A 63083-nucleotide genomic window follows, 5' to 3' on the forward strand; every position below is an offset into this window, starting at 1 on the left:
TTCCTTGGGCCACACTGCTCAACATGCTCCTAGCTCAGAATCCAGAGAAGCTGAAGGAGGCATCTGGCAGGAGCTGGAGAACTGTCAATAGGCTGCTGGCCCCAGCCTACCCAGAGAGCCAGCTGGTATAATGATCTTTGGAGCATAAAAACATCTGTTGCGTTGAGGCTACCCAGGGGGAAGATGGGGTTATGGAGCAATGTGGGGAGGTTGCTTAATGGTCTGTGGTGGAAGATTATTGGTGCCTTGGTGGCAGGTGTGGATGGTAATGTACATCTGAACAGGTATGAACGTTTACCCTTAAATCACAGTGTTGTAAACCAACACTGCCACAGTAAGAAATAATTAATATCAAAAGGGAAAGAAAGTCTGCTGCTTTACTTCTGCCTTTCAAATTTCACTCGAAGTTCTCTTTTAACTGAACCTAACCTGGAATCATCCTGGGCTATTGGTGGGAGGACAGACTGTCCCAGTCCCCGTGGAAACAGTATGGAAATTTGTCCAAATATTAAATACAGATATACCATGAGACCTAGAAACTCTACTCGTAGGTTGTTATCCAAAGAATCAAAATCACTAATTTGAAGGGATATAGGCACTCCTGTGTTCATTGCAGTGCTGTTATAATAACCAAGTTATGGAAACAACCTGAGTGCCATGGACAGAAGAATGGATTAGAAAATGGGGTATAAGTTCTCCCTGGTGGCCTAGGGGTTAAGTCTCTGCACTATTACCCAGAAGGCCTGAGTTGATCCCTCCCCACCACTCAGGGAGCTGACCCACATGGCACAGCAGACCTCTCCTCTCTCACCTGCTGCTCCTCTCAGCAGTGTACTTAAGTAAATCTGCCTCTTCTGCTCCCCACTCCATCTCTGGTGAATACTCTCATCCCCCTCACCTCTGGCCTGTACCCCAGTTCTTCTATGAAGAAAGGAAGGCAGGCAGGCAGGCAGTTCCTTCTTCATTAAGTGGACACAATGCTAAGCCACCACAAGTCCACTTCTGCATAAGCCTTTGAATAAGCAAGGGATTGAAAATGTACATCTGATAATGTATTTTCAATCTTAGTTCCCAAATGCTTCTCATAGTGTAAACATTACACAGAACTAAATGCAAATCTACTATTGGGCTGAATTTTTCTAACAATACCACCATCCTGAACATAAGGAAACTGCTTTATTACATGTTCACCTGCAGAAAGTGATTAATCCAATGCAGGAGCAAAAGACTAGCTGCACTGGATCTAAAAGCCGAGAGATGGTATACAGGTCTCCAACATGATGTTCTCCTAAGAAAACATTCTAGATTAATTCTGCTCAATCCGGTTGTCACCTTACATTTTTTTTTTAAGGATTTATTTATTTATTTATACAAGCACTGGGTACAGTCAGAAGCATGGCAGTGTGAGAGAATTCACCAGAGACAGAGCGGGGAACAGAACAGGCAGACCGACGAAATACACTGCTGAGGGGAGCAGCGGGCGCAGCAGGAGAGGTCTATGTGCCATGTGGGGCCCTCGCTGGTGGCCAGGGATCGAACTGGTGCTGCAGAGGCTGCAGGCAGCTTTGCAGCCCAGCGCTCAACGGCTGTGCCACCAGGGATGGCCCGTCACCATACATTTTGTCTTTGGAATCCAATAATGATTTTAGAAACTTCTTAAACAAATATTAGCTATATGGTACATAAATGAATTTCTCTTAGCAAATAGCAAAGTGCCTGGCACAAATTAGATAATTAATAGATGTCAGTTAAATTATTGCAAATTTTTTTAATATTTTATTTTATATAATTCTTACATCATTTTTCATTTTTGCACAATGTATGCATATTCATTCTGGTTATATTCCCTGTACAATACCCGCCCCCTTAATTTGGCCCTACTCCCTCTTCTCCTCCCCCCAACCCCCGTTAGTGTGTCTCTGGTTTATGGTTGCTTGTTGATTTTGATTTTTTCTTTATTATAATTAGTCTTTTCCCTGGTGCCATATTTAGGTTTTCTAAATTCCTGCTATGAGTGAGACCATGCAGTATTTTTCTTTTTCTTTCTGACTTATTTCACTGAGCATGATCCCTTCCAGCTCCATCCATGTTGCTGCAGATTGCACAAGCTTATCTTTTTTGATTGCTGAGTAATATTCCATGGTGTATATGTACCACATCTTCTTGATCCAGTCATCTATTTTTGGGCATTTGGGTTGTTTCCATAGCTTAGCTATTGTAAATAGTGCTGCTATAAACATAGGGGTGGAATTGATGTTTCTGTGTCCTTTGGGTAAATACCTGGGAGTGAAATTGCTGGATCCTATGGAAGCTCTGTCTTTAGTAGGTCAAGAAATCTCCACACAGCTCTCCATAGTGGTTGGACCAGTTTGCACTCCCACCATACACACAGTTTCACATTATCCAAAATAACCACTGCTAATTTTGTGTGTCATTCTCCAAATATTCTATGCACTCCAAACATGTAAAATGTTTGTATATTTACACATTTTGTGTATTGAAACAAGTGAAATATAAATATTGCAATAGATTTTTGATTAATATATCTTGAAATTTTTTAAATGTCAGAACAGAAACATAGGGCTTCTTTTTAAGAAAACTTAAAAATGTATGCTGATGCATAGATTTGAAATTTAAGTAGCTCCCTTTGCTGCTTACCTTAGGCTGACTCTAAGATACAGAATTGAAAACAATGGAACATAGACATTTATCTTTGTATATATGAACAGCTATAGCTACAGAGAAAATTCACAGTAAAGGTATGGCATGACTTGTCTATGTTCAGTTTTCAAGTGTATGGTCTGTTTTTTTAGGCTATACAGTGTTTAGATCTCATTAGAAGTTGCTAGTAAACACAGGGTCTCATGTATTTCTGCAGTCTCTTGTCAAGAGACCTTTGGCAAAAAGAAAAACGGTCTTTGTCTTTATTATTTATAGATCCTCTTTTTGCCATCTATAATTTTCTAATACTTAGCCATCAATCATAGTTGTCTTCTGAAACGGAAGACCACTTTCCTAGAGACTAAAATTGTTATTGAAACGAGATTTTTAGGAATAGGCCCGGAATCTGAGAACCCTAGTCAGGCTCTTTTTCAGTTTTTGTCTTTGGTGAGGAAAGTTTAACATCGAGACCAAAGTTACAGAAGAGCAAGAGATTTATTGATAGGTAGGAAGGAGGACAGGAAAGCTCTCTGAAGTGGAGAGGAGTCCTGTGTGGGTAGCTACTGAGGGGGCGAGAAGCAGGTGCTTATATGGTCATAGTGGGCAAGGCGTTGGGGTTTGGCCATTGGTATCTCTGGTTTTGTCTCTTACTGATTGGCTAGACTGGGGCCTCCTGGGCTACTGAGGTCCATTGAGTTTTCCCATGTTACTCCGTGCGCTTTTCTGAAACCAGTTGTGGTCCATTCATATTGTGCTATTATGTTGGTATTGTGAACATTCCATTTTTTAATTGAATGGGGGGGGGTGTTCTTCCTGGTCTATGATTGTTTCTCAATCAGGGTGATAAATGGACTTGGGGGTTGGGGCACCCTGTTCCTAACTGACTGCCTCTACCCATTTCCTAACTTCCTCCTTCATTATCACCACATTTAACTCAAACTCAACATAATCATCCCTCATCTCTGTTCACACTTAAGTGCCAGAAATTCCTCCTTCCTGCCACCAATGTCAATGTCACAATCACTTTGGAAATCTGCGTGGCATTATCTTTTAGAATCTGCATTTCCACTATCAGACATTATTGAAAGAAACAGAAGACACAGAAAATGGAAGAGTAGTCCCTGCTCATGGATTGTAGAATCAACATTGTCAAATGGCTATTCTACCCAAAACTAAATACAGATTCAACAAAATCCCAATATCAATGGCATATTCAATGACTGAAATTCATATGGAATCCCAAAAGACCTTGAATAGCAAAAGCAATCTTGACAAAGAAAAAAAGAGAAAGGAGGTATCACACTTCCAGACCTCAACCTATATTATAAAGCCATAATAATTAAAACAGCCTGATACTGGAACAAAAACACACTTATACACCACTGGAACAGAACTGAGAGCCCAGAAAAAACTTACATACATATGGGCAGTTAATCTATGACAAAGAAGTAAAAAATATACGCTAGAACAAAGATAACGTCTTCCATATATGGTGTTCAGAAAACTGGGCAGCTGTATGCAAAAGAGTAAAACTAGACCACAGTCTTATACCACACACCAAAATCAACTCAAAATGGATCAAAGACTTGCCTATAAAACCTGAAACCATAAAATACATAGAAGAAACCAGGGGCAAACCATTTCATGACATAAGTTTTAGTGTTGCCTTTAGGGATTTGTCCCCAACAGCAAGAAGAACAAAACAGAATGTAAACAGCTGGGATGACATCAAAGTAAAAAGCATTTGTATAGCGAAAGAAACCATAACTAAACCAAAAAGACACCCTACTGAATGGGAGAAAATATTTGTATATATACATCTGACAAAGGGTTAATATCAAAGATATACAAAGAACTCACAAAGCTTTACAAAAACAAAAGAAATAAACCAATCAAAAAGTGGGCAAAAGAACTAAACAGACACTTCCCCAAAGAAGAGATGAAACTGACAAACAGGCACATGAAAAATGCTCACTATTACTTATTATTAGAGAAATGCAAATCAAGACCACAATGAGATAATACCTCACACCTGTCAGAATGGCCTGTATCAAAAAGACCAGAATCAACAAATGCTGGTGCAGATGTGGAGAAAAGGGAGCTTCCTACACTGCTGGTGGGAATGCAAACTGGTCCAGCCCCTGTGGAAAGCTGTGTGGAGGTATTTCAAGACATTAAACATGGATCTGCCATTAGATCCAGTAATTCCACTCCTAGGCATCTACCTCCAAAATTCAAAAACATTAATTTGAAAGGAAACTTGCTCTCTGATGTTAATGCAGCACTCTTTTCTGTAGTTAAGCAATGAAAAAAACATAAGTACCCCAGAACCAAAGAGTGGAGCAAAAAGATGTGGTATATACACACAATGGAATACGACTCAGAGATCAAAAAAGATAAACTCATGTCATTTGTGGTAATGTGGATGGAACTTGAAAAGATATAGTACATGAAATAAGTCAGAAGGAGAAAGACAAGTACTGGCTGGTGTCACTAATGTGTGGAATATAAGTAACTAAGTTAATAGTTAGATAAGGACCATAATCTGTCAGAAAAACCAAGCTGGGAGAACTGACTATAGAACTGAGACACCAAGGTGGGGACGGGGAAAGGAGGTGGCGTAATGGTCTGTGATGGTGGAGTACGGGTGAGTTAATGGTGGGTGCGCTGCGATGGTTGTACCTGTGGGGGGTATCCCAATGTCACCTCAGTCAAAAATTAAAAAAAAAAAAAATCTGCGTTTTGCAGTAATCTACTGCTGGTGATATATATACCGATCAGAAATGAGAATAGGCCTTCCTGGTGGTGCAAGGGGTTAAGATGCAGCACTATGAAGCAATCCGCAGCCTTGCAGCACGAGTTCAATCCCCAGCCAGGGAGAAACCCACATGGCGCAACAGACTTCTACTGCCTCCCTCGCTGCTCCCCTCAGCAGTGTACTTTGGTCAGTCCAGCTGTTCTGCTTCCCGCTCTGTCTCTGGTGGATCCTCTCACCCCCCATATCTGGCCTGTGCCCCAGCTCTTGCATGCATAAATAAATAAATCTTAAAAAAAATGAGAATACATGTGCACTAAAAACTTTGTCTAAGCATGTTTGTCATAACTTTGTCATAATCATACAAAGAAATAACATGCAGTAGTGAAAATGAACAAATTTCTGCTACAGGATCCACGGAGGAATTTCACAAACATTTAGTAACAGAGTCACACACAGTAACACTCGCTGCATGACTGCAGAAGTTCCAGCACAGGAAAATCTAACACATTGTTGGGATGGTGCCTGGAGGGTCCCTGAGGGGTTACTGCGCTACTCACAGAGTCCTGTTTCTTGACCTGCAAGAGCTTGCACAGGTGGGTTCACTTTGTGAAAGAAAATTCATTCTCTCCAGACAGGGGGGTGTGAAGAACATTGGCAGGATGGGGTCTGCGGAGGGTGCAGGGAAGCTGGGGAAGAAATGACTGTGGCTGGAACACTCCTTTCCTTGGGCAGGGAGCGGGAAACACCACACCAGAGAAACAAATTCCATCAAATGCAAACCCTTGAACTCCGGAGCCTGGAGGCCCATTGCTGAGGGCCGGCGGTTCCCAGTCTGGCGCGGGGCGCTGGTGAGGGGCGCTGGTGCGGGGCGCTGGTGCGGGGCGCTGGTACGGGGTGCTGTGCGGGGTGCTGGTGCGGAGTGCTGTGCGGGGTGCTGGCGCGGGGTGTTGGCGCCGGGTGCTGGTGCGGGGTGCTGTGCGGGTGTTGGTGCGGGGTGCTGGTACGGGATGCTGTGCAGGGTGCTGGTGCGGGGTGCTGTGCGGGGTGCTGTGTGGGATGCTGGCGCGGGGTGCTGGCGTGGGGCGCTGGTGCGGGGTGCTGTGCGGGGTGCTGTGCGGAGTGCTGTGCGGGGTGCTGTGCGGGGTGCTGTGCGGGCGCTGGTGCGGGGCGCTGGCGTGGGGCGCTGGTGCGGGGTGCTGGTGCGGGGTGCTGGTGCGGGGTGTTGTGCGGGGTGCTGGTGCGGGGTGCTGGTGAGGGGTGCTGGGCAGGGTGCTGGTCCGGGGAGCTGACCCTCAGGCCTCCTCCTGCTGGGGCCCGGCGCGCAGGAGAACGCACGGTGGAAACACTCGGCCGTTTTCCTCCTCACGGCCTAGCGCTCCGGAGGAACCTTCACGACCCGGGGGCCCACATAGTCCGGGCGGGGCCGAGCCCCACTGTGACTCCCTAGCAACGAGGCCAGCCTTTGCGGCTCCTAGCAACGCAGCGCGTCCCCGGCGCCGGCCCCCCGCAGGCCGCGCCCCCTCCCCGACACTGGGGCCGGGCCGTGGAGGCTGCAGGGACAGCCGTCTGGCTCGGGGACGGCCAGGCAGAGAGTTTAGGGAAGAAAAAAAAATCCAGGTGTGCGAGTGTGTGCCTCGAAGGCGCGCCCGGAGCCCCAGCGCCCGCGCACCCGGAGGGCGGCTGTCCCCGCCGGGCCGGCCCCGCGCGCAACCGGGAAGGAGCCGCGGGGACCCGCGCGCCCCGGCCGGACATGCTGGACCCCGCTCTCCCCGCGCGGCCGGACGCGGGCGGCCGGCTGCTGTCCGCGCTGCCCTCGCTGAGCCAGGAGGGTAAGCGGCCGGGCTGGACGGGGCTGCGGGCTGGCCGCGCCCACCGAGGCCGGGGGAGGACGGCTGCCCTGCCCTGCGGCGGGCCTGGGGTTGCTGGGCCTGGGCTGGCTGGACGCCCCGGATTCCCCGCCGTCTGCGTCCATGAGGGGGGGGGGGGCAGCCAAGGCCGTGCTTGCCTGGGGGGAGCACCAGGTGCTCTGTGCTGCTACCTGGAAGCCACCAGCCTAAAGCACTCCTCAGAGGTCCAGCAGAGACCTACCCTGCCTCATGGGTTCCGTGTTAAGAAAGGGATGATCGTAACAAGAACCGGGCAGGTGTGCAGAAGAGGACCTGGAAGTTTCTTCCAGAGAACTTAGCGGGCTTGGTTAGAAAGCGGAACGTCTCAGAAAGGCCGCCCCAGGGTGACACTCAGATCTATCTGTGACCTTGAGCCCTGGGGAAGGGTCATGCTCCAGCAATGAAACTATTGTTACCATCAAGTCCTTGTAACCACGGCTGTTGCTTAGGCCTTAACAAAATGATTTTAGGAGATTAAAAAAATAGGGATAGACACTTTTTCTGCCCTCCACCCCTGCATCGCTACTATTTTTTTCTTGTTTTTATAACTTTATAAGTTAAAAAAATATTTTCCATATTTATATGGATATCATTCATTCAAATAAATTTGAGGAATTACTATGTACTGGGCACTAGAGAACTGATTGTGAGCAAAAATCTTTGCATTTACAATCTAGCACGGAAGTTATGTGTATCAAACAATCACAAAAGTCAATAAAAATTCCAATTGATTAAATATGACCAAGGAAGTGTCAGCGGGAAGGCAAGCGTGTTCCAGGCAGAGGGAATAACAAGAGTAAAAGCTCAGACTTGAGGGTGCTGTGGTTGAGATAGTGGAAGTTCAGGTGACTGTTTTGTGACTTGGCAAGGGTGGGGGAGGAAGCATGCTCTAAGAGAGAGAAAAGGAAGCCTCAGTGTTATGCAAGGTCCTGTAAATCACATTAAGCATGTCGGCCTTTTATGTGAAATCTGATGGGAGGCCAAGTGTTTTGAGTGGGGCTAAAGGCTTGTGTCTTAAAAAGATTGCTGCGATTCCAACGCGGACAGTGAATTGGAAGGCCAGAAGTGCAAATGCATGGTAGCTTGGTCTAAATTGGTAGAGTAAAAATGGAAGTGACAGACTGAAAGACTGCTTTGGATGTCAGATCTACAGATCACGGTGATGGGCTGGATATGGAGGGGGAGCGGGCCCTCCCGCCCAACTTCTGAATACTATTTTAGGAGTCGTCAGAATTAAAGTTGTCATTAAAGCCCTGGACATAGTTGTGATGGCTTAAGAGTGGGAACAGAAAGACTAGAGAAGGGCTCCGGCCATACTTTGAAAAACCCCAACCTCTAATGACTGGGTTGAGAAGATAAACCTGCGGAAGAGACTGATAGTAAATGACTGGAGAGTTAGGATGACAGCCCAGGGGAAATCATGTCACAAAACCTGCAGGAAAGGAGCTTCATGGAAGAAGGCAGAGGTCACGCCCCCCAAGGGGCCATAGAGGTGTGCATTGAATTGATTGACAGTGAGACCCTCGGTGCCTTTTGCAAGGTCCTTGTTAGCTGAGTGACAGAAATTGATGTCAAATGACTGTTTATTAACTTTTTACAAATGAGCCATTGTAGAGACGAGGATGAACTCCCAAGCTCAGCCAAACCAGAAGTGAACTTTTCATTGGTTAATTCCCTGTGTTTCTGTATGTTTTACCAAAGTTTAATATTTTGTAATTGTAATATGTGGAACATCTCACCAATGATTTTACAGATGTGACCTGGGTAAAACTGTTGAAACCTTCAGAGGCAGCTATCTGTGGCGGCAGGAAGGCTGGTCTTCAACACATAGAACATTAATCTCTCTACTGCACTGTTCTCTGGAGATGTTTCTTTGTTCAAATCACTGTAATATTCTGTTCTGTTTGTATATCAGTATTTTAATTTTAGAAGATAAGTAAAATCAGGGAGCTTATCTTTTTTTTTAAAGATTTATTTATTTATGCATACAAGAACTGGGGTGCAGACCAGACATGTGGGGGGTGGTGGTGGTGAGAGGATTCACCAGAGACAGAGTGGGGAGCAGAACTGGCAGATGTACTGAAATCCACTCCTGAAGGGAGCAGCGGGGAGACAGGAGAGGTCTGCTGCACCTGTGGGTCACCTCCCTGGCCAGGGATCAAACTCTTGCTGCAGTGGCTGCGGATAGTTTCATAGTGCTGTGTCTTAACCACTTGCGCCACCAATGGGCCCCCAAATATCACTCTTCTTGAGCTTTAACTTTGAGAATTAAAACACAACCTTTTGATTTGCAGAGTTCCTCTTTGGAAAGTATCTTTAATACATGATTAAATTTGGAGTGGAGAAGTCAACACATATAATTTTCTGTATTTCTTAATATTAGTTGTACCTAGAGTATACTTTCATCGCACACAATGACATTTCAGTTATTGGAAATTGCTTATTTTTCTACCACGGGTTTTTTTTTTTTTTTTTTTAAATGTAGCTCAGAGCAAGAAAATGAACACAGAAAGCTTCCCTCAATGGCTCAAAGCAGATAGTGTCAAGTCTATACAACAATTCAAAGTAAAGGCCTTTGGTCCCTTATCCAAAGGTCTGCTTTATGAGATATTTTTTTTTTCCAGATATACTATTAGTATATTTGTTGAAACAATATACAAGAACACAGCAGATCAGAAGCAGTGAATTAGGACTGGGGAGTTAGCTTGTGGAGCACAAGTGCAGAGAGAAGTCTTGTGCATTAGTCTTATGCGTTAGAGTATGCTTTGTCTTGAGAAGTGACAGCTGGTAGTCTTAACAGTGTCAAGTGAGAGTCAAGAATTAAGCAAAATAGGGCCTCCCTGGTGGCACAAGAGGTAAAGCACAACACTGTTAAGATATCCGCAGCCTCTACAGCAAGAGTTCGATCCCCAGCCGGCCAGGGAGCTACCCACTTGGCACAGCAGACCTCTCCTGTTTCGCCCGCTGCTCCCCTCAGCAGTGTGTTTCAGTAGATATGCCTGTTCTACTCCCTGCTCTGCCTCTGGTGAGTCCTCTCACCCTCCCACGCTTCTGGCCTGTACCCTGATACTTGTATGCATAAGTAAATCTTTAAAAAAAAGAATTAAGCAAAATAGTGTGCAGACAACAGCCTTTCATACCTTAGTGACACTTGACCTTATTCCTGTGTTCTAGAATGGTATAAAAATGAAAGTTTGTATCAATCAGTTGACAGAGATTAGACACTTAAATGCTGGTTGAATGGGTCATTATGATTATTCTTGATTAACACTATTTATATAATAAAGGGAAAAGTGGCAGCATTCCTTTTATTTTAGAAAATAGTTCTCCTAAAGTGTGTTATTATTTTCAGTCATATTTTTGGAATTTAAAACAGGTAAGCTGTAATTACCAGAAAAATGTACTCTCGGAATGATCTTACCTTATGTTAATTCTAAATTAATTGAGGGCTGGCTTTTATTATTAATTTTTTTATTGTCACCACACGTAACCCACCATAAAAGCACCCATAGTCCTCCACACTTTGCTTTCTACAATCCCCTTCCCCACGGGAGCCTTAATTTTACAGACAGATTTTTGGGTTTGTTATTTTGATTTTGGCTGACCCTTTAGTTTGTTTCTCTATATTCCACATATAAGTGAAACCCTCTGATATTTGTCTCTCTCTTGATCTACTTTTTTCAGCATTATCCTGTCCAGTTCCATTCATGTTGTCACAGATGTAAAGAATTTCTCTTTTTTTTTATTGCTGAGTACTGATTATGCATGTCACAGTTACATTTTTATTTATTAGCACTAGCTACTATCGCATGAGTCTTTAGATAAATTATTTTTGGTTTCCTTTGAATTTCAGATGTCTCGACTATCTGGGGCTTTGTGGCAGAATTCGTGCAACGACAGCTGTACCTAAACAAGGTAGGATTTATATTTCAGTTCCAATGAGGGAGTCTTAAGGATCTTTCCTTCTTAGTTCTTACCATTTTTCTGGGAGAAGGATAGCAGACTTTAGAGCTACCCAGTTTAATTTACAGTCCTAGAGTTTTGTGATGCTCATACTGAGGACTGTTCTTAGTAGATCATCTTTAAATAACGAATTTAAGTTCTGCTGTTTGGTGACATGAAGTGTATCATCGATCAACCTGGGTGTGCGTAGGGGAAGTGGGTGGTGTGTGATCTGATGTTCCTGGTGCAGTACAGGAGAATTCAGTGCTTCTTACCTGCTTCTTTGTTGGGACTGGATTCTAATGGAAATATAGTTAAGACAGGAAGTGAACTCACCTTGACAAAAATTACAGACTTTGTCCAGCCCTGTTAATTCTCAAGTTTAGATGCCATAGAACTAAACAGAGATTTGGGAAGTTAGGAGGTTGTGGAACTCCTATGCCATACTCTGAAGTGCCAATGTGACAGCCCTTGGGCTGAATACATCCTTCAAACTTATTTTGTTTGGTCTGATAGTTTGAATTTATCATCAACATTTAAAAATTTTGAATTTTCTCTTTTCTTGGGGGGAAAAGCATATTTTACAATACCACTTTTCCATTCCTGTGTGGTGACACTTGACTGGAGTTGACAAAGGCTCTCCTTTAGATGGGGCGTGCGTGCTCTGGCTACCGTGTTCTCTGGTTGGCTACCCCTTACTTCCTTGCATTCTTTCTTGGCCCCCATTGGCATTTGAGTTTGTAAGTGTTGGTATATGATATTTACAGGGAAACAGAGACTCAGTTTGAGAGCCAAAGCATTTGCTTCTACCAAGCAGTGAAGATCTTCAAACTGCAGCATGTGCCTTGGATGCTGACCTAATTTTAAGGGAGAGATATCAAATCTAGAAGGAGGAATGAGAAAGCAGAGATACTCCTTTAGGTGTCCATCCTTTAACGGCCCATAACTTAAAGCATCACACAATTTACAAAAGTGATGTCAGATGAAGATTAAAGGCAGCTGTGGGATCCATGCCAGTATTCTTAGTCCTCCTAACCTTTGAATGATATGCAAAGATATGGGATCTGCTGTCAGTATGTGGATTGATACATGTTATATTAAACTTATCTGAAAGCAGTCATAAAATGTTATGTCTGTAAGGGATGAAAGAGATCATTGAATTTTTAAGACCTAAGCTTATTCTCGTCACATTTTTGGATAATGGTACTAAGGATTTTTTTCCCACCCCTTCAGTGAATCATGTTTGTTGTTCTTCCCTCCTCCCCCACTTCTTTTTTCTTCAGGGGGTTCAGATTCCAGGATTTGGAACTTTTACTTTGATGAGACAAAAGCTTGAGATAGGGAACAAGCTTATTCTAATTCAGAGACCCATGTTCGTCTTGACAGAGAAGTTAGTACAGAAGCATGGACTCAAACAGAACAAAGTATTTATTCCTGGTAAATATTTTAAATGTTTATGGCTTTTCTGAAAGGTTAACTGGCATGGGAATGAAAATGAAAGAGCAAGACTTGCCAATTGCTACTTTATTGACTTCTAATTCGAAGAGCTCACTTTTTACTTGGTACCTTTGGTGGGGAGAGGGGCCACAACAGGGAACTAGCAAGCAGACTTCCTGTAGGTCATTTGAAACATCAGTAATTAACAGGTGTGAGAAGGCCTGATGCAAATTTATGTAAATGCCACATCATAGAGTTGTACACACTTTATCCTTATTTCAGACCCTATGAAATTAAAAGTGGTTATACATAAGAGCAAGCACAGTGGGTCTCTGGTTGAGAGAATTACAGTCAGTATTAACTATGACAAAGATTACAAACTGTTTCTATTACCTAACTTGAATGATAAAAATTTAAAAAATTAGGCTAATAAGTCCATAAAAATGTATTGTTCATTTGTAGATATTTATAATCATTTAAGAATAGTAGGATGACTGAAGGAGATAATCAAATCTCGCTGCAGCAGGTCCTGAATGGAAAGGGCAGGAAAACATCAGAAATAACCCAGAGTTATTATTTTGTCTTGAAGAGAAAATCAAAAGCTTGTGTGCCGTATTGTTTAGAAAGCTAATTGTTCTAATTTTAAGCAAAGAGCATGACACTGTTAGAGAAAATGGTCCTGATTAATATCTGTTGACAACTAATTGTGGTAGTTGTCTGTTGGGATGTTACACTGGGTACAAGTAAAATCTTCCCCAAGGTTAATTCTATTTTTTAGTAGTAAGCAAGAATCAGACAATTCTTTGTGTGTTCGATATGTCACTTCCTTTTCCCAACCCCAGCTGTCTTTTTCTCCTCTAGGTGATATCCCAGTTGTTCCACTTAATTTTGTCGTGCTATCCCTGGAAGGTCCCTACAACAGGGATACGGTGGAAGGATGTGTGAAGGAGACGTTGCTTTTTTTATCACGATCCATTTCCATCAAACAACATGTGGAGTTTGTGTTCAAAGGAATTGGGGTCCTTGTTATCAAAGATGACAAAGTGAAGATGAGATTTTTTAAGGACTTCCTTTGTACCATGGATGGAAGTGGGGCTTTGGTGGATGTCCTAGCAAATGTAAATTCATGTTTTCCTTCTACCCCTCTCTCAATGTTAGCTCTGAATCATCTTGTACATGTGTTATCATTAAGGGAAATTCAGGTTGACGTATGTTAAATGGCAGTTACCCCAATTCAAAGAAATGCTTGCTTGTAGATTATTAGCTCTGGCAAAAAGGGTTAAAAGGAGAAAGTTTCTTTAAGTTTTTAACTCATGCCAACTGAAAGAATATCAATAGTAATAAAATTTCATTCTGAATGTTTTATAATAACTTTAGAGTTTAAAGTTCTCTTGTATATATTATTTTATTTGCATTCCAAAGCATTATAAAACCAACATTATCATGAGAAAAATGGGGGCTCAGTGAGGTTATGTGGGAAGCCTGAAGTCAGTGTGCTGGTAAGTGGTAGACCTGGAATTCAAGCCCAGATTTTCCAGTCTTTTTTGATGTTTATAATTGTTTTTCAGAAAAATGGAAGTCCCACAATTCAAGCCAAGGAAATGTATCTTTAGCTTTTAATTTGCCATGTTGGAGAAGAAATTTCATATAGACCCATCATTGTTGACCCTTGTAGCAGATAGAACTTCATGCTAAATTTGCTAGAGCAGAGTTTAAGGAAGCAATTAGTCTACTCACAAGACCAACTGAATCCATAATGTGCCTTAAATAGGCACTTCTGGGAATTACAAAGCTGTTCTATGAATTAACTGGATTATCAGGGAGTATTATATAATTCTGTGTCCCAGAGAACACAGCCTTGCTTTTTGAGAAAAAACAATGAGGTCCAATGCATGCAAAGATTATAAATATGGTCTAGTTCTACACTAGTTTCTGCTTTCGTGCAATTCTGGGATGGGGGCTGAGGAGATGGAATTGTGCGTAATGTAAGCTCTAGTGTTTTTTCCCCAACCTGGCCTCACACAGAAGGCCAAAGCAGATAAAGAGCTGCTGCCCGTATCACGATGCTGCAGACACTGAGGCACCAAGCACACGGGCCTTTTAAAGGACCAGATAAGTCTGACTGCAAAAAACCTCTTCAACTATCTGAATCTACTTAATCATGGAACTTTAGGTTAATCCAACACACATAGCATCTATAAAACACATTTTGGGGAAGCTGCTGTAAAGTATTGGGAGTGATTGTTTCCTCCCCAAATGTCCCTGTGTTTGAACTTGAATGCTGTCCCATGGAAGAGTCCTCTTGGGAAGGTCTGTGCTTGTTTCAGTGCTGCTGCTTTTGCTCAAAATACCTTTAAAACCTCATTCCCTTCAAAGCTTTCTGTAGGACATCTCTTAATCCCCAAATAATAATTTTATATGTCTATATTAGTGTATAATAATGTGATTATTATATGCTGTTATGATAATTATAACAGCTGCTCATTTGTTGAATGCTTATGATGTTCTGGCCATTTATAAAAAGTACCTCATACAAATTCCTTAAATTGGATCCTGTTACTGTTTCGAATACCTAAGGTCTACGGCTACATAGCTGTTAGTGGTTTGGGGGATTTAACATGAATCCACTGGACTGCAAAGCCCTTCTCTTAACTGTCCAATTCTATAGGCCCATTTGGGTCAAGAGTGCAACTGGCCAGTTTGTTCATTTTCCTGGCAGTTATCAAGAAGTTCACTCTTAAAGATGTTTAAAAGAGTCATGAACTCTGAGGCAATTTCCAAAGAGGAAATGGTTTGAGAAAAAGCAGCATCGATGGAATTGCTTGGTGACTATTTTGATAAGTCAGATCATTATTCATTGGATTTTAGCTCTGGACTTTAAGCACTAATTTTAAACAAAAATTATGAGAGTACCGTGGTAGCCTTGCCTCTGAGAGAGCCAGTGCTTTGATTAGTCTGTGTCCCGGACCGCATCCCCGTAACCCTGCTCTCTCTGGCCTCCAGAGACCCGGCACTGTGGACTCGGTGTTATCTCATGAAGGGGACATCAGGCGGTGCCCCAGCAATGTGCTGGCGTTTCCAAGGTCAGTGCTTGGCGCCACAGGCTCTTCTGGCACCAGCTCTTGGTCTAATTGTGCAGTGTACCTCAACCTTTTTTTAGCACATTCGTGTGTGTGTGTGTGTGTGTGTGTGTGTGTGTGAGAGAGAGAGAGAGAGAGAGAGAGACATTGAGAGAGAGCACAGGAGGGCTCAACATGATGTAAAACTAAGAATGCTGGAATAAAGGTATAAAAGTCAGGAGACAGGTTTTATTTCCAGCAAAAAACCAAAAAGAATTAAAGATATTCCTTCTCTTATCTCCCTGGAAGTTTTAATATATTCTAATATTACTTCCCATCAACTTTGCCCCTGTAAAATTAATAACATTCCTCTCATCTGCTGGGCTTTACTCCACTTTTCACCACTTCCTCTGAGCCAGCTGCTGCTCCTTTCTGCAGTCTAGTCTGCCTCCTGTCTGAGACCTGATTTTGACCACTGAAGGGGTTAGAAAGACAGATAGAAAAAGGGGGCAGCTTTACCCCCAGAGCACAGTGTGTGTACTGGTACCTGCTCCTGACAACGTTTATGATATTAAAAATCATAATAATGACAACTTACCAGTTATTGTATATGGAACACTTACTAGATGCCAAGCACTGTTAGCATTGTCTTATTATTGTATTTAATCTTCACTACAACCATGTGTGATATGTATTATAATTTCAACTATATTATAAATATATAAATTTACAATTTTAATAATTTTTAACAAGTGAAACAGTATGATGTAAAACTAAGAATGCTGGAATAAAAGTCAGGAGACAAATTTTATTTCCAGTTTGGTCATCGCTCGCTCACTGTGTGATCATCATGTTCTTAATCTAGTTCTGCACCATTAACCATGATGCATTTCATATGGAGAAAGTTTGGGGAGTAACAACAAGATACCCTATTACTTTGTCATGTTTCTCGAATCTGTAACATCCTCTAGTATTTGCTCATTTGGAACAAGACTTTTCTGGAAGGACTGTATGACACATACCGCAGCAAAGGTGTGACTGTGCCTTAGAGATTTGTTAGTCCAGTCCCCTCATTTTGCAGAAGAAATGGCCACTCAGATGAGAGAATAGGAGTCAGGAGCCGTGGTTTTATTTGTGGAGCCGTGGTTTTATTTGTGGCTTGGCCACCCCCGAGTGGCCAAGCCACAAATAAAACCACGGCTCCTGACTGTTCCAGAGTTCTTTCCATTGCATGGTGTTGCCTAGCTTATTTAAAATAAATCAATGAATTAAAAATAATTTTATTTTGCTCATATTTTAGAAAGAAATGTGAGGTGGTTCTCTAGGATGTATTTTGGCTTATACTCTCCAGGGGCGAAATAATTGCCAAGTGTCAAGGAACTGAGAGGGAGCAGACGGCCTAGCAGTGGACATGAAGACTCACATCCTCGAAACAATTGTGTTTAGTTTGGGCCCTTGAATTTCCTCCCTCTCAAACCTAACTCAGAAATCTGTACCTGAGATCAAAGAAGAGCTACAGCTGCACACACCAACTCAGCAACCCCTCCCCCCATAGTACCAATGCAAGTCCCTCACTTTTGTCTGGGGAGTAGATGGAGAAGCAGGGAGAGAGTGAAGAGGGCAGGGGTTATTTCTGGACTTACTCTGTCTGCCCAGCTGTGACTCCTGGTCTTTAAGTTACCTAACAACCACATGTTACTCTATCACCCCTGTGGCATCTGGTTGTAGAACTAGAAAAGACAGACAAACTCATTGAAACCCAAACCAGAAACTTACATCCATGCCTCCAGAGCAATTTCTCTCTATGTGAACTGCCGTTGAGACCTTAGCACAGTAGAAGAAGGTCTTGGTTGGTTCCCAGATTTAGCCTCAAAGATAATAAGTTTCTGATTTTTGTTAGTAAATCAAAACACTTGCCCCCTTGAGAGAAGTGGGCTTATTTCATCATCAGTGAGTGGGCCTGATTACTTGTCAGAATTGAAAGTTTGTCATCACCTATTCAAGTCCAGGGTAGTGGATAAACATCTTGGTTTTTTCCTAGGATCGAGTTCAAGGAGGCAGAGAACAAACCTCTTATGGAGACCATAATAGAAGAAGGTGGAAAGAATAGACAAACAAAGTCCAAGTTAAAAGACAAGTCAAACAATGGTGACACCAGAGGTAGGCTGATGGTTTCTAGGTACACTCTGTCACTCTTCACGGCTTATGAGTCTAACCATATTACTTAGCAACTTCTATGTCCAAAGTAAATAAAGTTAAGGTCACGAATAATCACGTTATCCTGTTAAGAAACATCTGCTATTCCTGCAATCTTGTATGTCGCTTTAACCAGTTTATAACTCTCAGGCTCTTAGATTATGATCTCTTTGCTGACTCATTGCTTAAAGGGGTCAAAAGGCAGGCCACTGGGTCCAGGCAGGTAACATAAATGCACGCAGCAGAGTGGATGTAATATAATAGATAGGCATATTAGCAAAAATAATAATTTTGATGAAAAATAAGATGTGGTAGTTTACATTTTTGATTTGATTTAATAGGAGATAGTTGGATTCTCATATCTTTTCTTCATTTAATCTGCTGAAATATGTTTTGGGTCAAGCATATGAAGAAAATCGTAGAACCTCAAAGACATTTTGAAAGGGTCCTAGGGATCCCCAGGGGTTTCTAGATTACCTCTTGAGGACTTTTTCTTCAGCAGATTGTTGATTTGTGGAAATATGAAGTGATACCACATTTTCTGATTTTTCAAGAGAAACCAAAATCCTGACTTAGGAGAACCATGATTGTTAAATCTTGATAACTAATCGATGTCACAGCACAACATGCTCATTGGGACAGATGAAAAGTATCAGTGGGTAAACACTGGCTTGTGAATGCTGGTTTTGCATTCAGTAGATGCGACAGGATCACATCTAAACTGTTCGCTTAGTATTCACAGGTTTTCTTTCTTTAACATCATCTGTCACTGTTTCCTCTGGATTCCTTCTTTAGCAAGAATTGTCTACTTATTTTCTTTTAACATGCTTTTTCCTTCCCTGTCCTCGTGCCTTTGTTCACTGTTTCTCCTGCCTAGAGTGCCCTTCTTCTTGCTGTCATAGTGCTCTGACAACCATCTTGACATCTCATTTCCTCAATGAGCACTTCTCTTGTCACTGGATCCTGAAGCGACTTCTTGGAAATGCCAGACCTGGAAGGTTGTACTATTGATTTGGGGTTTAGACGTTCTACATCATTCTTGAGTTGCAATTTATGCAAAGCACTTAGCACTGTTGACACAGAGTAAGACCTCCACAAGTGAGAGCGCTTATGTTTTACACTTGTATCTTTTCCCCCCTCCAATTCTATTTATTGAAAGATTTTTTGGTACAAAGTCTTATGTGTTTGTATTTTCTGAAGTGTGTGGCAAGTTGCATAGTAATAATTTTTTAAAAAACCATGTAGGGCAAGGGACAACACTTTAAAGATATAAACGTGTATCGTAAGTGAAACTTTTCTTGGTAAAATTGAGTTTACAAAACCTGTGTTCAGTACAAACCACCCATTTAAAGTTGAAAAGAAACTCATTTTCATTCATTCTACAGAAATCTTTTCACCCGAGGAACCCAAAGACAGAGCAGTCTTCTCTCCTGCCAGAGTGGCAGGTGTCAACTCGCAGAACAAGGCAAAGCAGAAGGAGAAGTTAATGAGCCCTGAGTGGTGAGCCATTGGCATTTTTCCTACTGTACTTTACTAAACATATTTTGGAGTAATATCTTGCTGCAGGAAACTTAAATGTGTTCATTCATTCCTTCATCCAGTATTCTTTTTTATTTAAGATCTATCTATCTATCTATATCTATCTATCTATCTATCTATCTATCTATCTATCTATCTATCTATCTATCTATCTATCTATCTATCTAGCTAGCTAGCTATCTAGCTAGCTAGCTATCTATCTAGCTATCTATCTATCTATCTAAGCACTGGGTGCAGTCAGAAGCACGGGAGGGTGAGAGAATTTACCAGAGCCAGAGTGGGGAACAGAACAGGCAGACTGATGAAGTACACTACTGAGGGGAGCAGTGGGCGGCAGGAGAGGTCTGCGTGCCATGTGGGACCCTCCGGAGCAGCCGGGGATTGAACCAGCGCTGCAGAGGCTGCGGGCAGCTTCGCAACCCAGTGCTCAACCGCTGCGCCACTGGGGAGGCCCCATCTGGTATTCTTGACTAGGTTTTATGTGCTAGATGATGGGAATAATAGAGATGATCAGGGCACACAATCCAGTGGAAAAGCCGGGCAAACAGAATGATAAATTGAAGGTTGGTAACATAAATAGAGTGGAAACAAAACCGACAGAGGAGGAAACATCTAACTTTCCATGTGGATTTAGCAAAACTTCCATTGTCTTCTGAGAGAGTAGAATATTATAATGTGACAAAGCTTGATATTTACAGCAAAAATACTTAAAAAATAGGAAAAAAGAAAAAATTTGCCTTTCAAAAATAGGAAAGTGGTTTTGCTTAACATGGCTGGCTCTCAAACATTCCTTGAATGAATCACAACTTATGATAACTATGTCTTTTTGTTATGTGTCAAAAGATTTCTATTTTTTCCCTTTTCCTTTGAGACATCAAATTTCCCTTTTTTTTTCAAAACCGCTTCTTATTTTATTCTATTAAACTTATTTTACTAAAAAAAAATCTTAAAACATTTTGAATGAAAGGCAATTGGCCTATATAATTATATATATATTTATTTACACATATTAGGTTTAATTACACAACATGATGGTTTAATATTTGTATTTATTGTGGAATGATCCCTACAATAAGTCTGGTTAACATCTATCACCCTATGTGGTTATAAAATATTTTTTTGTGGTAACATCTAGAAGCTATTTCTTAGCAATTTTCAAATACACAATTAAGTATAGTTACCATGCTATACATTACACCTCCTTTGCGTATTTATTTTATAGATAAAAGGTTATAACCTTTTTATTTTATTTTATTTTATTTTATTTTATTTATTTTGTTTTATTGTTTGTTGATTCTGATAATATCATTATGAAATAAGGCAATAACATTATCTGGGTAACATTACTCTCAGAATGATTCTATTTTCATAATCATGCATGTTGAAGCAAATATTGTAATAATTTTTTTATTTTAATTTTTTTATATTTATATTCCCCAAACAATTGCAACCCTTTGACCCCAATCCCTCCCCCCCCCCGCCCCCCTACCCTCATAAACTGTCTCTGGTTCATAGTTGTTTGTTGATTATGATTTTCACTTTCTTATAGATATTCACTTTCCTGGTCCCTTATTTAAGTTTTCTAGATTCCTGCTATGAGTGAGACCATCCGATATTTTTCTTTTTCTTTCTGGTTTATTTCGCTGAGCATGATCCCTTTCAGCGCCATCCATGTTGCTGCAAATTGCATGTGTTTATCTTTTTTGAATGCTGAGTAATATTCCATGGTGTATATGTACCATATCTTCTTGATCCAGTCCTCTATTTTGGGGCATTTGGGTTGATTCCAAAGCTTAGCTATTGTAAACAGTGCTGCTATAAACATAGGGGTGCAGGTGCTTTTTGGAGTTGATATTTCTGTGACCTTTGGGTAAATACCTAGGAGTGGAATTGCTGGATCATATGGAAGCTCTATGTTTAGTAGGTCAAGAGATCTCCACACAGCTCTCCATAGTGGCTGGACCAATTTGCACTCCCACCAACAGTGCAGGAGAGTTCCTTTTTCTCCACACCCTCGCCAACATTTGTTGTTGCTAGTTTTTTTAATATGTGCCATTCTCACTGGTGTTAGATGGTATCTCATGGTAGTTTTGATTTGCATTTCCCTGATTACGAGTGATGGTGAACATTTTTTCATATGCCTGTTGGCCATTTGCATTTCCTCTTCAGAGAAGTTTCTTTTTAGCTCTTCTGCCCATTTTTTCACTGGATTATTTTCTTTGTTGTTGTTGAGTCTCATCAGCTCTTTGCAGATTTTTGTGCTCAGTCCTTTATCATTAGTGTTGTGTGCAAAAATGTTCTCCCAGTTGGTGGGGTTTCTTTTAGTTTTGTTATTGTCTCTTTTGCTGTGCAGAAGCTCTTTAATTTGATGTAGTCCCAGCTGTTTATCTTTGCCTTCACTATCACTGCTTTGGGTGATGTGTCTGTAAAGATGTCTTTGATGTGCATATCCCGTAGTGTTTCGCACATATTTCCTTCTATGTATTTTATGGTTTCAGGTTTTATGTCCAGCTCTTTAATCCATTTTGAGTTGTTTTTTGTGTATGGTGTGAGGTAGTAGTCAAGCTTCATTCTGTTGCATGTAGCGACCCAGTTTTCCCAGCACCATTTATTGAACAAACTTTCTTTGCTCCAATGCATATTCTTTGCTCCTTTGTCAAATATTAGTTGACCATAAATCTGTGGGTTTATTTCTGGATTTTCTATTCAATTCCATTGGTCTATGTGCCTGTTCTTGTTCCAATACCATGCAGTTTTGATGATTATGGCTTTGTAGTATAGTTTGAAATCTGGGAGTGTGATGCCTCCATTCCCTTCTTTTTTTTTTCAGGAGAGCTTTGGCTATTTGGGGTTTTTGGTGATTCCATATGAATTTCATCAATAATTGTTCTATTTCTTTGAAGAATGACATTGAAATTTTGATTGGAATAGCATTGAATCGGTATATTGCTTTTGGTAGGATGGCCATTTTAATAATGTTTATTCTTCCAATCCATGAGCAGGGGATGTCTTTCCATTTCTTTGTGTCTTCTTCTATTTCTTTTAACAGTGTTTTATAGTTTCCTTTGTAAAAGTCTTTACCTCTTTTGTTAGATTTATTCCCAATTATTTGATTTTTTTTGTTTCGATAATAAAGGGGATGGTTTTTTTCATTTCTTTTTCTTCAGATTTATTGTTAGTGTATAGGAAGGCTTCTGACTTTTGCATGTTGATTTTGTATCCTGCCTCTTTGCTGAACTGATTGATGAGTTTAATTAGTTTTTCTATGGAGTTTTTTTGGGTTCCCTATGTAGATTATCATATCATCTGCAAATAGTGATAGTTTGACTTCTTCTTTTCCTATTTGGATTCCTTGTATGTCTTTCTCTTGTCTTATTGCTCTGGCTAGGACTTCCAGTATTATGTTGAAAAGCAGTGGTGAGAGTGGACATCCTTGTCTTGTTCCAGATCTTAATGGAAATGCTTTCAGCTTTTCACCATTTAGAATGATACTGGCTGTTGGCTTGTCATATATGGCCTTTATGATGTTTAGGTATGTTCCTTGTATCCCAAGAATTTCAAGGGCTTTTATCATGAATGGGTGTTGCACTTTGTCGAAAGCTTTCTCAGCATCTATTGATATTATCATATGGTTTTTATATTTCTTTTTGTTGATGTGTTGGATAATGTTGATTGATTTTCAGATGTTGAACCATCCTTGTGTCCCTGGCATGAAACCTACTTGGTCGTGGTGAATTATCTTATGGATACATTGTTGGATTCTGATAGCTAAAATTTTATTGAGGATTTTTGCATCAGTGTTCATTAGGGAGATTGGCCTGTAGTTTTCCTTTTTTGTGTTGTCCTTGTTCGGTGTTGGTATTAGTGTAATGTTGGCTTCATAGAACGTGTTAGGTATTATACCTTCCTTCTCAATTTTTTGGAAGATTTTGTGAAGGATAGGCACCAATTCATCTCTGAATGTTTGGTAGAATTCATTTGTAAATCCATCAGGTCCTGGGCTTTTGTTTTTGGGGAGGTTTTTGATTACCATTTCAATTTTGTTAGTTGTAAATTGGTCTGTTTAGGTGTTCTATTTCTTCTTTATCAAGCTTTGGGTGATTGTAGAGTTGTAGGAATTTGTCCATCTCCTCTAGATTGTTGAACTTGTTTCCATATAACTGTTCATAGTAGTTATTAATTATTCTTTTGATTTCTGCTGTGTCCGTTGTGATTTCTCCTCCTTCATTTATTATCCTGTTTATTTGTGCTTTCTCCCTTTTTTCCCTTGTGAGCCTGGCTAGGGGTTTATCTATTTTATTTATTTTTTCGAAGAACCAGCTCTTGGTTTCATTGATCTTTTGGATTGTTTTTTTAGTTTCAATTTCATTTATTTCTGCTTTGGTTTTTATTATTTCTTTTCTTCTACTGGTTTTGGGGTTTTTTTGTTGTTCTTTTTCTAGATCTTTGAGCTTCGAGATTAGGTTGTTTCTTTGAGTTCTTTCTTGTTTCTTGATGTGAGCATCTATTGATATATACTTTCCTCTTATTACTGCTTTTGCTGCATCCCATACATTTAGGAAATTGGTGTCCTCCTTGTCATTCAATTCAAAGAATATTTTAATTTCTTCTTTGATCTCCTCGTTAGTCCAGTGGACTTCCAGTAGTGTGGATTTCAGTCTCCATGAGGTAGGAGAGTAACTTGCCTTCTTTTTATGGTTTATTTCTAGTTTGATGCCTTCATGGTCAGAAAAGATGGTTGGTATGATTTCAATCTTGGTGTATCTGTTGATGTTTGTCTTGTGCCCCAGTATGTGATCGATCCTGGAGAATGATCCGTGTGCGCTTGACAAAAATGTATACTCAGATTTTTTTGGGTTTAGTGTTCTATAGATTCCTGTTAAGCCCAAGCACTCTAGATCCTTATTTAGAGCTTTAGTTTCTTTACTTATTTTTTGTCTTGTTGATCTATCCATTGTTGATAGTGGTGTGTTGAAGTCTCCCACTACGTATGTGTTTTCTCTGATGTCTGTCTTCAGAGAGGACAACAGTTGTCTGATATATTTTGGTGCTCCTTCGTTTGGTGAGTATATGTTAATGAGTGTTATTTCTTCTTGAAGTATTGTCCCCTTGATCATAATGTAATGGCCACTGGGGTCTCTTTTTATCTTTTTGAGTTTGAAATCTGTTTTATCTGATATGAGTATAGCTGTTCCTGCCTTCTTTTTTGGTCCATTTGCTTGTAGAATTGTTTTCCATCCTTTAACTTTGAGTCTATTTTTATCTTTTGCAGCTAAATGTGTTTCCTGGAGACAGCAAAAGGTTGGGTTTTGTTTCTAATCCAGCCTGCGACTCTGTGTCTTTTTATTGAAGAGTTTAGTCCATTTATATTTAGAGTTAATATTGATATGTTAGCATCTGTATTTGCCATTGTGTTTGTCTTTCCTTTGATTTTATTTATTTATTCTTTTAATAACTTTTTTTGGCCTTCTTTTGTTGTTATTCATCCCTCTGAGGTTCTGGCTTTAGGACTCCTTGTAGTATTTTTTGGAGTGGGGGTTTAGTTTTAATGAAATTCCAGAGTTTCTGTTTGTCTGGGAAGGTCCTTATTCTTTCTTCATAGAAGAAGGAGAGCTTTGCGGGATAGAGTATTCTTGGTTGGCATCTGTTTTCTTGGAGTCTGTTGACTATGTCCCTCTACTCTCTCCTTGCCCTTAGTGTTTCTTCGGAGAAGTCTGATGTCAGTTTGATTGGTTTCCCTTTGAATGTTATCTGTTTCTTCCCTCTTGTCAGTTTCATTATTTTTTCCTTGTCTTTGATTCTTGGAAGATTTACTATTATGTGTCTTGCTGTATTTTTCCTTCCGTCATGGAAGTTTGGTGTTCTTCTTGCTTCTTGTATATCAATTTTCAGCTCCTTCTTCGCATTTGGGAAGTTCTCTTCAATTATCTCCTTGAATATTTTCTCTGTTCCTACATCTCTCTCCTCTCCTTCTGGGATTCCTATAACTCTTATATTTCCTTTCCTCATGGAGTCAGATAGTTCCCGAAGTCTTTCTTCGGTCTTTTTCCTTCGTACTTCTCCTTCCTTTTCTGTTTTAGTTCTTTTTATTTCTGTGTCTTCAAGAGTACTTATTCATTCTTCCATTTCATCTATTCTGCTTTCATTGCTTTTCCTAGAGTTCTTTAGCGCCTCCATTAATTCTTTGATCTCCTGCATCTTTTATTTCCCTCTTTAGGGACTCAATTTCATTCTTCTGGTCATTAATTATTTTTCCCTTATCATTGTTTTCCTTTATGACTTCTGTCATTTTTTTAATCACAGCAATTTTAAATTCTCTATCTGGAAGGCTCATAAGTTCTTCCAAGTTACTGTCGTTGCAATCTGGTAGATGGTTTTCTTTTTGCTGTGTGCTTTTTTGCTGAGGAGTTGCTGGGTTGCATGTGGTTTTTCTACTCCCTACTGCCTGTTTTCTAATTTGCCATATTCCTTGTGATACTGTGTTGCTGGTACTGGCCGGCATCTTGGGCGACCTTCCCAGCTCACCTCAGGCTCCTCTGGGGGACTTCTGCTGGTTTCACACAGTCTCCACCAAAGAAAAGTCCCTGCTGCAAATGCCGGTGCCAGGTATGCGCTCCCCTGCACACCAGGTCTGCCCCAGCGGTGGGTGCCGCTTCCCTCTGGGCTGGGACTGCAGGCTAGAAGGCGCCTGGCATGGGCAAGCCTCCCAGCTTACCTCTGGCTCCTCGGGGAGCCTTCTGCTGGTTTCACACAGTCTCCACCAAAGAAAGGTCCCTGCTGCAAAATGGCGATGCGGGAACGCGCTCCCCTGCACGCCTGGTCTGCCCCAGGCGTGGGTGCCGCTCCCCTCTGGGCTGGGACTGCATGGGCAAGCCTCCCAGCTTACCTCTGGCTCCTCGGGGAGACTTCTGCTCCAAATTTCCCTTTTTAAGACATCAAATGAGTCAACCAAATTCAAGTACTTATTGAACTTTTACTAGGTGCTTTCCACAGAGTAACAATAGTAACAATCTTAAGTTTATTAATGTATTATGTATCAACTTTTTTATTTTTAATTTTACTGTTATTCCAGAAACATTGGTTTGCAGTGCTGATGTGATTTAAAGGTATAGATCACATTTTCAAGTGTATTATCAATATACACCCACCACCAAGGCACCCATAGACCTCTACCATATTCCATTTTGTCCCTACCCCACTCTGCTCCACCCTCTCTTTCCTTTCTGGTTTTGGTTGCCTCACTGTTATTGTCAATTTTTTAGATTTTGTTACTGATTTGGTTTTCCCTGACCCACTAACCAGTATTTATCTTACTCTTTCAGGCTTATTTCACTTAGCTTGATCTCTAGCTCCCTACATTTTGCTGTGACTGGCAAGGGTGTATCTTATTTTATACTTGAACATAATACCATTGTGTATGGTCACCACATGTTCCTAATCCATACATCTGTCTTTTGGCACATAGATTTTCCATAAATTGGCTATTCTAAATAGTGCTGTGGTGAACATGTGAATGTGTGTTTCCCTTCAAATTAGTGTTTTTGTATTCTTTGGGTAGATACAATAGAAGTAGAATTGCTGGATCACATGGTGAATTATGTATCAACTCTTATGTGCAATTTATATTCTTCATGGATTGCTAGTCACTTATTATCCAAAATGTTTGTTTTGGATAATGCCACTGTTTTAAAAGACAATTGAGAATTAAATGGTCAGTACTTTGGAATTTAGTTCAGTCCAACAAATGTTGAACCCGACCGTGTGCCAGCCACTATTGTAGACACTGAAATTAACAGAGCTGTATGTAGGATATATAAAAGACATATAAACCTTCTTTCATGAAACTTATAGTCTTTTAGGGAGACACTAAAGAAAAATATGCACATGAGAAAGACATAAAAGAAGGTACAGAAGCTGCAAAGAGGATGGAATAATTATTAGGGATTATTAGTTTCCAAAGAAGTTGATAAAAAAAATGTGGGTTTTATTTTTGTGTGTGTACTTATTTCAAAGGTAATACATGTTTATCACAGAAATTTTGGGAAAAAATGAGAACATCAAGAGATACAAAAAACATCACTCATAACCTCACTAAAAAGAGGAAACTTTGTGTTTACATTATACTGTATATTCTTCATTTGAAACCACTGGACTGATGCTGAAGAAATAATGCACATGATGAAACAAAAACACAGCGGCCATAAGGAGGAGCAGTAATGAATTGCTAGGGATTATTAGTGAAGCTTTCCTTGCATTTACAAAACATGTATTTATGCTTATACTTCAAACATAAACACTTCTTAAATATCATATCATACGCACCTTTGTTACGCTTAACAATAAGTGGTGAAAATCTCTCCATGGCTTTAAATATTCCAAAATGTTAGCAAATGATTGAGCATTACCTCACTGATTAAACCTTTTATTTCTTTATTATTTTTTAGGCAGTTTTTTTTTAAAGAGTTATTTATTTATGCATACAAGAGCTGAGGTACAGGTCAGAGGTGCGGGGCTGAGAGGATTCACCAGAGACATAGTGGGGAGAAGAACAGGCAGATTGACTGAAATACATTGCTGAGGGGAGCAGTGGGCGAGACAGGAGAGGTTTGATATGCCATGAAGGCAGCTCCCTGGTGGGCAAGGGATTGAACTGGTGCTGCAGTGGCTGGGACAGCTTGACAGTGCTGTGTCTTTAAACCCTGTGCCAGCAGGGAGGCCCCAATACTAATCTATTTAGAAAAGATGAATATTGCCTTTAGGGGCAAAATGAATGGATCATAACTTGATTGTGGTTAAGTGAAGTAAGTCACAAAGTAAAAGACATTTATTAGATAGTTTCATATATTTTATGGAACGTAAATAACTAAAGAGCATAAACTGGCAAAACACAGCATAGAATTCACAGATTCTGAGGGGAAGGAAGAGGTGATAAAGGTGACAAGGTCATAGGGCATTGGCGCTGGAGGTCTGGTGCAGGCTGAGAGAGACGTGTGCACATATGGAGGTGTGAGATTGCACTCCCAAAAGCATATAGTTATGTAAATCAGTAAAATTTGAAAAAATACCAGTGGTTACATTAAGAAATGGCACAGAATCACCATCTTTTTAAATCTTCATCTTTCTCTTGGGATTTTACACATTGTATTGCTTCTAAAATGTTTTATGTTTCTTTCTCCTCTTCATGAATTTTGCAATATAACTTTCCATTTATAATTTAATAGCCCCTTTTGATAATTTGCTCTAGAAAATGACTGTATTTGAAAACTAAGATGCTTTAAGAGAACTGGAAATTAAGAAAAAATTAATCTGCAGATATCATAGTTACATTTTAGAGATCAATAATTTTAACATATGTTTAGTAATTTATACTCACTAACTTTATAACCAAGTCTGACTTTGAATCTCTATTTTCAATTAAAAGAAATGCCATGTGGAATATAGATCCTGTAGAACAAAGTATGAAACCATAATAGCAACAGTTTTTTTAAAAAGGTTTATTTATTTATTTATACAAGAACCAGGGTATAGGCCAGAGGTGCAGGAGGGTGAGAGGATTCACCAGAGCCAGAGTGGGGAACAGAACAGGCAGACTGACGAAATACACTGCTGAGGGGAGCAGCGGGCAAGTCCGGAGAGGTCTGCTGCGCCATGTGGGTAGCACCCTGGCCAGGGATCGAACTTGTACTGCAGTGGCTGTGGACAGCTTCATTGGTTGCATAATCACTTGCGCCACCAGGGAGTCCCTAAACCTTTTATTTAACCAATATCCTATTTTATATTTGTATTTTAGTTATTTTATGAATAATATGATAAATATTATTACACATAATTCTTTGCACCTGACTGAATATTCCATAAGACAAAAACTTTTAAAAAACATTGAAAAAAAGTATTATTTATTTATGCATACAAGAACTGGGGTTCAGGCCAGAGGTGAGAGGATTCACCAGAGACAGAGTGGGGAGCAGAACAGGCAGACCGACTGAACTACACTGCTGAGGGGAGCAGTGGGTGATTCAGGAGAGGCCTGCTGTGCCATTGCTCCCTGGCTGGCCGGGGATCAACTCGTGCTGCTCTGGCTGGTGATGACTTGCTAGCCATGCGTCTTTAATCCCTGGCAGGGTAGCCCCAGGACAAAAACTTTTAAGTAAAACTTTGGAGGTAAGTGATGTCCATTTTTCATGCCATTGATACACATTACTGATTATTTTCAGGAATGTTGTATCAAGTTATATTTCTTAGTAACAGAGGGTCTGCTGTGCTCTCTACAACTGTTAAAAGTGGACATTGTATCCTCAACTGGTTCCTAGTTATCACCCAGGGTTAAACCAAAATTGTTCCCATGGTCTGCAAGGGCCTGCTTGGTCATTGATATCTCTCCTAGTTTTACTCATTAATTCATCTCCAGGTGGTCATGCTGAACATGGGCATCTCCCCCACCTCCCACCACCCACTATAAGGATTTTGCACTCATTCATGTTGCCTGGAAAGCCTTTTCCATCAGGTGTCTGCACTATTATAACCTCACTTTCTCTTTTTTTTAATAAGTTTTTTAATTAATTTATTTATTTTTATAGAACCATGTTTTATTTATTTATTTGTTTGTTTGTTTTGTTTATACATGCACTGGGTACAGTCAGAAGCGCAGGAGGGTGAGAGAATTCACCAGAGCCAGAGCAGGGAGCAGAGCAGGCAGAAGGACCAAAGTACACTGCTGAGGGGAGCAGCAGGCGGCAGGACAGGTCTGCGCGCCATGTGGGACCCTCCTCCGGTGGCTGGGGAGCAGCCGGGGATCGAACCGGAGCCGCAGAGGCCGTGGGCAGCTTCGCAACCCAGCGCTCAACCGCTGCGCCACCGGGGAGGCCCTAACCTCACTTTCTTGAAGAATTTACTCAAAGGTTACCTTCCCACACTGAGAACTTCTCTTTAGGCCATTCCCTTTAGGCCATCCCTCCAGTATTGCGTGGTTCTTATCATCATCATGCAACTATAAATTCACTAGCTTGTTTTATTGGTTGTCCCCATCAGAATGTTATTTCCACAGGGACAGGAATTTTGTCTGTGTGTTTGTGTTTTGTTCCTCACTGCATTGCCCATGTCTGGAACAATGCACACAGTTAGCCATTCGATACATTTTTGTAGAATGAAGAAACTTTATCCCCACTTCATAGGATTGATAACTGACTCTCTGCACGATTATTCGGTTTGTCTAATCCAGTCAGCCTGTAAACAAAGAAGGTGGAATTCAAACCCAGGTTTATCTGAAGAAAAGCATAAATTCTTTACCTCTGTTTTGAAGGTTCTGAAGAAAACAACTGAGCTTTTTCTCTCATATTTATACTTGCCTCTAATTGCCATTGCTGTAGAGGTTAGACTATGTCAAACATTAATTAATATTTTTATAGCGTATCACCTCCAGGTTGTCTAAAAAATGACAATGGAATGAAGCCTAAGAGCTCTCCCGACCCTGGTTGCCGTGGTCATAACAAAGCTGGACAGGTACAGTGTCTTCAAACAAACAACATTGAATTAGAATCTTCCCCTGACTTTTGTTTCTCAAAGATAGTTGTGGAAATCACTATTTCTTGATTATAACATATGGGTATAATTCAAGTAGTCAGGACCCCAAGCTGAACTGTAATAAATCTAGTCAAGATCTACTAGTTAGAAATAGGATTGGGAAGTCTCTGATTTTCAGTTGTTATAAACACCCTGATTCAGTGAGAGTTTAGTACATCCTTGAACATTGTGGGAGCCCTCTCTGCAAATCTCATTTTGCTAATTGTTGATAATGCATCCTTTTATATATTTGCCTCTTAATACACCCCGTCTTTGAAGCACTTGTGAAGGGAGTAGGAAGGCAAAAAAGGTACAAGGCAGAAATTAATTCATCCTGAAACTTTATGTGTTAGGAACTGTGTTATCTGTGTTTGCAACGAGCACAGCGGAATACCCCGTTGTACTACAGTGAGGAGAGGCGGAGAAGAGAGATAGACGATGAGCAGATTATACAGCAGTATCAAATATGGAAGGACCAAGAGGCTATCTTCAAACAGCAGGTATTCAACAACTCAATTTGAGTGTTTAACATGGGCCAATAAAACATGATATAATTCCATTTAGACTTTTAATATATGTCTGTTGTGTAACTTACGAAACCATGTTCTCAGTACTGAACTAAAACCTGGAATGTCCAAGAGTTTACTACTACTGAGTAACACTGGCATGAATATCATGCAGCTGAATGTTTGCTTATGTCATCGATGGTTCTCTGCATTTGGAGTGATTTCAAGCAAATGAAGGCAGAATGACACATTTGCATTTTCTCTATCCTGATATCTATGCTCTACAATAATTGACCCCACTGTCATTCTCCGTATCTGAGATATCATAGTTATTTATGTAAATTTCTATTCCTTCTTATGATCCCCATGGAGGTCCTGGTGCTTAAAGTCCAAGAATAGGAAATAAAACACATTCCTCAACCCACTTATAAGTGGTGAAGACATCAGAAAGTACTATTCCCCCCAAAAGGCAGGTTTCTACTTGGATGGATTATTTTAATGTAATATAATTAACATTTTTAAAGACTCGATTTCAACATGTTTTTTTATTTTTGCAAAGATGAAAAATCTGGCTATTAGAGAACAGAATAAAAAAAATGCTGCCTATAATCTTGGAGTTGCTGAAGCTATGAGACTCCACAAGAATGAGAAACGTAAATTTTATGTAAGTCTTCTCAAAATTTTTATTGCTAGTAGCTGCCCCATCGGTGAATATTTGTATTTGCTTTTTGTATTACAGGTTGTGCTTTTTTATTTCTGAGTACTATATATATATATATATATATATATATTATTATGGTAATATTGGTGGACAGCATTCTATGTGATTTAGAGAAACAGGTTCTTAACTCTTCACATGTGTGTCATCACACCACACCCACTACCCAAGCACCCATAATTCTCTACCACAGACCACTGACTTCCTTCCTCTAATTCCCTCCCTCCTCTGCAAAATATGAATTCTGAAGCCATATTCCTAGAGTTTGTTTTGCTTCAGTTTTGCTTGTTCCTTTATATTCCACAGGTGAGTGAAACCATCCAATATTTATTTTATTTTTTCTCACCTACTTCACTTAGCATAATCTCCTCTTGTTCATCCATGTTGCAAATGGCAAGATTCATGTCTTTATAGCCAAGTTGTGTTCTGCCATGTATGTAGACAGCATCTGCTTATTCCACCCATCTGCTTTTGGGCACTCATCTGTTACGTTTTCATAACGTGGCTATTGTAAATAGTGCTGCAATGAACAAAGAAGTGTATGTAGTGCCTCATATTAGTGTTTTAGCACTTTTTTTTTTAAAGATTTATTTATTTATACAAGAACTGAGGTACAGGTAGGAGGCGTGGGAGGGTGAGAGGAGTCACCAGAGACAGAGTGGGGAACAGAACAGGCAGATGTACCAAAGACACTGCTGTGGAGCAGCGGGCAAGGCAGGAGAGGTCTGCTGCATCATGTGGGTCTCTCCAGGGCCGGCCAGAAATCGAGCCCATGCTGCAGAGGCTGCAGACAGCTTCACAGCACTGCGCTCAACCTGCTGCGCCACTGGGGAGGCCCATTCTTTGCATAAATACCAAGAGGAGAATTTCTGGATCATAAGGAATATCTATTTTTAATATTTTGAAGAACATTGATTCTGTGTTCCAGTCTACATTCCCACCAGCAGTGTAGAATTGTTCCTTTTTCTCTGTACCCTTGACAGTATTTGTTGTTTTTTGGTTTTTTAATATGGACCTATCTGATAGGAGTGAGGGTGAGATCTCATTGTGGTTTTGATTTGCATTTATCTAATGATAAGTGATGTTGAACATTTTTCATGCACCTGTTGTCCATCTGTATGTCCTTGGAGAAGTGCCTATTTAGCTCTAGTGCCCAATTTTCGATTGGGATATTTGTTGTTTTTGGTGAGTTGGATGAATTCTTTGTACATGTTGGCTATTACTCCTTGTCAGACACATGATGTGCAAATATTTTCTCCCAGTTGGTAGGATATATTTTCAGTTTAATAATAGCTTATTTCATTGTGAAGAAACTTTTTTGTTCCACATAGTCCCATTTGTTTATTTTTGCTTTGGTTTTCCTTGCTGTTAGAGTCAAGTTACCAGATGTATCACTGGAGTCAGAATTGTGGAGTGTTTGCCTTTGTTTTCTTCTATAAATTTCATGTTTCAGGTACTATTTCCAGGTCTTTATTCCATTTTGACTTAATTTTTGTGTATGCTGTGAGAATGGTATAGTTTAATATATGTGTATATATATATTTATATTGCAATATGACTGTCTGATATCCTACACAATTTCTTGAAGAGAATTTCCTTCCTCTATGTATACTCTTGGCTCCTGTCCATTTGAGTGTGTGTGTATTTTTAGGATTTTTATTCTATTCTACTCATTAATTGATGTATCTTTTTATTTTCACACCATACTGTTTTTTTTTTTTACTTATTTTAGTTATATGATCATACATAAAGTAATTCTTACTTTTTACCTCTTAGATTTTATCAACCAAATAGAGTATTTTATTTTATATATTTTTTACAACATTTTTCATTTTTGCACAATGTATGTATTTTCATCTTGGTTATAGTCCCCGTACAATTCCCATCCCCCTTGTTTTGATCCTACCTCCCTTCTCCTTCCCCACTGTGTGTCTTTGGTTTATAGTTGCTTGTTGCTTGTTGATTTTGATTTTTACATTATTATAAATAGTCTTTTTCCTGGTTCCTTATTTAGGTTTTCTAGATTCCTGCTATGAGTGAGACCATCTGGTATTTTTCTTTTTCTTTCTGGCTTATTTTGCTGAGCATGATCCCTTCCAGCTCTATCCATGTTGCTGCAAATTGCATGAATTTATCTTTTTTGATTGCTGAGTAATAGTCCATTGTGCACATGTACCATATCTTCTTGATCCAGTCATCTATTTTTGGGCATGTGGGTTGTTTCCATAGCTTAGTTATTGTAAATAGTGATGCTATGAACATAGGGGTGCAGTTGCCCTTTTGAACTAATGCTTCTGTGTCCTCTCGGTAAATACCTAGGAGTGGAATTGCTGGATCATATGGAAGCTCCATCTTTAGCAGATTGAGGAATCTCCACATAGCTCTCCATAGTGGTTGGACCAGTTTGCACTCCCACCAGCAGTGCAGGAGAGTTCCTTTTTCTCCACAACCTCGCCAACATTTGTTGTTGCTAGTTTTTTTAATATGTGCCATTCTCACTGGTGTAAGATGGTATCTCATTGGAGTTTTGATTTGTATTTCCCTGATTACAAGTGATGTTGACCATTTTTTCATATGCCTGTTGGCCATTTGCATTTCCTCTTTGGAGAAGTTTCTTTTTAGCTCTTCTGCCCATTTTTGACTGGGTTATTTATTTTGTTTTTGTTGAGTCTCTTTAGCTCTTTGTAGGTTTTTGTGATCAGTCCTTTATTATTAGTGTTATGTGCAAAAATTTCTTCCAGTCGGTGGGGTGTCTCTATGTTTTGGTTATTGTCTCTTTTGCTTTACAGAAGCTCTTTAATTTGATGTAGTCCCAGCTGTTTATCTTTGCCTTCGCTATCACTGCTTTGGGTGATGTGTCTGTAAAGATGTTACTGAAGTGCATGTCATGTAGTGTTTCACCTATATTTCTTTCTATATATATTTTATGGTTTCAGGTCTTATGTCTAGTTCTTTAATCCATTCTGGGTTGGTTTTTGTGCATGGTGTGAGGTAGTAGTCAAGCTTCATTCTTTTGCATGTAGTGACCCAGTTTTCCCAGGTGTAGGTGTATAAAATTCGATAAGCCCAGGTTCAGAAGGAGTTAAGCACCTGCTTTGTAACTAATTTATTGTTTTTAATCATTATGTGCCTGTTTTATTTTGGCCTGAATACATTTCTGTCCATACCATCATTAGGTAATCTGACACTCTGGATATAGAACTAATTAAAATGTATTTTCTTTGTTCATCATCAAACATTCATTGACCTCTTATGTATTGGTAATCAGGAAAACAAAGAGGAATACGACCTAGGTCCCCCTCTAAAGAAGTCTCATGCTAGTGGGGTAGATAGATTTAAATGGACATGAATATGGTGTGTGAGCTATGATAAATCTTTGAACAGGGCACTATATGAGCAAAGAGGAAAGTCATTTAACCCAGACCAGAGATCTGGAAAACTTCCTGTTATATGGGAGTCAGGTAAAGATGCAAATGTTGGAAGAAACTTCCAGGCAAGACCAGCAGGGAAAGGTGGTGGGAAGTTACAGTGCTTTTGAGATTTAAGCATGATCTCTTATTCCTCTTAAGTTCCAGATATTTATTACTTCTCACTTTGTATCTCCTTTTGATATACTTATAGACTTCTTACTTCTAAAGACCAAAACATAACTTATAAAAATATTTATATATATATTTTACATCATTGTTCATTTTTGTATCATGTTTGATTTCTCTCTCAGGTGTAGTACCCATAGAAGTCCCACCACTAAGTCACCCATGAACCATTGCCATAGTCTCTTGTGCTCCTCCTGGCCTTGTTTTAATCTCTCTTCCTCCCCCTCCTCTGCTGAATGTCTCTTATTTATATTTTCCTGCTAGTTTTGTGTTTTTTTTTTCTTGATCCCTTGTTTGGTTCCCCTATAGTCCTCCTATAAGTGAAACCATATGATATTTTTCTTTTTCCTTCTGATTTATTTGACTGAGCATAATTCCTTCTAGCTCCATCCATGTTGCTGCAAATGGCTTTAGTTTATCAGTTTTGATTGCTGAATAGTATTCCATTGTGTATATGTACCACATCTTCTTGATCCAGTCACCTATTTTTGGGCATTTAGGTTGTTTCCATACCTTAGCTATTTTAAATAGTGCTGCAAAAAGCACAGACGTGCAGGTTTCCTTTTGAATTAATGCAAAACATAACTTTTTACTATCTTCCTCACCTTGTTCTTTTCTCAACCTTATCATTTCAGTAAGTGGCATCACTAGGCAGACAGTTGCATGAACCCCACATGCAGGAGAAACCTCAAATTCCTCCTCCTTTGTCACTCATAGCCACCAGTTACTTTTACTCCAAAATTCATTCAATATCTCTTCACATCTCTTCATCTACAATGTTCTTAGTGTAGTTCAAGTCACATTATAAAACCCAGCTTATGTAATACCCCCCTAGCTAGGCTCACTGCTTGCCTGTGCTTGCTTTTCTACAGTGTGTTCTTTACATAGCAGTAAAAAAATCTTGAAATTATTAACCAAAGCATATCATTTTCTTGTGTAAAGCCTCTCATGACCTCCCATTGAATTAAAATCTAAACTCTTTACTTTGACTTTTCAGGTTTGATTTCTTCCCTGCTGCCCTCTCTGAGCTCATCGACTGCTTCTTCTCCTTGCTGTTCCATGGTCGGATAGATCATCTTCTGCCCTTTCAACATGTTTAGCTGATTTTCCACCTAGGAGTTTTTTGCACATGCTGTTCCTTCTATATAAACACAGGCCCCTACTCTTTTCTGATGACAGAATCATCTCCACTAAATTCCCTTCTGTAACAACCTACCAACAACTGCCCTATTCCATCCCAGTCAATTTCTATCATAAGGGCCTCATAGCACTTTCATCACATTAACCTTCCTGATGTGTTGTTCATGTGTTCAGTGTCTATCTGCTGAGCTCTGTTATTTGTCAGTTGGGTCACAAGTATCTAGAATGAGTAAGTCCATGAGTAAGGGTTCAATTCTTCCTCTTCTTATCTCCTCTCTATTCTTGCTCATTTAATGTTGCTGAGAAGCCTCCTTCATTTCATCTGAATTCTAAGTTCCAAGTGCTACCCCAGGCCATACTCCATGGAATCCACTTTCATTTATCTCTCAGAAATGGGGTGTGTTTAGTTTTCTGACTCATCCTTGAGCACACTCATGTCGTTGTATGCGTTACCTCAACACTTGCTATCAATGTGTCGAGGACTGGGCACACATTAAAATTAATAAATGTTTTTTATGGTTTTAGTCTTCTGAATTAATACCTATATTCTTTGTTGGCTTTTAGTATCCTAGAATAAGTAAATTGCTTCTCTTTCATTCTAGAAATCCTTCTTATTTGATAAACGGCCACTCAGTTCTGAGATTAATGCTTTTAAGCAAGAGGAGTATTCCCAAAGTCTCCTGAGACAAATGGATAACAGACGAGAAAAGGCGATAAAACAGAGACAAAACAAAGAATTAATGGACCGCTTAGAACAAGTGCAGCTTACAGAGGAGTAAGTCCTATTAGGCATGCTCCGAAAAATGGGTCTGGAATTTTCATGTGAAGCATATTTTCCTGTGATGTTGAATCAGTATTAGCAGTTTCATGAATGTCTCAGCTGAACCAACTGAGCAAACTAATCCAGCTGACAGCCAGAACTTTAGCATGGCATTTCATTAGAAGAATGAAACAGCTTTCATCATCATAATTATTTAATGACTGCCCATCTGTAATTCCTGTAATGAAGAATATCAATTTGTATTGCTTTGTGACCACGCACACTGGTAGATGGAGGGAAGGACTTGTCTTGAGAAGGCATCATTCCCAGCTGAGGTTTATTAGAAGTGGGTGGGGGGGTCCCATGGAGCCAGAGTTCAAGGAATGCATGGGGGACCCAGAGGATTGGAACCAGGGACTAAAAGATGTGTAAACACCCTTTCCCTCTGCTCACGCCCACAGCTCTTTAGAAAACATTGTCTTTATTACAGTTAAAACCTGGATGAATGTTAGTCTCAGTAGTTTTGCATGTGCTATTCCTTCTGCATAAGACACAGGCCCCTACTCTTTTCTGATAACAGAATCATCGCCATCAAAGTATACCTTCTAGAATAATGCAGCTCAGCCCTATTCCAGCCTGGTCAATTTTTATCGTAAGGGCTGGGACATGCTTCTGTCATCTCAACCCTGAGGTAGTGTCAGGGTCACAGAATTCAAACATGCCCACAGGGGGCCACCTCTGCTACTGAGGCCGGGAGAGAAATAATGGAAGCGGTGCAGTGTGATTTTCCTATTTGTTGTTGTAAATAAGCTAGCTTCTGTAACCGAAATATTTATTTCTATAAGATGTAAATGTTCTATTAAATTCATTTATAGAGCATGTGGGTTCACTGGGGATTGCAAAAAATAGAATCATAATTTATTATAGGAAATATCACTTTTCTAAAAAAGGAACCATGTGATGAATCATTTCATAGAGTAATAGTCACTTTCTGTTTTTGTTTTTTTTTTTTAATTTTTAAAGCGTGGGGAGAGAGGAGAGCCTGTCTTATTAGTAGTGAGTTTGGGCAATGTGGCGAATCACATACTTACACTTGTCCTGAATGTCTTGTGTCCAACATATTGTTCACAAGCCTATGAATCTGAATGACTCTTTTATCATTAAACTGTAAACTCCCAAAAGAAAATGCCACTTTTTCCAACCTCTCATTCCCATGAATACTTATCGAATATAATAATAAATATAATATTTAATATATCAAATATAATACAATAAGTATTATATAATACTTATGTAATACTTATTATCAAATATAATATTATATTTGATTGTTGCTATAAGTATTATATTTGAAGTTGCTCTATTACTAAAGACGCTATAACCAACTGTGCCCCCACCTTCTCTCCTTAACTGCCAGGCTTGCTGCACAAAGAGCCAAATATATCAAAGACAAGATGGAAGAAAGACTGTGTTATAAGAGAGCTTTGGATACACAGGTAAGGGGACAATTTTTATTTTTAATATTACGCAGTGCTTCGATAGCATGGTAACAATATTTCTAGATACCGTCAAACTGTAAATACCTTTACGTGGTCTTTATCTGGTGACTTTCGACCCTCTTGTTCTTTCCTCTACAATGCTGCAACGTTGTGCAGAAAGTTTATTCTCTGGAATAATGATAGCCTGAAGTATCCATGTCCCTGTTTCAGATAAGGAACAAACCCCCTCAGCTGCCTGTGTTTGAATCAGACTCCTCTGAACCCATCTTTGGGAAGAAGGAGAGCGAGCTGTGGGCGGGCCAGCGGCAGCGGGAGCAGGAGTACATGCAGCACCAGGTGGACACAGCCGCGGGCCAGCGGCGGAAGGCCATCCTGCACCAGCTGACAAACCAGAAGCGGGATTTGCAGATGCTTCAGAAAACACACACAGAGTAAGAGCCCCTGGTATTTCTCCCTCTGCCTCCTGTCTCCCGGTCAATCCTTGTCTCTCTTTCTCAGCAGAGAAATCATTCCAGTGAACACGACGGGGAGTTACGATGTGTAAGACTATGTTTGAAACTCACTACAGGCCTCATCATGTCTCATTTTCACAATTCACCCTATGAAGAAGTTTTTAAATTAAAAAAGTCAAATTCTTTTGATCCAACTTCACCTTTCAGTTACCTCTTCCTATATATTTTTTTAATCCTTGTACAACAGAACTTCTTAAAAGAGTCGTCTGTGCTGGCACTCTCCACTTGAAGTGCAGTGCTAATCACAAATGTGCTGTTGTGGTTAAATAGACCTAGATATGAAATTTGGTCCCTTTTCGCAGCTTGCACTAAGCTCACTTTCTTCAAAGATCCGCTCATGTGGTATATATATGACACTGCTGAGTGGCGGTGGGACAGTGGTGGATAGGTGGTAGGGTAGGCAGCGTACTTTATATCATATCAAGCAAATATTTTTAAATTCAAACATCAAGTATGACATTTCTTAAAATGCCTGATGAATCACCCCACTAAGGTGAATTTTTAAAATTAATGAATTTTTCCCGTGCTTTTATTTTTTAATTCTTATTATATATATTTTTAACATCATTTTTCATTTTTGCACAATGTATGCATTTTCATCTTCGTTATGGTCCCTGTAAAATGCCTACCCCCCCTTGTTTTGATCCTACTCCCTTCTCCTGCCCTGTATTGTGGCTCTGGTTTATAGTTGCTTGTTGATTTTGATTTTTTCTTTATTATAATTAGTCTTTTTCCTGGTCCCTTATTTAGGTTTCCTAAATTCCTGCTCTGAGTGAGACCATCTGGTATTTTTCTATCTCTTTCTGGCTTATTTCACACGAACCCTTCCAGCTCTTACACCTGTGAGAATGGCACATATTAATTAATTTTTAATTGAGGTAATATTTGGATACCTCCATAAGATATTGCCACTGTAGTGCGCCCACCACCATAGACCGCTGTGCTTCCTTCCCTGTTTGTTCGTACCCCCCTCCCCCCCAATAAGTGCTTCAGTTCTGTAGTCAGCTACTAAGGGTTAGTTTTTAAGCTTGTCTTTGTCTGACTCTTAGTTTAGTTTCATATAGTCCACATATGAATTTTTAAAGCTCTTGACCACCTTTGAGCCTTGAAACGTTTTGGCTTCTTCTCACCTTCCCACCTACCATATCTCCTACTCTCTTTCCTCCACTTGACAGAGAAGGCCAATTTCTTCTTAGTTGTTGATTAGTCAAAATCATCAAAATACTCAAGAGTTCTAAAAGGACTTCCTCTGTTCAAAGGAATTTTCTTTATAGAAGGCAGATGTACAACAAAAAAAACCCTACTTATTAAAATTTTATGAATTTTATAATGGGTCAGTGCAAAGATATAAATTATACCAAGTAGGTTCACATGTGCCAATATGAATAGAAACAATAGGGTGAAGATGGAGGTTATTGTAATAAAAGTGGTTAGATTATTGGTAGATAGATGTGAGAGAAGTTAAAATCATGACATTGGAATCAAGTTAGATGTGGGATAGTGTGTTAAACCTACTGATATACTTGGATATCTATACTGTTTGCTGAAATATGAAATATTGCCATACTTTTTTATAGTTATTACCTCAAGTCCAGCAAGCACACCTTCACAGTCTCAGCTACCCGGCCCTTTGCTGGGATCCCCATCCCACCGCTCCACATCTTTCATGGATGACTCCCAAAGGCCCCAAGGTCAACTTCCAGGTGTGATTGGTTAATACAGTTCTGCCATTTAAAGAGTTGTATTATATTGGGCAGGTCACTGTCCTCCGAGGTTATTGGTTTCCTTATCAGTTATTAGTGATAATTCTAGTGCATACCTCCAGTGTGGTTGAGGATTAAATGAGATGATTCTTGTAAATAGCTTAGTATAGCATCTGATTCTGAGTAAGTACTCAATCAAGGGTGGCTGTTGCTATTAGAAGAGGAAGAAAATGAGGAGGAAACTGCTGTTCTTCTGGTTTATGAGTTAGTGTAATTATTGTTTTCATATCAACTAAAACAGGTGGGAATGTTATTGTTTGGGGTGCTCCCTACATATGACTTCTCTACAGATGAATGTTCAGTGCTAGATTATTTTCAAGACATTATATCCTGTCTGGAGGGTATACTAAGACTTTGTCACTTTTAACTCCTGATTTATAGCCATCAAATAGCCACCTCTTGTCCCCTGGCCACACAGCCAAATATGTGAGCAGATGTGGGCCCCCCAACATTTGTTGCAAAGATTATGGCCACTCCAACTGCTGCTGTGAGGCTTTAGCTTCACCAGTTGATCTGAACTTGTGGTAGGAGGGTTAAACTCACTTCTGGGTGTTACTTCTTTCTCTTTGTGAAAAATAAGGAGAATCACATCTCCCCATCTCCCCTGCCTTCCCTGACTGAGAAGTCAAGGAGATGAGTCAAGTGAAAACATTTCTGGAAACTACAAATCTCTGAACAAGTACAAGCTGGGGTTATTACTTGGTTACCGCTGGTTGGATTATAGGTCACAGACCCCTTTTTCTGTAAGGGTCATAGCCTTGTCTTCCATTTCTGTACCCTTTACTGTTTTTTCCGGATTCTCTCACTTCTTTTATCTTTTGCAATTCTTCTACCCTCTGTTTTATCTGAAGATATTATCTCAAGCCTTCCTGTGGCAACCAGAAAGCCGCCTTCTTTCAGAGGAGACAATGTGGTCAGTGTGATACAAGTAGACCTGCTAAAATATTTACACTTGATTTGCTTTTTGTTCTTTAAATTTTAGCTCATAGTTTCATTTTTAATTTTTTATGAATTTGTCAGTTTATATATTTACGTAACTTTGTGGTTACCTTTTTACACCGTCAGTGCACATGCTTCACACACCTCCCCCACCCTTCTTTCTAGCGCTAACTCTCTATCCCCTTCTTTCTTCGACCTTTTCCTCATCCCTCTTGTTTCCTCTGGTAACCAGTACATTTTTCCCAGAGTCAAAGAATTGTTTCTGCTATGCTTTGCCAGTGTGTGTTTTCTGGTTATATTCCAAGATAAGTGAAAGCATATGATATTTGTCTTTCATGTCCCGACATTTTAATTATCATAATCGCCACAAGGTCCATCCATTTAATCTCAAAAGACACTACCTGATCTTTTTTAGTAGCTAATTAGGACTCCACTGAGTATATATTCCACAATATTTTTATCCACTTATCTATCATTGGGTACTTAGGTTGGTTCTATGCCTAAGCATTTGTGGGTAGTGCTGTTATCAATATAACAGCTAAAAAAAGTTTCTTTTTGTATTAATATTTTCATATTCTTTTTAAAAAAGATTTATTTATTTATGCGTACAAGAATTGAGGTACAGGCCAGAAGTGCAAGGGCGGGAGTGAGAGATTTCACCAGAGACAGAGTGGGGAACAGAACAGGCAGACTGACTGAAATACACTGCTGAGGGGAGCAGCAGGCGAGTCAGGAGAGGTCTGCTGTGCCATGGTAGTCACCTTTCTGGCCGGGGATTGAACTTGTGCTGCAGTAGCTGTGGATAGCTTCATAGTTCTGATGCTTAACCTCTTGCGCCACAGGGAGGCCCCTATTTTCATATTCTTTATGCAAATACCTAGCAGAAGTATTGCTGGATCATATGGAATTTCCATTTCATTTTTTTTTTTTGAGGAATCCCATACCATTTTCCATAGAGGCTGCACCATTACCACCAAGAATGGATAAGGGTTTCTTTTTGCCCACATCCTCACCAACATCCTACCATCCTTTTTGTCCACATCCTCACCAACATCCTACCAATTCTCACATGGGTGAAGTGATATCTCATTGTGGTTTTGAAATACATTTCCCTTATAATAAGTGATGTTGAACAATTTCCATATGCCTCTAAGCCATCTGCCTGCCTTCTTTGGAAAACCATCTATTTGATTGTTTCATCCATTTTTTAATATTTTTTTTGTGGTTGTTGCTACTGAATAAGTATAAATACTTTATGTTATTTGGAAATAAGTCTCTTGCAGATGTATTATGTGCAAATACCTACTCTCAGTCAATAGATTGCCTTTTTGCTTTTTGTGGTGGTTTCTTTTGAGGTATACAAAAGCTTTTTAGTTTGATGTAGTCCCATTGTTTATTTTTGCTTTTATTTCCCTTGCCATTGAGATTTTGCCCCCAAACACATATCTGTAGTTGATATTTAGGGATGTGTCACCTATATTTTCTTTAAGTATTTTTATGGTTTAGGTCTTATATACAAGTTTAATCTATTTTGAATTAATTTTTGTGTATGGAGTTAAGTAATGATTTGTTTCTTTCTCTATTTTTTTTTTTTGCATGAGGTTTTCCATGTTTCCCAACACCACTTGTTATATAGGTTTTCCTGTCTTCAATGTAGGGTTGTGGTTTCTTTGTCAAAGATTAACTGTCTGTATTTGTGTAGGTTTACTTCTGCTATTTCTATTCTATTCCACTAGTTTGGTTTCTGTTTTTGCTTTATTACCATACTGTTTTGATTCCTATTGCTGTGTTGTATAGTTTGAAGTCAAGGACTGCGATGCCTCCACTTCTGTATTCTTTCAGGATAACTTTGCCTATTGGAGCCTTTTGTGGTTCCATATAAATTTTATAATTGTTCTATTTCCTGGAAAAAGTGTCATTGGGATTTTGAGAGATGTTACATGGAATCTAGAAATTGCTTTAAGTAATTTAGATATTTTAACAAGGTATATTCTTCCAATCACAAACACAAGTTACCTTTCCATTTCTTTGTATCTTCTTTTATTTCCTTTGACAGTGTTTTATAGTTTTTAATTTATAGGTTCTTTGGTTCCTTCATTAAGTTTAGCTCAAGGTATTTTACTCTTTTTTTTTTTTTTAATTTTTTTTTTTATTTTTTATTTTTTTTTTTATAAATTTTATTGTTATATTCCCCATACAATTGCAGCCCCCCATTCTGACCCCAATCCCTCCCCTCCCGCCCCCGCCCCCCTAAAAGTGTCTCGGTTCATAGTTTTTTGTTGATTTTGATTTTCACTTTCTTATAGTTATTCATTTTCCTGGTCCCTTATTTAAGTTTTCTAGATTCCTGCTATGAGTGAGACCATCCGGTATTTTTCTTTTTCTTTTTGGCTTATTTCGCTGAGCATGATCCCTTCCAGCGCCATCCATGTTGCAGCAAATTGCATGTGTTTATCTTTTTTGAATGCTGAGTAATATTCCATGGTATATATGTACCACATCTTCTTGATCCAGTCATCTATTTTTGGGCATTTGGGTTGTTTCCAAAGCTTAGCTATTGTAAACAGTGCTGCTATAAACATAGGGGTGCAGGTGTTCTTTGGAATTGATGTTTCTGTGTCCTTCGGGTAAATACCTAGGAGTGGAATTGCTGGATCACATGGAAGCTCTATGTTTAGTAGGTCCAGAAATCTCCACACAGCTTTCCACAGTGGTTGGACCGGTTTGCACTCCCACCAACAGTGCAGAAGAGTTCCTTTTTCTCCACACCCTCGCCAACATTTGTTGTTGCTAGTTTTTTTAATATGTGCCATTCTCACTGGTGTAAGATGGTATCTCATGGTAGTTTTGATTTGCATTTCCCTGATGACAAGTGATGTTGAACATTTTTTCATATGCCTGTTGGCCATTTGCATTTCCTCTTCAGAGAAGTTTCTTTTAAGCTCTTCTGCCCATTTTTTGACTGGATTATTTTCTTTGTTGTTGTTGAGTCTCATCAGCTCTTTGCAGATTTTTGTGATCAGTCCTTTATCATTAGTGTTGGGTGCAAAAATGTTCTCCCAGTTGGTGGGGTTTCTCTTTGTTTTTGTTATTGTCTCTTTTGCTGTGCAAAAGCTCTTTAATTTGATATAGTCCCAGCTGTTTATCTTTGCCTTCACTATCACTGCTTTGGGTGATGTGTCTGTAAAGATGTCTTTGATGTGCAAATCACATAGTGTTTCGCCTATATTTCCTTCTATATATTTTATGGTTTCAGGTCTTATGTCTAGTTCTTTAATCCATTTTGAGTTGATTTTTGTGTATGGTGTGAGGTAGTGGTCAAGCTTCATTCTTTTGCATGTAGCGACCCAGTTTTCCCAGCACCATTTATTGAACAAACTTTCTTTGCTCCAATGCATAGTCTTTGCTCCTTTGTCAAAGATTAGTTGACCATAAATCTGTGGGTTTATTTCTGGATTTTCTATTCGATTCCATTGGTCTGTATGTCTGTTCTTGTTCCAATACCATGCAGTTTTGATGATTATGGCTTTGTAGTATAGTTTGAAGTCTGGGAGTCTGATGCCTCCATTCCCTTCTTTTTTTTTCAGGAGAGCTTTGGCTATTCGGGGTTTTTTGTGATTCCATATGAATTTCATCAATAATTGTTCTATTTCTTTGAAGAATGACATTGAAATTTTGATTGGAATAGCATTGAATCTGTATATTGCTTTTGGAAGGATGGCCATTTTAATAATGTTTATTCTTCCAATCCATGAGCAGGGGATGTCTCTCCATTTCTTTGTGTCTTCTTCTATTTCTTTTAACAGTGTTTTATAGTGTTCTTTGTATAGGTCCTTTACCTCTTTTGTTAGATTTATTCCCAAATATTTGATTTTTTTTGTTTCAATAACAAAAGGGATGGTCTTTTTGATTTCTTCTTCTTCAGATTTATTGTTTGTGTATAGGAAGGCTACTGACTTTTGCGTGTTGATTTTGTATCCTGCCACTTTACTGAACTGATTGATGAGTTGAATTAGCTTTTCTGTGGAGTTTTTGGGGTTCTCTATGTATAATATCATATCGTCTGCAAATAGTGATAGTTTGACTTCTTCTTTTCCTATTTGGATTCCTTGGATGTCTTTCTCTTGTCTTATTGCCCTGGCTAGGACTTCCAGTATTATATTGAAAAGCAATGGTGAGAGTGGACATCCTTGTCTTGTTCCAGATCTTAATGGAATTGCTTTCAGCTTTTCACCATTGAGAATGATACTGGCTGTTGGCTTGTCATAGATGGCCTTTATGATGTTGAGGTATGTTCCTTGTATCCCAAGAATTTCAAGGGCTTTTATCATGAATGGGTGTTGCACTTTGTCGAAAGCTTTCTCAGCATCTATTGATATTATCATATGGTTTTTATATTTCTTTTTGTTGATGTGTTGGATAACGTTGATTGATTTTCGGATGTTAAACCATCCTTGTGCCCCTGGAATGAATCCAACTTGGTCGTGGTGAATTATCTTATGGATACATTGTTGGATTCTGATAGCTAAAATTTTATTGAGGATTTTTGCATCAGTGTTCATTAGGGAGATTGGCCTGTAGTTTTCCTTTTTTGTGTTGTCCTTGTTCGGTTTTGGTATTAGTGTAATGTTGGCTTCATAGAACGTGTTTGGTATTGTCCCTTCCTTCTCAATTTTTTGGAAGAGTTTGTGAAGGATAGGCACTAATTCGTCTCTGAATGTTTGGTAGAATTCATTTGTAAATCCATCAGGTCCTGGGCTTTTGTTTTTGGGGAGGTTTTTGATTACCATTTCAATTTCGCTAATTGTAATTGGTCTGTTTAGGTGTTCTATTTCTTCTTTATCTAGCTTTGGGTGATTGTAGAGTTGTAGGAATTTGTCCATCTCCTCTAGATTGTTAAACTTGTTTCCATATAACTGTTCATAGTAGTTACTGATTATTCTTTTGATTTCTGCTGTGTCCGTTGTGATTTCTCCTCTTTCATTGATGATCCTGTTTATTTGTGCTTTCTCCCTTTTTTCCTTTGTGAGCCTGGCTAGGGGTTTGTCTATTTTATTGATTTTTTCAAAGAACCAGCTCTTGGTTTCATTGATTTTTGGATTGTTTTTTTAGTTTCAATTTCATTTATTTCTGCTTTGGTTTTTATTATTTCTTTTCTTCTACTGGTTTTGGGGTTTTTTTGTTGTTCTTTTTCTAGATCTTTGAGCTTCGAGATTAGGTTGTTTCTTTGTGTTCTTTCTTGTTTCTTGATGTGAGCTTCTATTGCTATATATTTTCCTCTTATTACTGCTTTTGCTGCATCCCATACATTTAGGATATTGGTGTCCTCCTTGTCGTTCAATTCAAAAAATTTTTTAATTTCTTCTTTGATCTCCTCATTAGTCCAATGGTCTTCCAGTAGTGTGGTTTTTAATCTCCATGAGGTAGGAAAGTTCCTTGCCTTCTTTTTATGGTTTATTTCTAGTTTGATGCCTTCATGGTCAGAAAAGATGGTTGATATGATTTCAATCTTGGTGTATCTGTTGATGTTTGTCTTGTGCCCCAGTATGTGATCGATCCTGGAGAATGATCCGTGTGCGCTTGAGAAAAATGTGTACTCCGTTTTTTTGGGGTTTAGTGTTCTATAGATGTCTGTTAAGCCCAATTGCTCTAGGTCTTTATTTAGAGCTTTGGTTTCTTTACTTATTTTTTGTCTTGTTGATCTATCCATTGTTGATAGTGGTGTGTTGAAGTCTCCCACTACGTATGTGTTTTCTCTGATGTCTGTTTTCAGAGAGGACAACAGTTGTCTGATATATTTTGGTGCTCCTTCGTTTGGTGAGTATATGTTAATGAGTGTTATTTCTTCTTGAAGTATTGTCCCCTTGATCATAATGTAGTGACCATTGGGGTCTCTTTTTATCTTTTTGAGTTTGAAATCTGTTTTATCTGATATAAGTATAGCTGTTCCTGCTTTCTTTTTTGGTCCATTTGCTTGTAGGATTGTTTTCCATCCTTTAACTTTGAGCCTATTTTTATCTTTTGTAGCTAAATGTGTTTCCTGGAGACAGCAAAAGGTTGGGTTTTGTTTCTTAATCCAGGCTGCAACTCTGTGTCTTTTTATTGAAGAGTTTAGTCCATTTACATTTAGAGTTAATATTGATATGTTAACATCTGTATTTGCCATTGTGTTTGTCTTTCCTTTGATTTTATTTATTTATTCTTTTAATAACTTTTTTTTTTTTTGGCCTTCTTTCATTGTTATTCGTCGCTCTGAGGTTCTGGCTTTAGGACTCCTTGTAGTATTTTTTGGAGTGGGGGTTTAGTTGCAATGAAATTCCGGAGTTTCTGTTTGTCTGGGAAGGTCCATATTCTTTCTTCAAAGAGGAAGGAGAGCTTTGCGGGATAGAGTATTCTTGGTTGGCATCTGTTTTCTTGGAGTCTGTTGACTATGTCCCTCCACTCTCTCCTTGCCCGTAGTGTTTCTTCGGAGAAGTCTGATGTCAGTCTGATTGGTTTTCCTTTGAATGTTATCTGTTTCTTCCCTCTTGCCAGCTTCATTATTTTTTCCTTGTCCTGGATTCTTGGGAGCTTTACTATTATGTGTCTTGCTGTATTTTTCCTTTCGTCGTGGAAGTTTGGTGTTCTTCTTGCTTCTTGTATATCAATTTTCAGCTCCTTCTTCACATTTGGGAAGTTCTCTTCAATTATCTCTTTGAATATTTTCTCTGTTCCTACATCTCTCTCCTCTCCTTCTGGTATTCCTATAACTCTTATATTTCCTTTCCTCATGGAGTCAGATAGTTCCCGAAGTCTTTCTTTGTTCTTTTTCCTTCGTACTTCTCTTTCCTTTTCTGTTTTGGTTCTTTTTATTTCTGTGTCTTCAAGATTACTTATTCGTTCTTCCATTTCATCTATTCTGCTTTCATTGCTTTTCCCAGAATTCTTTAGTTCTTCCATTAATTCTTTGATCTCCTGCATTTCTTTTACTTCCCTCTTTAGGGACTCAATTTCTTTCTTCTGACCATTGTTTTCCCTCTCTAGGGACTCAATTGCATTCTTCTGATCGTTGATTATTTTTCCCTTATCATTGTTTTCCTTTATGACTTCTGTCAGTTTTTTAATCACGGCAATTTTAAATTCTCTTTCTGGAAGGCTCAGAAATTCTTCCAAGTTATTGTCGTTGCAATCTGGGGGCTGGCTTTCTTTTTGTGGTGTGCTTTTTCTCTGGAGAGTTGCTAGGTTGCGTGTGGTTCTTCTCCTCCCTACTGTCTGTTTTCTAATTTGCCGTATGCGTTGGGACACTGTGTTGTTGGGAGTTGCCGGCATCTTGGGTGGGCTTCTCTGTTCCCCTCTGGTTCTTCCAGGAGTCATCTGTCAGTTTCAAGCAGCCTTTACTGGAGAAAGGTCCCTGTTCTAAAATGCCGATGTGGGGACACACTCCCCTGTGCGCCTGGTCTGCCCCGGCGGTGGGTTCCTGCTCCCCTCTGGGCTTGGACTGCAGGCCAGAGGGGGTCTGGCGTGGGCGAACTTCCCCCGCTCACCTCTGGCTCCTGAGGAAGCCTTCTGCAGGTAGTCTTTACTGAAGAAATGTCCCTGTTCTAAAATGGTGATGTGGGACACACTCCCTGCGCTTCTGGTCTCAGGCACACTATTCTGTGCGCCTGGTCTGCCCCGGCTGTGGGTGCTCGCTCTCCCTGTGGGCTCAGACTACTTGTTCAGAAGGGGCCCGGTGTGGGCTAACTCCCCAGCTGGCCACTAGCTCCTTCAGTAGCCTGTGCTGGGGTCAAGTCGCTAGGTGGCACCAGAGATCTCTCCTAGAGCCCTTGGGGAGCTGATTTTCCACCCCGTGGGACAGGGAGCAGAGCGGGGATGGTAGGGTACACCTCAACGGCTTTGGGGTGCTGTGTCTGCCTTGTGCCCCACCGTCGTGGGGAACCCAAGCCCCTAATTTCGTGCCCCGGGTCTCAGTTCCAAAGCCCTCAGTTCCAGGACACGGGCTGTAGCCCAGATCAGTGGCGCGGGAATGGCGCCTTTTGAATCCCGCTCCCCTGCCTGGGCACCTTGTTCCTGCTCACTCAGGGAGGGCCTCCGCCGTCTCCCCGCAAGCCTAGGTCGCAGGCGCAGGGGCCTGGGCAGCTGCAATCCGAGCGCCGCTTTAGCGCAAGCTTACCGGGCGGCCGGGGCTGTGTGCTGGTGCTGGTCTCCTCCTGGTGGGCGGGGCTCTCTTTAATGGCGCCTGGAGCTCACCTCCACGGCGGATCCTGCAGGGTTCGCCTCAGCTCCCGTTCACGGGGTGTGGTGGCTGAAATAGTTCCTTTCCACTCACAGTCCCACTTGCTGCATCCGTTTTTCTTGTTGGGCGTTTTGGTTTGTTGTTTCCCTCGTCTCTGCCGGTCGGAGAGTGCCGCCTCTGTGGGCGGGGGAGGGGAGCAGGGTTCTGCGCTTCCCTCCCTTCTCGTCCTCTTTTATGGCAACTTTCTTCTTCGGGCAGTTTGCTGGAGTCGTCCGTTTATCTTCCGTGTCCCAGTTCTCACTGAGACCTGCCGCTTTTCCTCCCTATTAACTTTTTTTAATGGGAGATCTTACTCGCAGCGTCTCCTCGCCGCCATGTTGCTCCGCCCCTCTGTCGGTATTTTACTCCTTTTGGTACAACTGTAATGGGATTAAAAAAGTGTTTTCTAATTCATTGTTTGCACATAGAAAATGCAACTGATTTTTGTATTTTGATCTTGTAGCCCACCGCTTTATTCATTTATTATAATATTTTTAGTAGTTTAATACTACAGTCTTTTAGACTTTCAATATATGTTATCATGTCTTCTGTGAATAGTGAGTGTTACATCACTTATCCAATTTTTTTATCTTTCTCTTTTTATCATAAATGTCCTCACAATGAAAGTGCAGTAGAACTAATAACCCCCAAAAGAAAAGGGATGACTATAGTACGTACAAGAGTAATGGTCTGACAGATGAGTAGGAAAAACTTTAATTAAAGAGTGTTTACACAGTGATAATGAAAGTAGTAAAACCCATGTGAGGGAGGAGCAGCTTCTCTGTGGAACTCCCTACAGTTGTTGACTTGGGTGCTTGCCAACATCAGGGACTTCATAGACCAACACTGAGGTAGATAATGGGGGTGCACAGAGTTAGCACCCAGGTTAGAGAGTACGATTAGAGAAGGTGTGCAAAGTGATGATTATTGGTTTGAGTGTGAAATTACAAATAGAGAACAGCTGGAACCCAAATTGGGCCGGGGAGTCGGGTTATATCACTGTGTCTCATCAGAAGAGCTACTGCTTTCAATTTTCAAAACACCTGCCACCTGCCTTACCCTTCAGAGCTAAGACCAAGTCAACAAATGAACACTTTCATCAACCACAGTTTAAGCACCTATTAGTAAGAGGTGCAAAACCCTGGAGAAGGCTTTGTATTGGAAAATAAAAGAGAAAAATACCTGGTTAGTGTCTCAGCTGGAATTTATCTCAGGTATGCAAGGCTTGTTTAATGCATGTGAATCAACCAATGTAATATATATTTGTCAACAAAAGTAAAGGTCAAAATTATGATAAACCAATAGATTCAGAGAAGGCATTTGATAAGATTCAGCACCCATTTATGATAAAAACCCTAAACAAGGTGGGAATAGAGGGAACCTATATTACAATTAACAGCCAAAATAATACTTAATGGTGAAAAACTGAGAGCTTTGCCTTAAGACCAAGAATGAAACAAGGCAACCCATTGCCACCACTTTTGTTTAACTTAGTATCAGAGATTTTGACCAGAGTTTTCAGATAAAACAGTTAATAGATGGAATCCAAGTTGGGAAAAATCTGAAACTATAACTATTTTCAGATGAAGTTATATATAGAAAGCCCTTAAAAGTCCACCAAAAAGCTATTAGAAACAATAGGTGGATACAGCAATGTGGCGGGTAACACAGTCAACATTTAAAAATCTGTAGCTTTTGGGCCTTCCCTGGTGGCGCAGCAGTTGAGCGCTGGGCTGTGAAGCTGCCCGCAGCCTCTGCCGCACTGGTCTTTCTTTCTTTCTTTCTTTCTTTCTTTCTTTCTTTCTTTCTTTCTTTCTTTCTTTCTTTCTTTCTTTCTTTCTTTCTTTCTTTCTTTCTTTCTTTCTTTCTTTCTTTCTTTCTTTCTTTCTTTCTTTCTTTCTTTCTTTCTTTCTTTCTTTCCTTCCTTCCTTCCTTCCTTCCTTCCTTCCTTCCTTCCTTCCTTCCTTCCTTCCTTCCTTCCTTCCTTCCTTCCTTCCTTCCTTCCTTCCTTCCTTCCTTCCTTCCTTCCTTCCTTCCCTTCCTTCCTTCCTTCCTTCCTTCCTTCCTTCCTTCCTTCCTTCCTTCCTTCCTTCCTTCCTTCCTTCCTTCCTTCCTTCCTTCCTTCCTTCCTTCCTTCCTTCCCTCTCTCTCTCTCTTTTCTTTCTGCACTGGGTACAATCAGAAGTGCGGGAGGGTGAGAGAATTCATCAGAGTCAGAGTGGGGAGCAGAGCATCTGCCGCGTGGGTTTGATCCCCGGCTACTGGCGAGGGTCCCACATGGCGTGACAAACCTCTCCTGCCGCCCGCTGCTCACCTCATCAGTGTATTTCGTCAGTCTGCCTGTTCTGTTCCCCGCTCTGGCTCTGGTGAATCCTCTCACCCTCCCGCGCTTCTGACTGTACCGAGTGCTTCTATAAATAAGTAAATAAATCTTAAAAAAAAAAAAACCTGTAGCTTTTTTATATACAATGAATGAGAAAAAGAAGTCAAGAAAATAACTCCACTTACAATTGCTTCAAAAGGAATAAAATACCTTGGAATTAACCTAAGGAGGTAAAGGACCTATACAATGATAACTATAGCATGTTGTTAAAGGACCTAGTGACACAGGCTGTCCCATGCTCATGGATGGGAAGAATTAATGTAATAAAAATGACTTTGCTGTAAAAAGCCATCTAGATGTAGTGCAATCCCCATCAAAATGCCAGCAATATTTTCAAAGAAATTGCACAAATAATATTGAAATTTATATGGAACCACTAGAGACCTCAGGTGGCAAAAACAATCCTGAGAAAAAGGAGAGAAATGGAGGTATCACATTAATATCAAACTTTACTGTAAAGCAATAATGCTAAAAACAATATGGCATTGGCATAAAAACAGATACCTGAATCAATGGAACAGAATTGAAATCCCAGATTTAAATTCACATGAATATCAGTATTCAATCTATGATAAAGCAACTATGGCCATATCAATGGGGAAAGAAAAGTCTCTAATAACTGGTGCTGGAAAAACTGGAAAAGCACACATTAAAAAAATGAGGTTGAATTATTCTCTGATTTCCCACACAAAAACATACTTCAAATGGATTAAAGATTTAAATTTAAGACCTGGAACAAAAAAATACATAGGAGAAAACATTGGTGATGTGTTTTAGCATATCTACAGTAAAGATAATTTTGAAGACTTGACTCCTATAGCAAGGGAATAAAAGCAAAAATAAACAATGGGGATTGCCTCAAAATAAAAAGCTTTTACAAAGAAAAAAAGTTTTAAAAAGAAATCCTACTGAGGGCCTCCCCGATGGCGCAGCCGGTTGAGCGTAGCACTGTGTAGTTGTCTGCAGCCTCTGCAGTGCGGGTTGGATTCCCGGCCAGCCAGGGAGATAACCTCATGGCATGGCAGACCTTTCCTTTCATGCCCGCTGCTCCTCTCAGCAGTGTGTTTCGGTCCGTCTGCCTGTTCTGCGCTCTGCTCTGTATCTGGTGAATCCTCTCACCCTTCTGTGCCACTAGCCTGTACCCCAATTCATGTGTAAAAATAAACAAATGTTTTAAAAAAGGAAATCCTACTGAATGGGAGAAAATATTTATACAATATGGAACTGACATGTGGTTGTTATTGAAGATAACATATGAAAATCCATACAATTCAACAGAGGAAAAGAAACAACCCAGTAAATAAAAGGGCAGCAGATGAAGAGAAGTTTGCCAAAGAAGATACCCAGAAGGCCATTACACTTATTAAAAAAAGTTGATTATTTCTTCTAATAAGAGCGACACAGGTTAACACTATAATGAGTTTCTAGCTCAAAACTGTAAGAATGTCACATATTAAAAAGACCCTCAACAACAAGTGCTGGAGCAGATAGGGAGAAAGATGAACCCGATGACATGGTGGGAATTAAACTCATATTCTGGAAGGGGATCTGGACTGATCTTAAAATGTTGAAAATGTAAATACCTTACAAAGCAAAAATCCCATTCTTGGGTATCTCTCCAAAGAACACATAACCACACATACAAAGAACTATATGCTCTGCAATGTTCATTGCAGCTCTACTTCTAATAAGCTAGGACTTGGAAGAAATCTAAATGTCCATCCATAGATGACTAGATTAAGAAGATGCACTATATCCACACTGTGGAATATTATTCTGTCATAAAAAACGAAATGCTGCCATTCACAGCAAAATAGATGGAGTTTGAGGGAATTATGTGTAGTAAAGCAAGTCAGAGTGATTAAGACAAATACTAGACATTTACATAGCAGATGAATGGACAAAGTAAAATGTTTACAAAACCTAGGGAACAATAGTAAAACACTGTGAGAGCTCTGAGGTTAAGAGAGAGGGAGGGCCTCCCTCGTGGCACAGAGGGTTGAGCTCAGCACTGTGAAGCTGTCCACAGCCTCTACAGCGCAGGTTCGATTCCTGGCTGGCCAGGGAGCAACCCACATGGTGCAGCAGACCTCTCCTGACTCGCCCGCTGCTCCCCTCAGCAGTGTCTTCGGTCCATCTACTGTTCTGCTCCCCGCTCTGTCTCTGGTGAATCCTCTCACCCCAGGCACCTCTGGCCTGTACCCCAGTTCTTGTATAAGTAAATAAAATTCAAAAAAAAAAAAAAGAGCAAGGGGCAAGGAAGAAAGGGACAGGAGATAGAAGGGATGATGGTGGGGAAAAATGAGACCGTTTTATATTATACAATGTAATATTTCTAACCACATCTATATCCACATCTATTTCTATATGTTTCTGTACCCATCCAAGAGTGCCCGCTCAGTGGTAGTCTGACTGGAGTAAACAACTAGTAAGTTACTGACATCTCTCCCTGCAATTTACTGATGTCAGGAAAAAAATATTACTTTTTAGTAGTATTCTGACACCTGCTACAACATGAAAGGAAGAACTTGAGACCTTACACCAAGTGAAATAAACCAGTCACAAAAAGACCAATATTGTTAAGATGCCACTTAGAGAAGGTTTCTTATCCAATTCATAGAAAAAAAAGCGGAGGCTGCTAGAGACGGGGAGGAGGAAATGGGGAATTGTTTAATGTGTATAGAGTTTCTGTTTTCCAAGGTTGTGCTGGAGACCAGCTCCTGTGAACAGGGCCGAGAGAGGACTCGGAAAGAACTGATAAATGCAGAAATGACAGACACAAAATAGAGTTTTAAGAGAAGTGGGACCCAGGGGACGCAAGGCTTCTCCGTTCAAGCCCCAGCATCCCAAGAGCAACTCATTTTTATTGCTACAAACCGCCTCTTCCCCTCCTTGTTAACTACTTGACAGTGAATCATTCTCTTAGTATTTAGCCTGGTCCGGGCTCACATTCGCCACCAGAGCGCTGTGTGATCAGGTATATTCTGTTCCCTTCCGAATCCTGCCTGTTTCCCAGGCTTAGCTTTGCTGACACAGGACAGGACATCGTGGTGTGGACTCAGGCCAGCCTTCCAGCCCATGCTGACCAGTCTTCCAGTCGCGAGCCTGACATTCTCCCTGTCTCAGCATCTCATGCCTTAGGGGGCTACAACAAGCCCCCTAGAAATGGTGGAAACAGTTAAGTTTATGTGTTTTTTACTATAATCAAAAAAGTTTTGAAGTGTTCCTTTTTCTCCATACTCTTGCCAACATTTGTTGTGTCTAGTCTTTTTTGGATAGAGGTCATTCGAACATGTGACATTTCTTTATGGTTTTGACTTGCATTCCCCTTATTTTAAGTGAGCTTGAACTTTTTTTTATATATATACTTAGAGGCCATCTGTCTGTCTTTCTTTGGAGAAGCATTTATTTAGGGTTTTTGCTTATTATTCGTTTGGGGTTTTTGTTGTTGTTGAGCTGTATGATTTCCTCATATATTTTAGAAATTAACGCTTTTTGGACTTATGACTTGATAGGAATGTAAATTGGTGAAACTTCTATGGAAAATGGTATGGGATTCCTTAAAAAAGCAACTGAAAATGGAAATACCATATGATTCAGCAATTTACCCAAAGAATATGAAAATACTAGTATGAAGAGATTTATGCATTCCTGTGTTCACAGCATCATTATTCACAATGGCCAAGACATGGAAGTAAAAGTCAGTTACCTGATTGTTTCACTCATTTGTGGACTATAAATAACCAAAAGAGACAAATTAGTAGAACACAAAATAACACTTAGAGTCTGTACAAAATACAGTGGTTACCTGAGAGGGTGTGGGGGAATGGAAGGAATGGGGGGTAATGTGATGGGGTACTGACATGGGCACTTTGGTGGAGGGTAAGTGTAGCATGCATACATGTTGAGGTGTTAAGTGCTGTACTCTTCAAATTGTAAAGCTATGTTAATGAATGGCAAATCAATAACATTTGATTAAAAAGCTATGAAAAGGAAAAATGCCACCAAAATATATATATATAGTGGGTATGTCCTTCAGTCATGGAGTTTCCACTTAAGTACTTTCTATATAATCTTATTTAATCTTTATAATGACTGCACAAGAGCTGAATCAGTGCTAGTTAGATGAACACATGTCTGTGCTATTTTAGGAAGCAGGAGTCCGCACAGAACTGACTTGGCACATTACTGACTTTTAGCAGGTGGGTCCCAACACCTGGTGATGGTTGCTACCTGCAACAAAACCTGTCAGGGCAGGTTTAATCAACAAGAAGTCATATTTAGTCAATTCCCTTTCGGACTTTTATGAGAACTGATGTGAAGAGTTTCATTGTGTCAAATAGGCACATATAACTAGGTTTTTTTTTTTTTTTTTGGTGGGACCCTCGCCTGTGGCTGGGGAATGAACCCGTGCTGCAGAGGCTGCGGGCAGCCTCGCAGCCCAGCGCTCAACCACTGCGCCACCAGGGGAGGCCCCATGTAGCTAGTTTTAACCAGGCTTAAGGTGATTCACAGCAGTAGTGACTGCGTGTGTGGAGACTAGAAAAAGAAAAAAAATATGTAGGGATATTGTCATTAAAGAGAGTTAAAATAGCAGTCACTTCTTCAATGTCATGACCTTCACCTTCTTCACAAGGTTAGATATTTTCTCTAGCCTAGTCACTTGTTTTTATCCTCTTTTTAGCCCCTCATTTGTATGCCATTCTATTCTTACAAAATGTCTGCAGCAATTAGCATGGTGATTACTGCCGTCTAAGAAGTTGCAATAAAAGGAAGGAAACACAAATTATAGGAAGTTCATTTGGAATCATTCTTCAGATCAGTTCAATTTGCCTCAAAGAATATTAATGGGTTTAAAACCTGAATTCTGTTAATTAGGAAAAGGTTTCAATCTTAATTTAAAGCAGAACTGAAGATGACTGGTCCTAGAGCCATAAAATATCTGAATTAGGAGTTTTGCTGTTTGTGCAGTATTATGCCTTTTAGCATATTCCATGGAGTAGTGAACGAAGCCAAAAGAGGTTCTGGGCATTATAAAAGGAACGGCACTCCTAACGTGCATGCGTACCCTTCTCAGGATACGAATGAATGTTCACCTCTCTCTAGGTACTTGGCAGATAAAAGAGCTGAGCTGGAGCGGGTGAACAGAATTAACCAAAGTTTACAGAAGGACTGGGAGAAGAATGCTGAGATGAAGAGGCAGCGAGACCTGGAAGCAAAGGCTTTTGAGAGGTAATACCCGAGTTCTTTTACTGCAGAGAAAATCCTTTCTGCTCCTTGTTTGATTTCCTCTAGCCCTAGGGTGGCAGATAGGTTTCAAGTGCTAACTCCAGCTGAAAGAGAACTTCTAGAGAACTTCGTGGAGAAGATAATTCTGGGTTTCGTGGAATAAACTGCTGTGAGTGATTAAAAATGTCTGTTATGGACACACGATCAGAGAATACTGTGTTGTATGTTGCGTATTTGTCGCCTCTGTTCTAGTCTTTGCCTCTGCTCATGATAGCTTTATTTTCTTTTTTTGGCACATGGAGGTGTGAAAAGAAGAGGGTGACTTATTTCTCTTTAGAAAAACTAGCTGGAAGTAGGGAGAGTAATTTGCTATCTGAACACACCCAAAGCTTAAGGAATGATCTTTTAATAGCAGAGCCAAGGGTTTGTGGAGAAGATTAGCAATTGGAAAAGTGAGATGTCTGTTGGGGAGCCCACCGAGGACATCTTCCTTTAATGTGTTCTTGCATCCCTATACCCTCTCCTCAGATAGCTACAATCTAGGATCAGAGAATACAGTGAATTTAAATTCTCATGAATTTAAAGCCTGAATTTTGTTAATTAGGAAAAGGTTTCAATCTTAATTTAAATCAGGATTGAAGATGAATCCGAGACCCCTAAAATATCTAAGAGTTAGGAGTTTTGCTGTTTGTACAGTGTTCATGCCTTTTAGTATATTCCATGGAGCAGTGAACATGTCATGTGAACTAGTAGTGAGCTAGTCACGGCTTTGAGTATTAACACTAACTTTGGAGAGGCAGCTAATCTTTATGTCTTTTATCTGTAAGAAGGAAAAGTAAACACTTGCCTGACTTAGCTAACACAGGAGTTTTGGGGATCAAATAAAGAGATAGAAAAGTGCTATACTTAAAATACTTTACAAATATCAGTATGATTTCTTAGATGATAAAATCTTGCTGAAACAGACCAAGTCTATATCTTCAAAGTTATTAAAACCTGAATATACCAAAAATTCTTTAGATTGCCAATTATCAACCATTTTTAATCATGGGTACAATTTCTTCTAGTGGATCTTGATCTGTAACTCCCCTTGCCTTCTAGATTTTCTTTTCAGGCATTTCTTGTTTATCTTTCTAGTGGGTGGAACCCATAATTTATGACAGTGGAAGGAGGGATGATATGGAGAAGAGGTTTTTAGGAAAAGGGATTGATCCATAGGAAAAAAGAAGAGGCAGAGAAAGAAGAGTTGAGAATTTCAAGTCATTTTCTCAATGCCATGGGAAATCAGGTAAAAGGCAGTAAAATTAATGCCAGGGAGATTTTAGTTGGATTTAGGAAGTCTGCATGGCCAACATGGTGATAAAAAAGAGGGGGCAGTAAAAGACTTGAGTAATTTCCGATGGGGAAAGAGACTCCTTCCCTATAGACCGAGGTCAAGTTACAGACAGGGAGTCAAGCAGACAGCAAGCAGGGAGAAGGAATTACTGGTGTTAAGGAGAAAACAAAGCAAAACCAAAAATTAAGTTTACAAATAAGCTGTTTCATGATATACCCCGTCCCATCACCCTTTCCAAGGCAGGGCAGGAAGCTCTTCCCCTATCCCCTTTTCTTTTCCCCTTTTCAGCCCCCTTTGAAGATGCTTTCACAGATCTCCACCCTTTAGAAATTCTGATAAGCTAGGGGAACACTGGGACTATTCTGCATAATGAAGAAAAACTGTCCAAGTGGAAAGTCAGTTACTGTTGTTCTTTGTCTGCTTTGAGACATGGTTGTGGCTCTTCTGCACTCCCTCTCCCACCTTACACGCTCCAGAGGGATTTTTCATTGCAAGTTTTTGATTGCAAGTTTGATGGCCTGATCTCCCTTTCAGCCCTGTCTCCCCTGAGCCTGACAGACCCTGCAGGGACACCTTTCACTGTCTGTGTGGCCTTGGGCAAAGGATGTGTCTCTGAGGATTTGGACCCGTGTGGTTGGGGAGGAGCGGCAGGGGTCAGCCTGTGGTGAAGATGCCATGTTGGGGCCCTTTTCTTACTGGGGAATCTGGAGACAGTGGAGGCTTGGAAGCAGGAGATGCCAAGCTGTGGGGTGCTGGGGGAGAAACTGAGGAGGGAAGTCACAGCCGAGCGGTAGGCTCCCCAGGGACTAAGACCACACGCTACTTTTCTTTTTCTCCCTTCCGTTGCCCCACTTCACAAGCCAGCCCCCAAGTAAGTCTTCAGGAAGGCTTCCTAATGCCTGCTTTTCTTTCCTCTCCTCAGGGCCTCAGACAAACTCTTCCTCCTGGATCAGTGCGAGCAGTACCAGCGCTGCAAGCAGTGCCAGAGGCGAACCTCCTACCGGGGTGAGAGCAGCCTGTGGCCCCTCAACAAGTACCTGCAGGGTTCGCGGTTGCTTGTGTAAAACCCAAATTCCCCTGCATTTCCAGGGGAAAGTTTTTATATTTTAAATGCAAGTTGGTGATTTTGAAACTACATATTTGTAATTTAGAGGAAAAATTTTTTTTTTCTGTGGTTTTGGTGCTTTCAGAATCAGATTGTTTTTTAACCCTTACTGTGTTCACGTGGGCAGGCCCGCCCTCCTGTGTTCCTCTGTTCCTCCGGTTCCACCGAACACCGCTATGGTGGGGCTGGGCATGGGGCCCAGCTTCACTGTGCTGTGGACTAGGGGGGAGGGTTGTGGGGGGGTTGTGGCTGACGCAGCCCCGCCACTTCTCTGTGACTTTTGTATGAAACTTCATCTATAATTAATAATGGTATAATAAATTTTTTCCATGTGGCTAACAATGCATGATGGTTCTATTTATTTACTTATTTATTAATGAAGCACCATTGTTTTACATCCTTGTTAATTTAACAATAGATTTGCCTGCACCGGTGTAGTCGGCGTAGCTCTTCCACTACCAAAGCACCCATAGTCCTCCACCATGTCCCCGTTGTGCTCTCGGGGGAGCACTCCCTCTCACCATCTCTCTCCCCTCCCCTCTTGGATGCCTCAGATCTATGGTCAGTTTTCAAGCATTTTTTTTAAAAAGATTTATTTATTTACGCATACGAGAGCTGGGGTACAGGCCAGAGGTGTGGAGGGTGAGAGGATTCACCAGAGACAGAGTGGGGAGCAGAACAGGCAGACTGACTGAAATACGCTGCTGAGGGGTGCAGCGGGCGAGTCAGAAGAGGTCTGTTGCACCATGTGGGTAGCTCCCTGGCTGGTTAGGGATCAAACTTGTGCTGCAGAGGTCGCAGACAGCTTCATAGGTTGCATCTTAACCCATTGAGTCACCAAGGAGGCCTCAAGCACTGGTTTTAAAGTTTGTCTTTGTCTGGCCCTTTGTTTGGTTTGTCCATATTTCACATATAAGTGAAACCATCTGGTATTTCTCTTTCTCTTTCTGGCTTATTTCACTGAGCATAATCCCTTCCAGCTCCGTCCATGTTGCTGAACATGGCATAAGCTTATCTTTTTTGATCACTGAGTAGTATCCATTGTGTGTACATATCACATCTTCTTGCTCCACTCATCTGTTTAATGCACTTAGATTGTTTACATTTCTTGATTATTGTAAATAACATTGCAATAAACATAGTCTCAGCTCAGGATTCAGTCATTTATCAAGGAGACAGTTTGTTTTTTTTTTTAATGGGGAACGGTATTAATAAACCAGGATCTGAGCACCATGTTTTCTTATTGGAATTGGTATTTCATTGCTTCAGGCACTTTCTCTCCTGTGTAGCTGAAGCTAGGGAATTCACACACACCAACACCCTCACATTTCTGTAACTATATTGAAATGAGTTCATACCAATAGAAACAATTCCAATACAGCTAGTGTTAATTCTGTATTTCTCCATGTCCATGTTTGTATCTCCTGAGTAAACTCTGAGAATCAGTGAGAAATCTGATTCCCATTATTACTAGATAAATCTTTATGTAGTCTCTGACCATTACTGTTGTTCCCCCGTGTGTGTGTGTGTGTATGTGTACACACATATGTTTGTGTGTGTGTATGTGTGTGTGTGTTTGGGCTGCCTCATCCCCCCTTGTTTGAATGCCATCAGCCCCCAGCCCCCAACATCCTCTGCATCCCTACTTCCTCAGAGGACAACCTCAGTCTCTTCCAGTGGGCAGAGTGAAAGAAGAAATGCAAGAAGGGTAGGGGGCAGTGGGTGAGGAAGGAGAGGGAAGAGGGAAGGAAGAAAGAGAAAAAGAGGGAAAAATAGAGCTTTTATTGTAATGGGTAATGCATAAGCTCAGAAACAAAACCTTGAAATTTTAGAAAATTCTATAAGCAGTTTGAGAGGAAACCTGAAGACGAGAAAGGGCTTCTTCCAAGGCATAAGAAAATATGTGCTGGCATAGTATTGCATACCCAGAAAATTACTAGTAGAAAAAGCAAAATAAAGGAATTACAGAAAAAAGATTTTAAAACTATAAGAAATGCATTTTTCAACAGTAAGAAAATGCATATTTTCAAGATTAAATAAGATATCAAAGTTGATCATATACTGGAAACTAAAGGGATCTCTCCCCAAAAAATTCTTTTGGTTAAAGCAGAATAAACTTAGAAGAAAAGTTGGAGATGCAAGAAGGAATATCGAGCAAATAAATTGATGACATATTTGGAAAAAATTAAACTGATTTTGGAAATGTAATTTATGGGATTAAAATGCTTGATAAAATTAATAAATGATCTTTAATTTCTTTACAAGTAAGAATGTGACATTTTCTCAGCTGTTTAAATATTAGAGAC

The 63083-nt window shown here is 40.1% G+C and overlaps 1 protein-coding gene across 1 annotated transcript; it reads left to right on the forward strand.

Moving 5' to 3' along the window:
* Positions 1-6426: 6426 nt before the first annotated feature.
* Positions 6427-60736, forward strand: CCDC81 (coiled-coil domain containing 81; the record flags this gene model as incomplete). The annotated part of the gene is made up of 16 exons (XM_084251120.1): positions 6427-6631; positions 6895-7248; positions 11159-11220; positions 12531-12684; positions 13546-13802; positions 15688-15767; positions 17785-17903; positions 19325-19439; positions 30884-30977; positions 31391-31537; positions 32103-32207; positions 37600-37772; positions 39175-39253; positions 39467-39687; positions 58214-58339; positions 60595-60736. The coding sequence occupies 16 exons, from the start codon at positions 6427-6429 to the stop codon at positions 60734-60736; spliced, it is 2433 nt and encodes an 810-aa protein (XP_084107246.1).
* Positions 60737-63083: the final 2347 nt, after the last annotated feature.

This window comes from Talpa europaea (genome assembly GCF_964194135.1).
Source record: "Talpa europaea genome assembly, chromosome: 1".
NCBI lineage: Eukaryota > Metazoa > Chordata > Mammalia > Eulipotyphla > Talpidae > Talpa > Talpa europaea.